Genomic DNA, 60,948 nt, shown 5'->3' on the forward strand with positions numbered 1-60,948 from the left:
CATTCATCCCTGCAGCCAGGCAGGCAATGTGCTTCTTAGGGAGACCACGAGTTGGGAGAACCCTCATTCATTCAACAGTTTTTGAGTTTGCGTATAGTGAGAATAGACTAGTAAATGAAGCAGAGCTTGTCCTTGTCCAGACCATGGAACTTATAATCTAGCTGAGGGTCTCATCTGTTTGCCTCTCCTAACCCCTACCATCTTCACTTGAATGGTTCAGAGACTGGCATAGAAAATTGTTTAACCTTAGAATATCATCTCTGATCATTTGGAAGTGGCTGTGCTATGTTTGGCCATGCTCCAGTTCAACGGGGGGGGGGGAGGGGGGGAAGTTCTGTGATTGATTGGTGATGTCTGCCATGGGTGAAGGAAAAAGAAGTGATGCCACACGTGTCATTGATATGAACCTCAAACATCTTCCTGCATTCCAAATCCTGGGACGAAAGCTTACAACTTGAATCCTCCTATCTTTGTCAGGACTGTGAGTCCAAGTCTCCAGAGGGAATTTAAAAGAGCTTCAGTCCCAGCTCAGGGGAAGTTGTGTCTCCAGAGCTGGCAATCCTAAGTCCCAGTGGAGGAAAGAAATGGACAGGGAAGTGAGATTGCACTCCTGGGAGTCTGACAGGCATGGCTCACAGATGGGAACAGAGTTCACCGGATAATGCAAGCAATCTGGCAGTGAGAAAAATCTGGTGACAAGTGATGACCTAGCTGACCCCGGAAGTGAGGTCCTCATGGACTCTGGCCCCGCCCCCATGGAGCTTCTCTAACTCAGAATGGCTTCCTTGATGACTAATGTTCTGCTGGTGCTGGGGATGATGGACAGGGTAACGGCAGATGGACCTGGTCTTGGCTTAGAAGGTGAGCCCCACAAGTTAGTGACAAAATCAGATTTCCTCTTGGTACCTGAGAAAAGTGCCTTGGGCCTTGTCATCAAAATTTAGGAGGTCTCAAACATGTGTGCTTGTGTGGGTTATTAATACTCATGCAAAAAGGCAGATATTTTTTATAGCTTGAAGGGAACTTAGAGATCATCCATTTCAGGGTTTCTCAGCCTCAACCCTATTGACATTTTGAGCCAAATAATTTTTTTTGTTGCAAGAGGCTGTCCTGTGTACTGTAGGATTGATTAGCAGAATTTGTAGAGGCCGGTAGCCTGCACACTCCCCTGTACTGCTAAACCCAAAATATCTCCAGGTGCTGCCAAATGTCCCCTGGGAAGCAGAGTCACCCATGGTCAAAAAGCCACTGACTCAAATCATCTCAGTTTATGGATAAGGAAACTGAAGTCCAGAGAAGACCTCAAATCTGTCCAAGGAAGCTTTGGCTTTTTCTTTGGTGATTCCCCCTGGAGAATTAGTCTATAACACCGTATACACAGAGAAATGGTCTGGTTCATAGTCACCTAATGTGATCAATGTAATCATATACCATTTAATATAGGTATATAAAAACTTTTAGAGTTAACTTACATTTAATCAGAGGAGGCCTGGCCCCTGTACCCTCTCCTGGGAGGGAGGTGCTGGGCGGGGCCGTGCTAGGGCTGGGCCTTCCTCAATATTGCTTCATACTCAGACCTTCTTGGAATGCAGTTCAGAACAAAATGTACCAGGCTTTAAAGATGGAAACACTGTCCCTCTCAACCCCCAGGGCAACATTTCTGCCCTGAATGTCACACTTTGCCGATCTTGGTATCAAGGGGGAAGGCTGGAGCCGGGTTTCTTTGGGAGGGGAGGAACTCCAAGGTTAGTAGCAGCTAAGTTATTTCAGGGGAGGAGGATAGACTGAGTCAGAAATGTGGTGGGTTGTCCATTTCACCAATAAATCCTATTTTCTTTTTCCTAAAGAAAAGAACGTCCTACCGTTAATTGCTGGAGCTCAGAATTGCCTGTGGCATTAAAAGAAGCACAAGGAATAGCATTACATTTCTATTATCTTCCTAATGCAGGCATCTACGTGCTCCCGCTACGCTAGTTCACATTTCCAGCTAAAAAGCAAGCAATTTCAAAGGCATTTTGCTGGCCCCCGGAACATTTTTAATGATGTGTTCTTTCTTGACTTCACTTACAATATCAGCCCTATCAAGTGAGTCTAAGCCCCTATGAAAACGATTTCAAGCAAAAAGAGATGGCTAAATTTAGTTTTTGCCCGGGTGTTGTGTTTGGTGGGCGGGGGATTAGTTAATGCTGAAAACAGAGGCTTCAGAGGAAAAGGAGAGTGTAGTGTATATAGGTCCTTTGCAGTTTAGTTAGACTTGAGTGTCCAAGTAATTAAAAATGTGTGAGCTATATTAGTAGATACACATGACCCACATCTCTGTGCTCTTGAGAGCTTACTGGGAATAGCCCGTTATAGAGTCACTTTTGCAACTCCCCCTCCCCCCTCCAGTTCCATGTTTGTCAATCTTTAATTTGTTTTTGGTTTGGTGACACAATGCACTGTTTCTGCATGAGCTATTATGCTGTTGGGGCCGTTAGGACACTTGTTTCCACGCTGTGTTGAATACAGAGTGTCCTGCTCTCTCTGCCTTAAGAAGATGCTCTTGCATTTAGATGCAGGGAAGGACTAAGTCATGCCAACTAACCTCCTTCGGCACTGGTGGTAAATCAGAACTGTCCTGAGAAATGTTACTCCCAAACAGCCTGGAATCAGGAGTTGCCTGCCTGGCACTGAAGCAGAGTATGGGGGCAGAAGATTGGTTTATGCTTCTAATGGCCAAGATATTGTGCCCTGAAGCCAGGGACCTACATTTCTGCTCTAGAAGAATTCCTGCTGAGGAGTCTAGGTACCCATGGGGGCTGCTTAGAGCTCCCCAGCCTGCTGACAGAAGTGATGCTCTTTGTTCTTATTTGCCTGGACATGATCAAAACCACACCATTTCTTCGAACCCGTTCTTCATGTGCATAGGTCCCAAAGCAAGCGTTGAGTTCTTAACGACATTTTAGTGTTGAGAATCTTCAACCGGTTAGAGTATACAACTGGTTAAACTCTCAAATCTGGGTGACTCCCTCAGAAAAGTTAAGGCATCCTGTGAACCTGGGGACAGCAGGTCTTGCTACTGACTGTATGCTCAGATGAGTGGCTTGATCAGTAAGTCCTAGGGCACCTCCCAACCAAGGTCACTCACACATACCCAGAGTGCACATGCTCTGTGTTCTTTCCCCAGCATAGATTTGAGTGTTTCACCCACATTCCTCACTCCTCCTGGGTGTCCTTTTGTGACCCAGGAGCTTCAGAAGCACGTATTTCCCTCACATTTACTGGTCAGGGCCAAGTCAGCCATCTGTGGACAAAGAGGAACAACACGGTTCAGACTCCCAGCCCAGACCGTCTGGTCAATTAATTCTCCAGTTACTTCCAGAGTGCCACGCTCATCATGAGTCTCAGTGGGATGGGGGAGAAATGATGTTTCAGGCTTTCTGTTTTTTCTGGACCCTTCACCTCACAGAAGAAACTGATGCAGAGACAAATAACTCACCTGGAAGACAGACTATAATAAAGACTTAGTTGCATAATAAAGACTTAGTACACGCCAACAAAATACTAACAGGTTTGTCTTCCTCACTACACTGTGAGAAGAAACTGTGTCTTATTTCTCTATTTCCTCAGCCCCAAGCTGAGGGATAGGCTCCTATTTGTGCACAATCAATGCTTATGGGATGAATGAAGGAAACGGTGGAGGAAACATGGAGCCTGTCCTCTCCAGGGACCAAGCCAAGTCCATGAAAGACAATTTCTCTCTCGAAATAGATGCCCTCTTTCCATTCCTGGGCTCCTTTTCTCCAGAAGATGTTCTGTGCAGTCACCAAAGTGAAGTATTTCCTCTTCCTCTCCTGGCTCACCTTCTTAATGGTCTTTCATTCTAAATCTCCAAGGAGAGACATAGATAGACACCATTGCCAACTTCAGGGCCATCCCCTGGAGATTTATGAGCAGCGATTTTATAATACATGAAATCAGATTACATGAAAATCAGGCATTTTAGGATGGATTTGCTGGATGCAAAGGAAGAAAAGCACTAATGCAAGCCAAAATAAAGGAGGTAATTATTGTAAGGTTACAGTGCAGCTCATGGAAGTAAAGTAGAGCCCAGTCTCTTGGAAACTGGATCTGGAAAATGGGAACTCTAGAGCTCCAGGCAGACATTCTATTTTCTCTGATTCTCTTTCTCTGGGGCCTCCATGGTGTCTCATCTATTTATACCTGCGTGCCATCTTCCTCTCTCTAGCTTACTCAAAATCTTCTCTGCTTCCTGATAGCTTTGGCTCTTTGTAGCTTTGGTTGGTGGGTGAAGTCCCCAACTCTACATAAACTTTGACTTCTAATGAAGTACTGATTCTGCAGCACTCATTTAAAAACTCTCAAATGAGTGAATCTGATTGGTTACTGACCAGCCAATAGATTATTCAACACTTAGACAGACTCTGATTCTGGTCCAGTCAGCTATAGCTGGGGAATCTCATGGAACCCAATATGGAAGCTTGGGCCTGTGGCCCCAGTAGAGTTTATAGACTAAGACAGATGAGATAGGTAGAGACAGAAAGAGAGAGATATCCAGGTATCAGAACAAAATTATTACATTAGGTCAGTTTGGAGGTCATCCCAGGTCCATAACTGTAGGGAAACTTGTGTCAGGAAATGGGGATCTGTCCTGGTGATGGTGTTGACAAGCTGGAGGAATGCAGGGTGATTGTGAGTGATTATGTGGTGTAAGCTTCAGGTCACTGTTAGACTTTTATGTGTAAACACAGCCTCCTCCACCACTAGCTGCCTCCCTGAGCCACTGTACAGCTGTCAGCAAGAGGGAAGATGCCCGAAGCATGTGTTGGGACAGCCTCCTCTCCCACTCCAGAGCCCACCCCCTTCTGCCATACACTAAACTAGAAACAGCCCCACATGGTTGTGTGCTTCCTGGCACACAACTTTTCCTGGATGTTTCCAGGAGCAGCTAGCCCACTTTTTGTTGGAATGGTTTTCTAAAGGAGACAGATGTCCATTTGTACCACACTCTTGGGCTTAAACCTGTGCAGCCAGAGGCAACACCAGGGTAGGCATTTTGGCTAAGAAGAACCAGGCCAAACAGATCTGGGCTCATTTTTAGCTTTTTGCTTTTCAAGAGCTTTCTAGACTAGATTTCCCTGAGGAGTTGCTAGGATTCTGGATTCATAACTGCTCTGAAAAGAGTCTAGAGCGGCGCCTAGGTGACTCAGTCAGTTAAACGTCTGATGTTGGCTCAGGTTATGATCTCAGGATCCTGGGATCAAGCCCGAAGTCATCGTTGGGCTTCCTGCTCAGCAGGAAGTCTGCTTTTCCTTCTGCCTCTGCCGCTCCCCCTGCTTGTGTTCTCTCTTCTCTCTCAAATAAATAATTAAAATCTTAAAAAAGAAAAAAAAAAAAAAAAGAGTCCAGAGACTCGGTTGTGGTCTTATCTCTACTACTTAGCCATGTGACCACTGGCAAGTCCCTTCCCCACCCTGGGCCTCAGAGAGCTCACCTGTAAGAAGGGGGAATTTGGAATAGATGACCTGTTTTTTTTTTTTTTTTTCAAGATTTTATTTATTTATTTGACAGAGAGAGAAACGTGAGAGCAGGAACACAAGCAGGGGGCGTGAGAGAAGGAGAAGCAGGGTTCCCGCCGATTAGGGAGCCCGATCAGGGAGCCCAGTGTGGGGCCTCATGCCAATACTCAGCCTGCCTCCGCTCAGCGGGAACACAGCCCGAACTCACATCCTCACCACCCCCTGCAGGTTTCATTCCTCTCCTCTCCTTGCAGAACGTCTCCAGCTCTTGGATGGCCTCCGGCCCTTGTCAGCCCACAGAAGAGGGACAGAATACCTTTGACTCTGGAGAGCCAGTCAGTGATTTGTTTTCTTGTTTCTCCCCTCCTCCAGGCATGTAGTCCTCAGCATCCCTCCACTTGCCCGCCAGCCCTCCTGAAAAGATCCTTCATCCCATTCAGTACCCCAGCATACAAGTGTACTGAAGGGCTGACCCTCCATGTCAAGAGACTCCTTCATTGTCCCAGTGGAGGCCCCTGCAGGGCTGTTCTGCAAGGAAGGCACAGTGTGGTGTGGGCCTCCAGACGGGGCTGGGCCTCCCGTGGTCAGGCCCTCAGGGACACACTGGTTGCTGCTGCCCCCCAGCCCTCTGCCCTCGACTGCCCTGTGGCCACCCCAGAGGCCCCAGGCCTGCTCTGGTGGGCACTCCCTGCCACCCTGCGGCCATGTGTTCTCTGTCACACCGTGCCTCTCTGGGCCTTCCTCCTCCGGAGCTCTTTCTCTCAGAGTTCCTTTGCTCATCCTCTCACTTGTGCTCGCACCCTCTAGTGAGCAGCCGGGCACACTGTGGAAACAACTCCCGGATCCGGGGCCACCAGGCTGTTGGGCGGCCTCTCTCTCAGTCCACCCGCAGGATCAGCGTCCCCTCATCCGACTCCTTGGCTTCGTTTGGAATGTTCCACACAGAAGCAACTGTCCTTTGTAGCAGTTCCCTCTTAATCCTGCCGCCTTTACACCTCTCTTAGTGAGATCCTGCCCTGATGTCTGTCCTCTGCGTAGGCAATATAGAAATCCACAGGTCCCATTTCCTGCCACTGGAGGGAAAGAAGCCCAGCAATGGGTCATCGAAGTACCATGTAGCACGTTCTGTAGAACAGGAGGAGGCAGGGCTGGGGGGAGAAGGGCGACGCTTAACACCAGTGGGGAGGCCGAGCACCTGGGTCTCTCCTCTGTTGCTGGTAGAAACACAAAATAATATAGCCACTTGGGAGAACAGTTTGGCAGTTTCTTGAAAGTTAAATATACACTTACCTTACCGTTCAGAAATCCCAGTCCTAGGATTTACCTGAGAGATGAAAACATATGTCCGCATAAAACCTCTACACAAATGTTTACAGCCACACTGTTGGTAATTGCTGAACACTGGAAAGAACCCCACATGTCCTTCAACTTGTGAATGGATTAACACACTGTGGCCCATCCTGACTTTGGAATACTACGTAGCATCAAACAAGAATAGGCTAGCAATACGTGCCACACCGTGGGTGAAGCTTAATAGGATTGTGCTGAGTGAGGGAGGCTAGGCACCAGATTTCATTCATGTGACATTCCGGAAAAAACAAAACCATGGCGGGGAGAAATGAAACCCATCCAGACGGGCGGTGGGGAGAGGCTGGGGGTAAGAGGCGTGGCTGACTGCAGAGGTGTGTAGAAGTGCCCTTTGGGGTGATGGGAGGCTCTATAGGCTCACCCTGGTGGTGCTGATATGCCCGTACGTATTGGTCCAAACTCACAGAACTATGCACGGAAGGTATATTTTGCTCTGTGTAAATTACACCTCAATAAGGCTGACTGGGGGAAAAAATACCATGTGGTTTAGCTACATCTATGCTCTAGGAAGGCCTAGGGGACATTTGCTTCCCCTAAAGGCGGCCCTGACCTGAGGGAAGTGCAGTGAGGAGGTTCAAAATAGAGACCAAACACAGAGGGCTACATGCATCCTGCCACAGGGAGAGAAGACAACAGCGGCTCTGGGCATAGCCTAACCCTGAGAGAGGCTGAAAGGATGTTTCATGGGACAGGGAAGGCTGTGGGAGCCAGATTCCAAATCTATTTAAGACTGTGCTTATGAGAGGGCATGGGGGGAGTGGAGGTATCTGAACGGTACCGATTTAGGAAGGACCCGGAGGCTGTGGGGGAATAAGGACAGGCCTCGTCCTAGCTGAACCCATGTGTGTGAGTGCAGCCCTGAGCCCGAAGTATACTTGATGCTTGGGAGCTTACCAGTTTGCTTCAGAGAAACACCCCAGACAGCAACTGCAGTATAAATAGCAAACAAGCAAACACTACGTGGGTTCCACTACAGAATGGAGCAAAGATGGTGGCCTGGAAGCAGCCAGAAGGCCAGATGAAGAGTGGAGGAGCAGCCCCACTGATCCCCAACCCCTTGGCTCTCAGAAAGCTGATGCCCACTGTGCACAGGCGTCTGAGCCAAAGCGGTCACACAAGGGATGACCAGCAGCCTCCCCAGGGGTGCTGCCTGTGTGTAGAGGTTTGCTGGCTGCTTGCTAAGTGGGAGCTACCGAGACCCATGGGGCTGCCGCTGGCTCTGCCGGCCCCACAAGCCGAGGAGAGAAAGTCGGGTCCCCCCGAGGAACTAACCGGGAGATGGCAAGGGGCCTCAAAAGGAGCAAAGAGCCCCATGACAACAGTGCATTGAGGTGTGGGGTCCTCGGTGGCCTAGGGAACCCATGATTTCAGGGATCTCCTGGTGCTGAAGTCCTTCAGGGTTACAAATGCCAAAGGACGTCAGGGAAAGAAATGGGGCCCTGCAGGACCAGGCATGGCCACAACGGCTGTGGCAGGACCAGCACTAAGAGCAGAGACCCGATGGGGTTGGACTTCAGGGCTTCAAAGCCGAGCCCTGCCACACAGGAGTTCCTGCCCCTGGACAAGGTGTAAAACACCTTTGCCACTCGATTCTTACTTCCTCATCTGCAAAATGGGGACCACCCCAGGACCTGCCTCCCAGGGATCCTGGGGAGACAAATGAGGTGTCCCCTGTGTGGGGCTGTCCTGGCAAGCCTGGCTGAGAGCGAGGTCTTAGGAAGGGTGAAAGACGGCAGCTGACAGTGTTTGTGAGGACCTCCAAAGGGTCAAAACACGTTCTCGGGCTGGACTGACTTACCTGGTTCCTGTGCACCTTGGCCTGTACCCTCCTTGCTCAGCCCTCTAGTGTCCAGCCCCATGCCTGCCAGCATTCCAAGTTCTGTTCCTTTCAATCCCCATGCCAGTGTAGTCTCTCTACGTTTTCAGAAGGAGAGGGTCCAGTTCTGGGTAGCACCTCAGCCCTCCTACCCACCCACCGTGGCACTGTCCTGGCTCTAAGTTCTTTGGGGCCCAGAACAGGCTTCCCTGGTGCCAAATGGAAAATGGCTACTTGAGCTCTCTCCCCCAAGCCGGTGCAGACGGGTAGTATTTTGACATTAAATGTTGTTATAATGCAAGGAACTCAAGCAGCCAGGAGAACAGGGTGGGGTGATCACACCCAGGACTGCGTGGGGAGAGGGGACTCGGGGGTTTCTCTTGGGCAGGCCTCTCTAACAGCCCCTCTGGGCTTTGGCTGCAGTCCTTTTCCAGTGGTCTTAGGTTCTGTTTGGCCAAGAGCTGTCCTCTGGGGGGAAGGAAGTAGCTTTTGTGCATTTGTTTATTTGTTTGTTTGCTTCTGCTGCTCTAGACCTGGGAAGCCTGAGAGGATTACCATTCTATGCAGCATCTTTATACTCCGGGCCATTTGGGAACTCGTTTTGCAAGTCTTCCAGCTTAGGAAGAGCCTAAACACAATAAAAGAGATATTTTTCTAGGGACTTTTAAAGAAGAATGGGGGGGGGCGAGGTAAAAGTTCTAATCATCAATAAATTATGTTTTGATATTTCAATTGTTTTGTGCTTTATTTTCTTTCTATCTTCTTCTTCTTTTTTATTTTAATGTGAAGTCCCCATTAGAATTCCGATCTGCCTCAGTTGTGCTAAAGGTAATGTGAGAAAGAGACTTTATCCCCAACTTATCTGACCACAGAGAGTGGGGGAGCCTGGTCCTCAAAGGGGAGGCAAAGCCCAGAGGCAAAGAGATGTTTGCAAAGTGGCCCTCCTCAAATGAAGACCCTCCCCCCACACAAAACTTGGAAGAATTGGGTCTCGTTTTAGGAAGGGAGACTATTAAGGCACCGGGTAGCTCAGTTGGTTAAGCTTCTGACTCCTGATTTCTGCTCAGGTCATGATATCAGGGTTGTGAGATCGAGCCCTGAGCCCCTTCCATTGGCCGCGGAGACTGCTTTAGATTCTCTCTCTCCCTTTCCCTGCCCCCCATCTAAATTTTTAAAAAAAGTGGAGGAAGGGAGACTGTTGCCTTACAGGCCTTCATTTGTTTCACAAAGTAGTCTCCCCACTGGAAAAGCTGTTTCTTATTCTATGTGTAACACTGGATTTTGGACCATCAGACACCCCTATGAAAGGACCCCCTCTAACTAGACTCCTTTATGTCTGAGCCACCTTGAACCCCAGAACGACTGGGTCAGATGATGGCCCACATATTTCTGGGCGTCTGTCTGCATGCCTGTGTTGCCCAGACGTGCTCCTACTCAGCCTTGGTAATCCTTCCTGGACCCAGGGTGCCAAAGTCAGTATCAGTCACCTTGTCTCCAGTAGCAATTGAAGATGGCCCAAGAAATGTTAGCGGTAGAAAATAAACAGCCCTAATATTAGCCCAGACATTGGACATGTTCTTCCAGCAGGTGTAGGGGGCAAAAAAGCCCTTAAATTCTCATGTATTTTTAAAGTGTGCCTCATGCTCCCAAATGCCCCAGGGCATCACGAAATGTATTTTGGCCCAGAACTCCAGTTGCGACCATCACTTCCCCCTCAGGGGTGAGCCAGCATCCAGCCCTCAGTTCCCTGGGCTCTAGGGAGTCGGCTGTGCCCAGAATAGAACAAAATGGCACCCCCATGGCTTCTCACCCCGTTGGTCCCCTCTGCTGCCAGCCAGGCCATGATCTCGGGTCCCAACTCATGGCCCCTCCTCCCACCATAGAAAAATGTGCATGTGACCGATGGGACATGTCATCTCAGGGACCCCAGATGCCATGCTGTCACCAGTGAGCATCTGTCGTAGACGCCAGCAGTGTTGTACAGTAAGTCTTGAGGCCTGTGTGCAGCGTGTCTCTGCTCCAGGTGCTGGGCCCACATGGAGGCTCACAGGTGGGCGATCACAGATGTGACAGTCCGTTCCCATCATGACAGGTGCTAGGAGTGCCCAACTATGCCCATAGTGTTCTAGAAAAGCTCCCAGAGGAGGGACGGTTGGAAAAGTACGACCAAGGCCAGGATGGAAGAGATGTAAGCAAGACATGGGCTCTGAGTGGGGTCTTAGGGCAAACCTAGATCTCAAACAAGTGGGCAGGAGGAAGGCTTCTAGAGAATTGACAAGAGTAGGTTTGATAAGGTTGATGGAGACCCAGTGAGGCAGAAGCACAGTATTCTTTTAAAACACTTTTTTTTTTTTTTTTAATTAGAAGGCAGGGAGGGGCAGAGACAGAGGGAAAGAGAGAATCTTAAGCAGGCTCCACCCCCTCCCCAGCTTGAAGCCCTACTGGGGGCGCGATCTCGCAACCCGGAAATCATGATCAAGAGTTGGTCACTTAGCCGACTGAGTCACCCAGGCACCTTGAAACACAGTATTTCTATATTCTGCACAGAAGTTAAGAGTTTATCCCATGGCCGTAAGGAAGCCAGAGTAGGTTAAAGCAACATGTGTCGAGATGCAAGCTATGAGATTTGGGAAATCCCACAGGCCTGAACTTTACATTTCCCTTACTAAGGCAGCACCTGTAAAGCAGTGCTGGGCCTTGGGGCAAGGGGGCCGGGGGAGGTCAAGGGAGAGGAGAGGCAGGGAAAGGAAATAGACAGAAACAGTCCCCGAGCTTCCCGCTGGGTCTGAAGGCAAGGTGCCCTCCCATGGAACAAGACAATCCTCAGTGAGGCCATGAACACAGTAAGCACCCTGTGATTGCTCTAACACCCTTGTTCTTCCGAGCAAACAGAAACATGTTTATAATTACTTATTATATATGATGTGATTACTATGTTTCTATAATCTTAATAAAAGGGAGTCAAAACCTATGGAGACTTCTCATTTAAAAGATTCTAAAACAAGTTAGGGAATTCTGTTGCCAGTTCCTTTGCAGTGAATGGACAGGAACAATGGAAACGTATTACAAGCAGGGCTGGGAACAAAATTGTGTAACAATGGAAACATCCAAACATCTGTTTCCAAGCCCTTTCCCTGGCTCGAGTTTATTTTTTAAGAGATGATGAAGCGTCACCTTTATCTTTTAGGGGCACGTCGAGTGTGCTTCTTTAAAAACTCTGACAGCCACTAGTCATCACAAAGAAGGGCAATAAAAATGGAACATTTGTCTTCATAAGCAAAACACGTGATTTTCCTCTAAGTTTGTGAACTCTTTTAAGTACTTACCCAGAGAGAACGCTGGGGAGCCCCTATGTGAAATGGAAGATCTTCTGGGTTACTCTCTATCCCATTACAAAGTGCTGTAATGACTCCGTAATACTTCGAAGACCTGGTTTTTATAAAATTAACGACGTGAATGACAACCCTCTGCGCTCCTGAACATCTGGCTTTCACTTCTTGGCCGCCGAGTGAATGAAGAGCAAGTGTGGCTCTACCTTTATACCCTCGTCCCAGGCTCGCCTTTTCATTTCAGCCAACAGTTTTCCCATAAAGGATTTTTTTTTTCTTTTCTGAGAAATTACTCACTTGCTCTTCGTCCACACCTCTTTCCTTTGGTGATTCAAAAATCATTCTTTCTAGTATTTATTTGTTTATTTATTTAATTTATTTATTTGACAGAGAGAGACACAGCAAGAAAGGGAACACAAGCAGGGGGAGTAGGAGAGGGAGAAGCAGGCTTCCCGCTGGGCAAGGAGCCTCATGCGATGCAGGGGCTCAATCCCAGGACCCTGGAATCATGACCTGAGTTGAAGGCAGACACTTAATGACTGAGCCACTTAGGGGCCTCTTTCTAGTATTTAAACAAAATCTGGCAGTCCCATGAACTAAGATTTTAGAAAGCTCTCTATTTTCAATCAAATATGAAGCAAACTTCCTGTAAGTCATACTTTGTTTTATTTATTTATTTATTTATTTATTAACTTACCTACTTATCTTTTTAAAAAGGTTTTATCTATCATTTGAGAGACAGAGAGAGAGAGAGAACAAATGGGGCAAGGGGCAGAGGGAAAGGAAGAAGCAGACTCCCCACTGAGCAAGGAGTCCCACTTGGGGCTCAATCCCAGGACCCCAGGATCATGACCTCAGCCAAAGGCAGAGGCTAAACCAGTTAAGTCACCCAGGCGCCCCTGTCCTGTTTTCTTTTCTTTTCTTTTTCTTTTTTTTAAAGATTTTATTTTTAAGTAATCTCTACACTGAATGTGGGGTTTGAACTTACAGCCCTGAGATCGAGAGAAACATGTTCTACCGAGCCAGCCCGGCATCCCTAGCATACTCTGCTATAATATTCACTTCTTAAACTTTTCAGCAATGTTTTCTATGTATCTTTCGATAAGACCTGTTGACTGAAGATTGCGTGAGTTGTTGCCATATTGCTTTTCGTGTATTACAGCCATTTTTTCATGGTAGAAATGCAAGTATTTCCCTAAGGGCAGGAGGCTTTTCGAGTTCTGCAATCACTAAGAAATACCAGAAGACTCTTGTACACACTTACTACATTTAATGAAATTTTGCGGGATAAGTATGGTTAGTAAGTTTAAGCATCAATGAAATAATTAAGGAAGTTTATATTCATTGTCTGGATGCTTAATTTTTAAATATCTTACTAATTGGGAAGCTTTCTGTTATCAATAGCTAATATCTGAAGGCAAAAACTCTTAGGGTAATAAGTTTCATTAAAAGTAGAAAATGTCAACCATATTTTAGGGAATTATCTTGAAAATGTTGACTTTTTTTGTCGACTTCTTTTTAGGTCCAGTGAGGTTGTCATTGCTTTTGCTGGCTAATCAGGAGCTTATTCAGGAGGAGAAAGGTCACTCTAGGTATTTTTATGGTTTCTGATGTTTGCATTATCAATATTATCTCTAATCCAGGTTTCTTTGCAAGAATCTTTTAAAGCCACTTGCTCATTTTGTGAAGCTTACATAGATACATGGTAAGCACTCAAAGTGATTTTGGTTGAACTGAGGAAAATCTGACAGATGATTCAGTCATCATTTCCTCCCATGAAGCCTTAAGATCTTATGGATCTCAAAGGATTGAGATCCACGATCTATGGGACCATCAGTGGTGGGAGCAGTCCTGTGGCCTCAATAGTTTGAAATGGGAAGAGAGAAGATTCTGTTCCCCAGTTTGGGAGGATCAAATTTTTAATTCTCAGGGACTTCTCAGCCAAGAAGCATTTTCCTGGATACCATGTTATCTCTCGGAAGGAGTAAAAGCAGTCCCTGGGACTTAATTTCTTCACTTTCCCCCAGAGTGATACAGAAAGATGAACAGTCAAGATGCAAGCCCAGGCCTGCTGGAAATTCTGCTGGGAGAATCCCGCCAGTTTCTTTCCCTGATACATAGGTGGGGGTCTGTTCCAAGCTGGCCTGGGGAGGAAGTGAAGTGAGCACAGAAACTGCATATGGGTTTGCAAATCTGCGATCGCACAAAAAGGCATAGCCCTTTGGCAATCTTTGGGCATCAGTAGGATTGCATTTGGCATCCCTTAACAGAAACCCATGTTGCCTACCCAAATGGGGTTTTGATTTTTGCCATATAACCGGAAGTCAGGAAGTAGGTAGTTGCAGGGATGTTGTCTTGAGAGTCACGAAGGACCTCAGATCCTTCTAGCTTCCTGCTCTGCTATCCTAGCATGGGGCTTTTTATTTTCAGGATTGTGGGGATGGTCCCCTGCATTCCCAAGCATCTTCTCACTTCAGGCAGGAAGAAGGGGGAGGAGTGAGGCCAAAAATAATGCAGTTTCTTTTCTGGGGCCTTTGCCTTTTATTAAGGGATGGACAGGCTCTCCAAAGATGTTTCTCTCTACTTTATGGTGCAGCCCTCTGGGCATCTGCCAGTGAGTTGAGAAGCTGGATACAGCAACTGAGCCCATTAGTGCTTTCAAATAAAACTGTTGGTAAAGATGAGCGGGAGAATGGATTCTGAATACACAAGAGTGTCTGGGCTCTGCCATGAGTGAACCACCCAATTTCATACTGAATAGACTGATGCCTGCTTTTTCACGTCCCCTTCTCAAAAAACTTGCATCATGCCGTGGGCAGTGTATTACTTAGAACTATCATCAAGAACCCCCACACTGAAAGCAAGTCTTGCAGGGGGATCCCGGGTGCCTCCCCATGCCCCCAGCCTGCGAGCCACACTTGAAGTCTTTCCATGGGGCTGGTAGGAGTTGGGATGCCTGGGCCCAGCCTTTCGTTGACTATGGGTCTCCTCCCTGTCCTTGACCTACCTTGCGGGGATTTGAGGAGAACAGCTCCAATTCATAAATAACCGGAGCCATCTGTGAGCGGCAGAGCCAAGGCCGAGGCTTCCTGGCGAACCCACAGCGCCCACCCCTGCTGCTCAGCATGACTCTGGGTGGGCATGCCGCCCAGCAGCCCAGCGGCCCCGGAGGGCGTTGGATTTCAGCATCCCAGAGACTGTGTGTGGGAGGCGTTCCCAGACAAGATGAACTGGGGGCTGGCGGGCGGGGGAGGCTCAGGGCTGGTGAGCGGGCTTTGCATGAAGCCAAGATTTCCTATAGCTCCTTGGTGAATTTGCCACTTCTTCTCCAAGCCTCTACCCTGGGTGATATCCACAGTCTGTAGATTTTGTTCAAACTGACCTGCATTGATATTATGATGGTTTAAACCCTGCTTTAAGATATTATGATGGTTTAAACCCTGCTTTAAGAAATGTCATGCTGGGGCACCTGGGTGGCTCAGTGGGTTAAGCTGCTGCCTTCGGCTAGGGTCGTGGTCTCAGAGTCCTGGGATAGAGCCCCGCATTGGGCTCTCTGCTCAGCAGGGAGCCTGCTTCCTCCTCTCTCTCTGCCTGCTTCTCTGCCTGCTTGTGATCTCTCTCTGTCAAATAACTAAATAAAATCTTGAAAGAAAGAGAGAGAAAGAAAAAGAAAGAAAGAAAGAGAGAAAAAGAAAGAAATGTCGTGCTGTTCTCATTAAAGTAGCATAATGTAGGTGCTTCTAGGCAGGTCCAGTCATCCCTTGTGTGGATGAAATAGGAGGTCGGAGGGGTAGAATTTGCATTTTCCCCCCCTTATTTTCAAATAAACTTATACTCACTGCAGAAAATTTGGAAGTATCATTCTCCCACTCTTCATTCCCACCATAACCCCAATTTTATTTCGGGCAGCCATGTGCCCCAGTAAAAGATGACATTTCTCAACCTTTCGGGCAATGAGCAAGTACAAATGGGCTGCAAGTAGAACTTAGATGGGTTTTCAGGAAGATTCACAAAGGAGGCAGTGGGGCAGGCAGGGCAGGCCCACAGGCCCTTTTGTTCTGTTCTGTTTCTCCTTTTTGAGCATGGAACGTAGATGTGATGGCTAGAACTCCAGCAGCCATCTTGGGTGTTTAGAATCAACCTTCATGTTGAAGGTGGTGACACAGAAAACCAGAAGGAAACTGCAACCCTGATGACTTTGTCCAAGTGTCAAACAGCCCTGTGATCCCTGCCCCTGCACATCTTTTATAAGAAAATAAACTCCTCATTTGCTTAAGTCACTGTGGTCAGGTCTCTGTTAACAACAACTGAAAGTAATTCATAGCTGAACTGATACCTGACTCGGAGCAGGTGTCCAGTAAAAGTTTGGGGTAGCACATTTCTCTGGAAAGAGCTCTGGGTGATGAGAAGAGTGGGCCAAAGAATCCTGGGCTTGTTTTTTCACTAACTCCCTGAGTGACCAAGTTTGTGCTCTCTCTGGGCCTCAGTTTCTTTTCTGTGAATTGTGAAGGTCAGACTAAATGCTCTTCAAGAACATCTTTAGGCTCTTATCCCTCTGAATCTATGAACTGGACAGACCTGGGTGCTCTTTTCATTTTACATCTTGCTAATTTTGTAGCAGTAGGTGGGGAATTTAGCCTGTTGGAGTCCCGGATTTTTTTTTTTTTTTTTTTTTTTTATCTCAGCTGCCTAGCTTATCAGGCACATAGGCAATGTTTAGCGAATGAATGAGGGAGGTAGGGACCATGCCTCCTGCCTGGGCTGCCTCCCCAGATGAAAGCAAAGATAAAATGAGATAACCCTGCCCAACACCATCCCAAGAGTAACTCAAATGCTTTCAGGACCAAAATGACCTGCTCTCCCCCTGTCCCTCACAAGACTTCGATTCTAGGTATCTGCCAGGACTGATCTCTTCTCAGAATGGCCCTGCCACCATCCTCCCCAAGCAGCTTCCAGACTGCTTCTTAGGTGGCCCAAGTCCATGGGCAAAGGAACAGAGAGAGAACCAAACCAGCCCTATGCCACCTGTGAGGAAGAAATAGAATCATTCCCTCCCTGAATCGAGTTCCAGAAAGAGCATCTTCCGTCTCCCGGCTGACCCCCTCCTGATGATGCCAAGGACTCCTGCCATTATTTGCCCTCAGGAGCGGAAACTATGGCCATCCAAGAAACTCCTTGGTTCCCATTGGCCTGGAGCTCTACCTGTGCTGCTGTTTCCTAACAGGAAGTTCAGTTGCCCTGGCACTCCATCTCCATAGCAACCCTTGCTTTTGAGACACTGATGGAAATTGCTGGTGTGGGGAGGCCAGTCACAGAATACTGATTTGCACGGTGTCTGTAACCACGACTGCATCTCAGTACCTTTCCAGATACCCAAGGAGCTAAAAATACATCTGGTTCTGTCTAGGGCTCTCCAACCAGGCTAAGCATCTTCAAGTGCATCTGAGCTGTGTCTGACCTGCTAATATTGGTTATCTTAAGCAACTGGGGCTCAGGGGGCAGGGAACGGGGCACTGAATGCAAAATTACAGAGTGCAGGTCTGGTGGGGTCTGCTGTAGGGAAGGTAGAGAAGTAAAGGGAGTCTCACGGGAGGAAACCGAGGGGTTCTAGGGCACAGCCAGCAAAGAGCCCTGATTCCCTGTGGAGCTCCAGTGAACTTGGTGGTCCAACTCATGATCTGAGCATTTGTTCATTTATTTGCTCATTCAGCAAAACATGTATTAAGCCTCTACTCTGTTCCAGACTCTGTGCCCAGCACTGGGATTACAGGTGTGAATAAGAGAGGGCACATGTTCCCCGCCCTCACCAGAGTTTACTGGATGTTTGAAACTGGGCTCATCCCTGAAAGGGCAAACATACTACGTGTGTTTCTGGATATCTTCTCCACTGTGCAGTGAGCTTGCCGGCTCCAAGATTGTTTACTCATAACCTTGACAGTGTTTGCAGCACAAAATAGGTGATGGGATGGACCTGAGCAGCGTTGCTGCCGCAGCCTTCCTCACCGTGGGCCCCCCGGGGGCTCTGGCCCACCCTGCAAAGTGTGTGCTCAGGCCGTGAGGTGCTGTATGCGGGATAAACTGACCACTCCACCGACACCTGTTAAAGCAGTTCTGCATCAAGTGACTGGTTGAATTACTTCCTAGTCTCCTTGGCAGGATTGGCAGCCAGCCCTCCCCCTCCCCCACCTCCTTCTTCCCGGAATCGCTACATGTCATTCAATTAATCCTGCATTTCCCAGAGCAGGAAGCCATGCAGAGTTTAGAGCGAGATCTACGTGCCAGTGCTGTCCTCAAAAAGCAGGTACCACACAGCCCCGGACCCAGCTCCTGCCCTGGCCTCCTCCCCGAGGCAAATGGGCCACAAGATAGAGGGGGAGACGCTGCAGGGGCTTTGCAGGTCCGTGAAGATCCCACGAGGGATGCCTCGGGTCAGAAGAGGTCACCACTATGACCTGACTGCCTTCCCGGGCTGCAGGGGCTCAGATCCTGTGGCTGGCTGGTTGCCTTAGAGCAGGGAAAAGGGGCTGGGCTCCTGGAAGCACCCCACCGCCTTCGGGCCATCTGGCTGAGTGAGAAAGAGGATGGCTCCACGCAACCCGATTCTCCTTTTTGGCAAAGCAGCTCCGGATCAGCCTGATGGGGGCATCCACTGTCTGAGGGAGGCTTCTCTGCGGCTGGTTCCCTCCTGGAAGTCTGTGGGCACAACAGAACCTTGACTCCCTCTGCTCGGATTATTTCTTCCTTTGCCTGAGGCCCTCGATGCTCTCTGATTGCTTCTCTTTCCCTTCATCCTGGAGAAAGGATCCTGTGGTTACCTGTCACATAGTCACGTAGTGGACCACCTGTCCCTGCTGGCAGCTCATGCAGGGCCTTGGAGCCAAACAGGCACTCCACAGACCCAAGACCCTGCTCGAACCCTTTGTGGGGAGCGGGGACATCCTCTTGGACTGGAACGTGCCTGCCGAGTGCTGATCCTTTTCAGGGCTTCCCCTGAGATGTTTCTAGCCACCCCTACTGTCTGCGTCGAGCTGCCCTCAGAGCCCCTCTGAAGACACCTTCAACACACGGGGCCCCAGCAGGGCCCTTTCCCCTCCTGCTCTGTGGAGGAAGAAATACCGGAGAAAACCAGCTGCTCAGGGACACCATTCCATGAACAGCCGAGCCTACATTCTAGCAAGCAGCTGGTCACCTGGGCTGGGACCAGCCCCTCTGAACCTGTACTCACAAGGTCTTCAGGAAGATTCAGCCCAACCATAGACACTCTAATGCTTTGAACAATAACATACAGATGTGTGATTTATTCAACACCTACTAGCAGGCTACACTGGCCCCAGGTGACTCAGAACTGCCCCATCCCTTCCTGTATAGTGCTCCCTAGGTGCTCCTTCCTGTGGCCAGTCCTTAGATCACTGCCTGGAACAGCCAGCCCATAATGGGCTTGGTCTCTAGGACCCCCTAATGTGGGACACCCCCTATCCCCACCTTGTATCTATGCAGTTAGGAGAGGCAGCCTGGAGCGAGCAAGAACCCTGAACTGGGGACAGAAAAACTAGCATTAAATCTCCTTGTTTCCTTTGCATGCACAACAGGATAGTGTCCTGCCAACTCATCTCCCAGGTTTGATGTGAGAACCATTTGAGTTAATGTCATCCTCACACTTTACAAATAATCATGAATGACCAAGTTGATAAAATACTTCCCTCTCTCTTGGGCAAATAATCCCAAACCCTTATCTTTCAGTGGAGTTCAAATCCTGTCCCTCCTTCTGCTCCACATTTTCACGTTCATAGCCTGTGGTGCTTAAAGCCCTCTAAAGCAGCTCTCTAAACCAAGCTGCTTCCTTGTGCAGCACAGGATACAGAGGTTCTGCAAGGACTCTGGCCAATGAGCTCCCCTACCTCGCTGGTGCTCCCCACTACCCTCTGGGTATGAGCAGCTGTCACCCTGGATACCTGACTATTCTTTGTCACCTGTTACTGCCCCCTCCCCCCGCCGGCTGGCTCAGAGCAAGTATGGGTCTGATCATTGGGCTGGTGAGGCAAATGAAGGAGGGAGGGAAGGAATACTTGCGTTAAAGGTGTCACAAACAATTCCTCCCCTGGGGATGCGGTTTTCCTCAAGACATGCAATCTCTACCAACATTGAAACCTCCTCCTCCCCTTCCTCGGGCCAGCCACGCGGGCATATTTCTCTGAGAGGATAATTCCATCTCTTTCCCTGGGAGTTTCCAACCCCAAAATGGCTCAGACTTGCGCAGTGGTGCCAAATACGGCACACAAATTATTCTGAGCAACTCCCAGCCTGGTCTTACACGAATAGTGAAGTAAAAGAGGATAATTCTGGTTTTCTCTCCTTCGTGCCTGTCTTCCCTACTGTCATTGATTGAGTGAGTCACTCATTGATTCATTGATTCAAACTGTTCCCCGAGTGCCGGGCACTGGGAGGTTCAGGTGATACGAAGGGACAGTGTTAACTGTGCCCCGGAGAGCATGTGGCCGGGAGGGGGGTTCATACATAAATGGGTAACACAGAGGGCAGGGAGCCTAGTTGACAGAAGGGAGTCCAGGGAAACTAGTGGGAGGGACCCATTCTGGGGTTGTAGCTGGGAAGATTTCTGGTGGACATAAGGCTGGAGCTGGGGCGTGTGGGCTTTAGCCAGTAAATAAGGGAGGCCTGGGGATGTGGGAGGAGGAGTGATAGGAGACCAGGATAAAGAGGAGCTTTGTCTGAGAACCGTCTGGAAGACAGTGTTTCATTTGACCTGGGGAAAGGGGAAGTGATGACCCATCCTTCTGTGATTCCTGCTAGGATGTTAATTGGTTTTTGTTTTATTTATTTATTTTTTTAAAGATTTTATTTATTTATTTGAGAGACAGTGGGAGAGCGAGAGCACAAGCAGGGGTAGGGGCAGAGGGAGAAGCAGACTCTCCACGGAGCAGGGAACCCCGGGGAGAACTAAGGATCCCAGGACTCTGGGATCGTGACCTGAGCTGAAGGCAGACGCTTAACCACCCAGGTGCCCCTAAGATGTTAATTGTTAATTAAAGAAAGCATTAGCTGCCAAAAGCTTTAAACTGTGGCCCCACCTCTTGAATACCATATTTGTTTTCATTGCCTGCTGCCTGGGAAGAGCATGACCTTGGAATCAAGCCGACCTGGGTTCAAAACTTGACTCACAGTCACTATCTGTCACCTTGAACAAGTCATTTAGTTTCTGGAATCTTCACTTTTTATAAACTGGGGACAATAATCTTCTTCCCACAGGGTTGTGATATGGATTAAGTGAGATGTCATGTGGAAAGGGCCTAGCACAGAGCTGATACCACATAGGTGCTCACAAATGTTGCTTTTACCTCAGCAAATTAAACAAGTACTACCCTACGATCCAGCAATTCCACTTCTAGGTATATACCCAGAAGAACTGAAAGTCGATCTCAAGGAAATATCTGTAGACCCATTATTCACAACAGGCAAAACATAGAAACAACCCAAATATTCACTAACGCATGACTGGATAAAAAAACACGTGACATGCACACCAGACGTGATGCTAAGCCAATTACCAAAGGACGAACACTGCACGATTCCACTTCTGTGAGGTCCGTACAGTAGTCAGGTTCATAGAGACAGACAGCAGAACAGTGGTTGTCAGGGGCTGGGAGAGAAGGGAAAGGAGCGTGTTGTTGTTTAATGGGCACAGGGATGGTGGGAAAGTTCTGGAGATGGACGGTGGTGACGGATGGTACAAAAACGTGAATGTACTTAATGTCCTCAAATGATACACTTAAATATAGTAAATCCTGTTATGTAATAAACATAATAAACAATAAAAAAAAATTTTCACAATAAAAAAAATGTTGCTGGGGTGCCTGGTGGCTCAGTGGGTTAAAGCCTCTGCCTTGGGCTCGGGTCATGATCCCGGGGTCCTGGGATTGAGCCCCGCATTGGAGTCTCTGCTTGGCAGGGAGCCTGCTTCCTCGTCTCTCTCTGCCTGCCTCTCTGCCTACTTGTGATCTCTGTCTGTCAAATAAATAAATAAAATCTTTTAAAATAAATAAGTAAATAAATAAATCCCTACCAGACAAAAATCTCCAAGTTAAGGGGCACCTGTGTGGCTCAGTCAGTTAAGCATCTGCCTTTGGCTCAGGTCATGATCCCATGGTTCTGGGATTGAGTCCTGCATCAGGCTCCCTGCTGAGCAGGGAGCCTGGTTCTCCATCTCCCTCTTCTGCAACCTCTGCTTGTCAGATAAAATAATAAAATCTTTTTAAAAATCTACAAGTTAACATGCAACTTGACAGTCTGAGTCTTTATTAGTAAAGGCAAATGACAAAGTCAAGCAATGAAACACTCTTCTTCAACAGCGCTGTCCCCTAGATCTATAACACGAGCCATGTATATGATTTAAATTTTTCCAGTAGCCACATTAAAAAGTAAAACTGAACTGGAGAAATTAATGTTTAATAATACATTTTGTTTGACCCAACGTGTCCTAAATATTGTCATTTGAACCTGTGGCATTCACACTTAAATGTCAAGTGTTCAAAAGTCCTATGCTGATAGCAACAGTTCGAGAAAATTAAAAAGTCCTTAAACAAACTCTATTAAACAAATCTTCACTATGACATTGCAGGTATATACAGTCTTCCTTCTGGCCTTATCTAAATTTTGGATAATTTTCCGTAATATATTTACTATCCTAGCGTCTACATAGGTCCCTTGGCCAAGTTAGCGGAAGTACAGAAAAGGTGAGTCTGAGCTATGACTCTCTAAAAGGTGGCCAGGTAAATACCTAGTGTGAAGAAATGCTCTCATAAAGGTGTCTCAGGGTCTGTGAGGGACAAGAGTTCTGCTGGTGGGCTGCGCGGATCAGGAAAGACTTCACCAAAGATGAGTAGTTTTCACAAGGTGGAGCGAGTGGGGGTCACTGTAAGGAAAGGGAAGAGTGTGACCAAAAGTAGGACAGGGTACAAGTTGGAAGAACACTGCTACTTGGGTGTGTGGGGAGGGAGGGTCAGGGACTGAGGCCTGAGCGGCCAGATGGTCTCAGGCATCTCACTTTTATCTGACAGGGAACCATAGCAGGGTTTTCAGAAACAGAGGGACCTGGCCAGACTTGTCTTTCAGGAAGACCCTTCAAGAAGGTGTTGGAATCTTCCAACTCTTTCCTCTCTCAATACCCCTGTGGTGAATAGGGATGACGTCTGCATCAAGGTTGGCAGCTAAAAATATTTCCTAGGCATCAAATTACAGATGTGATGCCCAGATTCAGAGCGAAGAAAGCACTGACGAAAAGGCCAAGGTGGCTTCCGAGGTCAGGACAGAGTTGAGATTCCTTCTGGGATCTAAGGAAGGGTGTAGATGGCTTTTATGGATTAATGGCTTAGTAGCTGATACCCTGGCAGCCTTTGGGGCCAGGTGAGTACAAAGTAAAAGGAATCTCAGCTTGGCATTAACACAGCACTGGCCAAGTGAGACAAGCAAGGGCACAGCCTTGGGTTATGTTTTGCATTTTTTTTTGAAAGAATTATTTATTTATTTTACAGAGAGGGAGTAGGAGGAGGGGCAGAGGGAAAGAATCTCAAGCAGACTTTCTGCTGAGCACAGAGCCCAACACATGAGTCAATCTCAAGACCCTGAGATCACGACCCGAGTGGAAATCAAAAGTCAGGCACTCAGCTACCGAGCCACCAGTTGCCCCGATCGCTATCGATCGTCTGGATGGAGATAAGAGGTGGCTTTGATTTCTCTTGCCCTTTACAACTGAAAAGCTCAGAGTACTTGATGGGCCTTCTCGGAGATGCTGGTCTCTTGTCTTGACGAGAGGAGGCTCACACAAGGACAAGGACAGCTGGAAGAGTCACAAATGGTACAAGGAACCAAGAGGAACTCCTGAATTTTCTGAAACACCCTCTTTGGTCCCCCAGCGCATCAGTGTCAGAGAAGAGGAAGCTAATTTGTTTTACTTCTAGTTCTACATGAAGTGCATAGAACAAGCCGCCTCTAGTCCAAGAGCCTGCAGCCCAGAGGAAGAGGAGAGGCAGTGGAGGGAAGGGAAGAGTTCAAGATGACTCCACATTCAGTGTCTCTCTTGGTGGTGTATGCGGTGGGGGTGGTGGGGGTGGTCAAAGAGTCTTAAATCAGCTAGCTTCCTTATGGCTGATGTGTTTCTAAGCATCCAGTTTAGGAAGGCAATGGACACTGGGGGCCCATTTCCACTTGGGCCCCCAAGTCCCCATGTCCAGGACTAACACCCAGTTGAAACAGGAAAATTCTTAGAGATAAAACTCCCTCCTAGCTTGTTGCCATGAATTGATCTCCAACAGGGGCTTCGTGGGAATGCCTTCTGATGAAAACCAGAGCAGCAGAGGAAACAGAGTCAGAAGTTGGGGAAATGGACCCACACGTGCCAGCTCCCAGGCTCCTAAGCGTTCCTCTCTTCATCCTCCCCCAGGGGCTAACACCCCATCCCCAGCACCTCCTGGAGAGGCTGTGGGATGGCCTGTGTTCTCTCTCTCCAATTTAGGTCTCCCCCAAAAGATCCTCTAGTGGAGTCTACCTGCTCATTTTTGAAAGGTTCCTCAGTGTTCATCCAGGAAGGAAGACAGAGAGGAAGGAAGGAAGTTAAGCTTTATGAAATATGTCAGGTATCGGGCTAAGCAGCCAGGACATGGGATCTTATTCGAGCCTTGGGAGAACCTGCTAAGGTGGGCAGCATCATCCCCAATTTGACAAAGGCAGCTGCTCAGCAAGCAAGTGGCCAAAGATAGCATAGCCAGTGGTAATTGCAAAGCTAGAGCTCTGGCTCCCCGGTTCCTGTCCACGTTCGTCCCAAGGAGAGCTGAGCTGAACTCCAGAGAAATCCATGATGGAGCAAAAGCCCCAGAGTGAAGAGGACTCCTCAGGCTGGCTGAAAGGAGTCTCCAGCGGTCACCTGGCTCCAGCTATTTTCATAGTCTGCGCTGGCCCAACCTCCAACTTCCAGACTACTCTTCAGGGCATCTGAGGACAGCTCGGAATCTCTCCTGTGGGACGTAACATTCAAACAGCTTTGGCAGCAACTTCAGGGGGCTCAAGGGCCCTGAGAGTCAGCAAATGGCCTTTGAGACCCAAGAGTCTCCCTAGGAGCCTAGATGCGAAGGAGTGCCAGGGTCTGGAAGGGTGGATGGAGATGGAACAGCGCTATGGGGGTGGGGTGAGGCAGAGATTAGGGTGCCACTGACAGCCAGGGCAAGAGTCCCATGGCAAAGTCCCGGGGGGCAATGCCCCTCCTGGGGTGAAATGTGCTGGCATCACGTGAGGCCACCAAAAGGCATCATGGAGCCCTGGGGTGCTAAGAGAGACAGGGTCCCCCAAGCCAGTCCTGCCCCATCCCAGAAGTGGATTTTGTTCTAACAAGGGAAAGTGGTATCCCATGACACAGCTCAGAGTCCTAAGCCTCCATTCGGAGAGCGAGAGCGGATTAAGATTTCTTCCCCTGAAGCCAGACGTGTCCACGGTTACAATAAAAATCCGGGAGCGGTCTTGGTCTCCGAGTAACTGAAGCCTCCCACTTGCCAAGGATGGGGTGGCGTCAGGCTAACCCAACCGGCAAGGCAGCCTGTTAAAAATAATGCTTACGTAAAGAAAACACCCTCAGAAAAAGAAGCCTGAGTAATCTGGGCGGGCTGGAATAAAGGCCTCCTGTTCTGACCTACCTCTGAGATGAAATGATCTATTTCTTCCTCGAATTGCTCCCCCAGTTCTGTTCATTCACGTGCTTGCTCAGCAGACACCCAAACAGTGTTTTGGGTTTACCCAGCTGTTCTATTTCCAGCCTGTTGAGTTCATTTTAGGTCCCACAGTCGGGGATTGGTCCCTCCTGCTTCTCCCTCCTCCCCTCCTCCCTCCTGGCATTTTCCCACTCCTCCCACCATGCTCCCCCTCCCACTCCTCCATCCTCCACCCTTCCTCTCTGCCCCCACTCCTTTTCCTCCCCCTCCCTCTCGCTCCCCCCTCCTTCTCCAAGATCCCTGCTCTCTCTGCCTCTCCTCTAGCGCTTTCTCCTGCCTACTTGCTCTTCGGCTCCCATTCCCCATAGCTTGCAGGTTTGTGTGGACAAGACTTGGGGGACAGGGGAGAGGGCAGGCAGCTTGGCGGGCTTCTCTCTGCCATCTCACTGCCTTGGGATGGATGCACACGGGGCCTCCTGGGTCGCCAAGAGGGAAATGGCCACCCCAGCTGGTCATCTCATGAGCATTTCCAACCCAGGGCCCCGCATCATGCTGGAAGGTCTTCATCCCGTCACCCCACAGTGAATGGCCCTAGCAAGGATTTCTGGAAGAGGGTTTCTAGTCAGGCCTGCCAAGCCCTACTCTCCCGATTGTCTCTCTAAGTATAAATGGGGGACATGCCCAGAGCACCGTCCGCCTGGCTGAGTCTGGCTGGCTGTTTCGTGCCTTCCACCTCTGTGTATCCTCCCAGGGCAATCTCCAGGAGATGCCTCATTTCGCAGTCAGGGGGACAGCTTCCAGGGAGGTTAAGTCATTCACCCGGTGTCACACAGGTCACAAGCAGCAAAGCCGTGGGGGGAGGGCAAAATTCTGGGTGTGGGGAGTTAATGGACGACAGTGGAGCCGAGCGGGCCAGCTGGAACCCGTGGCTGCGTGTGGCCACAGAGCCAGTGGCCAGGGGTGTGGGGGCCAGAGCCAGGCGGAATGGGTTGGGGTCAAAATCGGCATGGGCAATCTGTCTGTGGGATCTCTGTCAGGCTAACCGCTGTGCCTTGGTTCCTTATCTGTAAAACGGAAGTGATTAAAAGAGCCCTCACCTCCTGGGTCTCCTCTGAGGACTCATCCACACAGAAGGCTCAGAACAACACATGGCCAGTTACCCACTCAATGTGAGCTCTTACTATTTCCAGAGGCATCCGCTCTCCTCTTCTAGAGGAACACCCCAACCCCTGAGAGAAGGTCAGAGGAATGATAACCTTTTACCTCAGGTAGTACTCTAGGGGTTCCAGAAGGCTCTTCTACCCACTTCCTCAATTAACCTTCATGCCTCCCTTGGATGAAGGTAGGGATGGTTGAATTCCCATAAAATATGTGTGAACCCTAATTTATACTAGAGTGTAGATGACTGGCACAAGATACTTTTTGATCCATAGATTCAGATGTGGAAACTGAAGCCGAGCAATGACCTGGGACTGGCCCCGGCTCCTGTGGGAAAAATCATCACCAGTCTCTCTCTCTCTCTCTATGGCCCATGCCTGCAGCAGGGATTTTGCCCAAATTGGCACTCAGAGAGTTGGAGAGGGCCGGAAGCTCCTAAAAGAACACTCTCGTGAAGACTGAGCAGGTGGAAGAGGGAGAAGGGAAGAACCCGGGACGTAAGCCCTTAGCCATCCTAGGTAGACTCCAGTGACAGCCAGTCTGAAGCCATTAGCTCCAGGAGAGAAAGGCCCAGGTGGTCAGAGCCTGGAAGTGGAGGGGAGTCAGGGCTGTGGTTGGGGGCTCTGATGGCAGGAAGGGAGACTTGGTTGGCACACGGGGATGGGGTAGAAGAGGGAGAGGCCCAGCATCCCAGGGAATTGTTCTGGACAAATTCTGAGACCAGGCATGGGCTAGAATGACAGGTGTGCATGAGGAAAGTCAGCAGCGGGGAGCTAATTCATTCCCTGTCTGCTCATGCATTCATCATGGAGCTCCCAGCACTGAGCAGGGGCTGGAGATAAGAGCGTTAATAAATGAAACACCCATAAATGAGCAAACAGACGACAAGCTATCCCAGTGGTAAGTACTACACTGGCGGGGGGAGGGTGTACAAGGTACTGTGAAAGTATAAAGGAAGAGTCCAGGAATGGCTCTCCGAAAAGGTGACAGTTGAGTGGGCCTTGAGGGATGAATAAGTGTTTGCTAGGCAGAGGATTCAACACTGGAATATGGAAGGGGGACAAAAAAGAGAGAGAAGATCTCCTGGACAGAGGCAGCTTCTACTGCATATCACTTCTAATTTCACTTTTGTGCTCCATTTTCTCTTTTATTAGTCAAAGCGAAGCCAGAGCTCCTTGTAGAACCTTGGTCTCTAATTTGATTCACATAAGCAGCTCCTGCTTTCTTCTCTAATCAAAACGAACAACAAACAAATAAAAAAAAACCTACCCTGCTTGGAACTCTCCAGACTTCCATATAATCGAGAAGGGGGCTCTCTTACTCCATAAGTTGAGAGGAAATTTAGTAATCCTGCGTCCTGGGAAATAAAATATGTGTGAACCCTAATTTATACTAGAGTGTAGATGACTGGCACAAGATACTTTTTGATCCATAGATGAGACCATGAAGAGAGGGCAAAGAGAACAGAAGGCCCCAGGAAATGCGTGTGTTTGAGATGTAGATAAAGGGGTGGCATTTACTGAGGGTACAGAAAAACCCAGGAAGAGAGATGGAGGATTCTAAAAACCAATTTTCCAGTTCTGTCCAGAGAAATTAGCTAGTCACAGTCCAGCACACTGAGGCCCAGAGGGAAAGTGGTACCACTGGGGCCTTCTTACATACCCCCTACCCTAATTATCCTATCCCCAGACTCCCCAGGAGCTGGTTGCTACCTCTAAGGGTGTCCTGAGAGAAATGAGGTCCCTAATCGATCTGCCAGGAGTACAAACAGTGTTGTCCCTCAGGGGAGGAGACGGTCCTGAGGCATGAGGTTGGATGCAGCTGGGATATTGGGAAGGCGGCTAGTTCTGACTCCTGTTTTTTGGTGCTGTGGGCTCCTCTAGTCCACGGGCCCCCAGGCTGGCCATCTAGTGGCCCAAGAAGGGTGAGGATCCTGTAGCAGCTTCTCCGTACTAAGAGTGGTGGCAGCAATGACTACGGAGCTCTCTCTCCATGGCAACCTGGCAGCCACCCCCCCAAGGGAGGGCCACCATGGCAACAGCTAGTCCAGGAACAGCTCCTCTGGGCCTCCTGGGCCTCCTGGGCTCACCCTTGGTTTTCCCAATGGGCAGCTGGCCGGGCCTAGGCCAAGTGGGACACCTTCTCTCTGAGCCCCTCTTGGGTGAGGTCTGAGGGCATGGAGAAAAGCCTGTTTTTGTGTGTTTCTCTTGGTTATATGATTTGAACATTTGATCAAGCAACTGTCCTTGGACCTGGAGCCTACAGGTGAGAAACTGGAGGGGTTGGGGGGTGTGAGGGGGTCTCTAGGGATATTCGGAATGGAGTTGCCCCCGGGTTAAGGAATCCCAGGCTCTGGTCCCTACAGAGGTCCCCTCAGGGGTAGTCATACCCCAGTGGCCCCAAGCTCTTGAGCTGAAGGCTCAGGATGTCCCTAGAGGAACACTGCTGTCCCACCCAGAGACCTGAGCTGGACCAGGAGGTTCAGAGTTCCAGGAAGAGCACATGCCGGGAGGCAGACTGGCTTGAGGGCCATGATGGCCCATGCAACTCGTGTTCTTTCCCTCTTCCACACACCCAACCTCTGTCCCCTCCAGCCTTGTCTCTCCCCTCTTCATCAAGGCTTCATCCCTCCTGCCTCCCTCACTTCCTTCCTTCACTCCCCCATTCCAGGGGGAGCACTTCCCACGCAAGGTGTGCCCCCCTCCCCAGGGGAGCCAAGGTGAATGAGCTCCCTCAGGTAGCTCACTGGTGGGGGAGGGGGTTTGCACAAATTCCCCAAACTGCTGGTGGAAGCCAAGTTCCAGAAGGGAGAGCAGGAAGAGCTCTGAGAGCTCTCCTCTCAGCCTCCCTCTCTCTCAGCCCTCCTCATTATTCTGACAGTTTCTCAGGCAGGAAATGCATAATGTAAAGAGAAGAGCTTTCACGTTCCTCCCCAAGGACTCCCAGGAATGCCCTAGAAGGGAGGTGCAGAAGCCAGCTGGAAACAGCTTGGAGGAAAAGGAGAGGGTGTTACAGTTCGGCGGCTGCTCATGGCCTGGCCAGGTCTGCCCGTTCATTCATTCATATAATATTTATGGAGCCCCTAGCACTGTGCCGGGCCCCAGGTACTTACAGGGAGACAGGCAACAGACAAATAGATCGTTCCAAAGCATGCTAAGCCCCTGGGAGAAAAGGAGCCTGCTACAGTGGTAGGAGACAGCACAGGGCCCTGGAGGGGGCCACTAAGAAGTGACATTTAAAGCCAGAGCAGAGGGATGAGAACTCAGCCTGGCAAAAGGAGTCTGAGAAGGTGGGCACTGTATTCCACTAAAGCTGGAAGAGATGGTGCGTGTAAGAAAGGCTCAGCGGCTAAAAGGGGAGAGGCCTGGGTGACAGGGCAGAGGCTGGAAGGGGCCTGAGGAGCCACAGGCCCTTGAGGTTCCTCTCCCCCTTACCTTGACAGAGTTCAGATTTTATTCAAATGCAGCAGGATCATGAAAGCCACAGAGGGCTTAAGCCTCGGGGACAGGATCCTCCTATCCCATTTAAGAAGCCCTATCTGGCTGCTGGAAGGAGACCGGCTTATAGGAAGGCAGCTGGGAGCCAGCGAGGAAGAGTGAGAGGTGGAGGGCTTGTGAGTTGTATTTCAGAGGGAGGAACTATGGGACCATAAGGGGTTGTCATGAGGGTGGGAGAGATCTTTACTGGTCTTTCGTGACACTGGAACATGAGCCCCCTGAGGGCAGGGGTCGTGCTGGCCTGGTTCCCTGCCGGTGCCCCAGGATGCGGTATAGGCCTTTGGTAAATAAAGATTTAATGTGTGCTGAGTGAGTGAGTGAATTCAGCTTCAAGAGGGAAGGGTTAACAATGACACCCCAGTTTCTGGCTCAGACTGGGGAGGTGGCGAGTTTGTGGTAGCACACAGAGGGGAGAGCCGTGAACTCAGAGCCCAGTGTCGGGTGGGCGAGGGGGGGCCTGAGCAGGCAGGGTGAGTGTGTGGAGAGTAGGAAGGGGAGGGCTGCTGATGTGCACCCAACATGGGCTGGGAATAGAGAAAAAGCTCAGTGTATGTCTGTCCAGTGAACAAATAGAGTTGAGAGTTCTGGGCCCGACCTACCAACGTGGCCGTTGCCAGGTCCTGGAAGCTGTTTCAGACCGTAGGTGTGGACAAGATAGATCACCTAGGGGAGAGTGAGTAGAGAGAGAGAAAGGAAGGGACCTCCTCTGACCACCCCTTCTCCCCACACGGGGAATTGCTGAGGTAGGGAAGCAGAGACCCTAACTCAGCAAAAAGCAGAGCCCTTGCAGTTTGGGGAGCCTCTTAGGGAATAGCCCTGAAGGCAGGTAAATATGGTGCCTGGGGGTGAGGGTGGGGATAGGGTGACAGGCTGGTCCCTCAGCCCCATGAGGAAAGGAGAAGCTTCCAGCACCAATAGCAGAAGGCCTCTGACCCTCTGACCTGGAGACCCAAAAGCTCTCCTCCTGTCTCCCTCTCCTCAGCCCATGATGCTATGGTCAGGCCCAGCTGAGGCTCCCCAGGAGAGAGCAGGGCCCAGCGTCCCTGGAAGCTCTTGTAGCCTTTAGAGAAATGCTGTCCGGGGCTCAGGTGTGGTGACCACAGCCCTAAGTGACTGGGCCAGTTCATGGGCCACCTGTCGTGTCGACCCCACACAGGCCCAGAGCCTGGCAAGGAAGGCAGGTGCTCATGGTGACGAGGCTGTCAGAGCCCCAGGAGGCTGTACGGGTGGGGCCTGGCTACACATCGTCAACCCGAGCCCAGGGTGTCAACCAAGTCATCGGCTCAGATGCCCCACAAATGCCAGTCTCTGCCCTGGCAGACAGCCATGATTGGCTGGAAAGAGGCAAACAGAGTCTACCAGGGAGTTCCCCACCAGAGTAAAGGACTGGGAGGAAAATCATGTTGGGAGAGGAGTTCATCCGGGTCCTGTTAGGAAGACTTGGGCTCCGGACCTGCCTACCCCACTACGGAGTTGCGGGGTGCCACCCCCCAGCCCCCAGGCAGAACATGTGAGAAACAGAAGAGATCTTCTAATTCAACCTTCCACGCCCAGCAGATATTCTTCCCATGAACCCTGGCACATGACCACACAGGATCTCTCCAGACACTTCCAGAGACGGGGACCTCATACCCACAGGACAGGCCATTCCGGTTTGGTAGTTGTTAGAAAGCTTCCCTTTTTCTCAAGGTCTGGAAGGACCCAATTGCCAGTGTCACCAATTAACAGAGTCACCTCCAAGGAGGAACGTAGGACTATGGGAGCGGGACGGGGCCTTCCTTCCCTGTTGATTTGGTACGGGGTGCTTTTAATACAGTGCGTGAAATTTGTTAATAGCAAGGAAAACAAAAAGTCAGATTCTTCTTTATTTGACCCCAATCTGTCCTCCTAACATTTCCATCTTTTGGTCCTAGGTCTGTTCTCTGGGATCAGAAAATAAGCTAAACCCGCTTCCCCTTGGAGAGGAATCCCATTTCTTCTCCAGGCAGAGCCGCTCCTGCTGTAACTTGGTCTCCAGATCCAACCTCATCCCAGTCAGCCCCTTCTGAGCCTCAGACAATAAAACTCAGTGGATTGCAGAGGAAAGAACCAATTCCGAGTTGGGAGTCATGCTAATTAATTAATGACATTCCCTTTTATGTGTGTGTGTGTTGGGGGAGAGGAGGAGTACCACCAGATCCCTCACTTCCTCAGTCCTCGGTTATCTATAAAAGGGGAAAACAGGGGCCCCTGGGTGGCTCAGTGGGTTAAAGCCTCTGCTTTCGGCTCAAGTCGTGATCCCAGGGTCCTGGGATCGAACCCCACATCGGGCTTTCTGCTCGGCGGGAGTCTGCTTCCTCCTCTCTCTGCCTACTTATGATCTCCGTCTGTCAAATAAATAAATAAAATATTTTTAAAAAGCGGGGGGGGGGGGACAATACCTTTGTTATCAGAATCAATTGAGATGAAAGAAATGAAAAACATTAAAAGCTCAAATCCCTACCTACCCTTGGGGTTCTGACTTAGAAGCCCCATTTCTTTTAAAAAGCAGCGGAGCCTTGGACTCATGGAAACAGACAGCTTGGGTTCGAATCCCAGCTCTGCCACTTCTCAGCTATGTGACCTTGGAGAAATGAACCTACGTACTGTGCCGCAGTTTTCTCCATGAAACAAGAATGGGGATGCCAATCTCGGAATGCGTATTTAAGGGATTGGATATATTGGCCAACATCCCGTAAGTGTTAGCTGTCTGGTGTTATGACCCCTACTCTGCCTTCTCCACACAAAGAGAAGGGCTTTATCGAAATGAGGTTAATCTGTAGCACTTAGTTGGAAGGAGAGGCTGTAAACCAAACTGGGGAGGGGTACTGGGGTAAGTTGTTCCACAACACTCCCCTTGCCCTCAATATCTGTGGGCAACGGTTCTGTGCTGGGCACTGCACCCACGGCCTTCGAGGCGAGTTCCCTGAGTGCTGCCAACAGCTCGGTAAGGTGGGCGCTCTCCTTACTCCCACTCCATGGATGAGGAAACAAAGGTTCACAGGGGTTAAGTAACTTGCCTCAGGTCACACAGCTAGGAATTTACAAAGCCAGGACTCCTGAGTCTGAATTAAAGTCCTGGAGCCAGGGGCACCTGGGTGGCTCCGTGGGTTAAAGCCTCTGCCTTCGGCTCAGGTCAAGATCCCAGGGTCCTGGGATCGAGCCCCGAATCGTGCTCTCCGCCTGGCGGGTAGCCTGCTTCCTCCTTTCTCTGCCTGTCTCTCTGCCTACTTGTGATCTCTGTCTGTCAAATTTAAAAAAAAAAAAATCTTTAACAACAATAAAATAAAGTCCTGGAGCCAGGACTCCTGACTGTCTGACTCCCAATGTCAGTCTTGGACACCTGTGTCCTGTTCTCTTGACCAGCTTGGTAATTTGGGCTCAGGCACTGCTTTTTGAGGAAGCCACTGCCTTTTCTCCCTGACCGCACTGCCCACTGTTTCTGTGAGGTGAGGCAGAGGGCTTGTCTGTTCTCTCCCTGAACTCTCCGCCCCTGTACGCAGCCCCTCTCCCCTCCAGAAGTCTGTCATCAGATGGTCACCAGGGACTCCAGCTGCATCTTCTGGTCCCCTCAAGGCCACCCTGGCAGTTGGTACCCCTGGGCTGTTTGCTGGCCCTTGGCCCCTGACCATAAAATGGTTCCACTCATCCTCAAAAAAACACAACAAGAAAACAACCATTTTGGACGTGGGCCCTGATGCGTAATATCATTACAGAGCCAGCAGTGCATCCCCGCCCATTATCGCCCGGCCAGGCTTCTCTGAGGCGAGCCTGGCTGCAAATGGCTTTCTCCGGTCTGGGGGGCCCTGCAGCCCCCACTCGCCCTCCATGGCCGGAGGAGATCTTATCTTTAATTGACAACTGGCTGCCTGCCATCATTTTGCCTCAGCTGGCTCCGGCTCCAAGCCCGATTTCCTCTCCCACTTCAGGAGCAGGCTTCCCCTCACTTCTTCCATCCCCTCGGCTCTGCCTCCCTCGCCCCTGCCCCCTGTGACCAGATATGGAGGAGAGCTCAGAAGTCTGTGGGCAAAGGCCTGGGAGCTACAGCAAGGGGTGAGGAGGGAACTAACAACTTGCCGGGCACCCATCGTGTGTCATGTGCACACCGAGGGCTCCAGGCCAGGTCTGGACACTCACGGTGTCTGAAATGGGGGCTGTTGTGATTCCCGTTCTCTCCAGGCCAGGAAATGGAGGCTCCGTTACCCAGCTAGCATGTGGCGAGCTTTGAATCCAGACGTTGAACTGAGGCCCTGGACTTCTGCCTGGAGTAAGAGGGTGAGGTGAATGGACACGTCCCCAGATGTGGCTGCGTGGCTTCCAGAGGCCAGTGCCAAATGAACACGCAGGGCCCCCTCTGCTGTGATTTCAAGACGGTGACAGCTGAGCGTGAAGCTGCACGCCTGGGAGTCAGCCCCGCAGGTGCCCCAACGGAAGTGAGTAGGGAAACCCTCAGGAGGGGCCGTGTGTCGCCACTACCTACCACGACCCCCATCTTCTCTGGGCCCAGGATTTGGTCATTCCCCACCCCTCAGTAGTCCCAGATGTGCTGTCACTCCCCTGTTGGTCTCAGTTACCCAGTCGTCACCGCGCCTTGGGCATCCCCAGGGCCTTGGCCCATATAGAATTAGCACAATTGCAGGGAGGAGCCCCTCCCCCACAGAAACAAGCAGGAATACAGGGGGACTCCTTCCAAACCCCTCTGTCCTTCCGGGCTATGTTGGGGCTCGGGGGCACCAGCGGAGACCAGGACGCTGGGGGTGGGGGAGCTGAGTCTTCCTTTCCCAACCCCAGGCAATCCTTTTTCCTCTCTGAGCACTCCCGTCTAGCTCTGAGTGCAGGGGTGGTGAGGTAGCAATGATTCCTGGGGGAGGGGGGGGGAGTTGCCAATGATAGGAGTGTGCTGCATTTCTCAAGTGTTGGGATAGAAGCCCAGGATGTCCCCGCAGACACAGAGCCAGAAAGGAGAGGCAGAGGCAGTCACTCAGGCAGGAGCAGCAGGATGCTCCAGATGTTTTTATTGGGGCTCGAGCACGGCATGACAGTGGGGGACATCCAGACTGGGCGGCAGAGCCCAGCCTCGGCATGCCTCAGACACACATGACGGGACAGCTCTAGAAAAGGACTGACCAACACTAGGAAGGGACAGGGTGGGAGGTGGGGGGCGTGGAGTGGGGAGGGAGGGCCGCGGGAGGGGCAGAGGCCATGGTCGAAGGGGTCACCCGGCCTCTGCTATTGCACGGTCCTCTGGCCACCGGCCAGGAAGTACAGTATTGCAACTGGTCTCCACTCGCCCGAGGCGTCCCCTTCTCAGACCCCTGAGCCGGATGGGCAGACAGACCTCTTCCCTGCCCGTCTGCCCAGCAGCATCTTTGAAAACAAACGGACGAAGGGGACAGAACAAAAACTCCCAAATAAAAAAAAAAAAAAAAGACAAAACGCCCCCCTCAGTCCAGGACAGAGGTAAGGGGGAGGAAGGAGTGGAAGGAGCGGCCAAGGAGCCCCTGGAAGTCCCCCCCAAACTGAGGCGAGGGTGGGAGGTAGAACCCCAATCTGGGGTGGGATGGGGCTAGTGGGGAAGTGGCCCTGGGGGGAAAGCAGGCCTTCCACAGACCACAAGCCACAGGAGAAACCATCCCAAGAGGGCAAGTCTAGCCTGGGATCCCCCCCAGTGGGACTGGCTGTTCCCAGACGCTCTTTTCCTGGGACATTCCACATACATGTCCAGCAGAAATAAGGAGTCAGTGAAGGGGAAGGGGATGAAGGTCAGGGGGCCTGGGGGTGGGGCCTGGGCTGGGGGAGACACAGTCTGACAAAGACGACAGACCACCAAAAGCACGTGCACTACACACGAGAGTATAGTATGTATGAATATAGATGCTATATGTGCATATATATCTCTTCAATGTACAACAGAACAGAACATCAGGCCCAGATGGCTCTAGGCCCAGAGGGTCACATGGGAGGTTTTCCATCAGTCCTGGGCAAACAAGGATCTCTGAGTCTTTCTCAGCGAAAGATTCTTGCCAGGGTTCCAGAGTTTCCCTAAGCCTTGGCTTTCTGTCTGTCTGCCTGCCTCTCTCACGTTGGTGCCGCTTAAGAGAGGGTGAGGACTTCAGCCTGGGCATAGCTGGGCGAGAGGGCGTCTCGGCAGGTCTCTGTGTTTAAAGAGCACAGGTGTGAGACACTGGGACGCACGCTTTCAGCTCAACATTGCCTTCTGGGGGGGCAAGGAGTTCAGCAAAAGAAAGGGAGAAACAAAGAATGAGATGTTAGAAGGAAGCCAGCTGCTGACCCACAGCCTGTGGGCTAAGGACTAGGCCAGGAGCAGAGCTGGAAGGCAAGGGGACCCAGGGCGAAGAGGCGGGAAGCACAGGGATGGGTCAGGGAATGGGGTGAGCCCCTCCGGCCGCCCATAGCTGCCTACCCATAGCTGCCTACCCGGAGCTAGGCCAAGTGACTCCTAGGTCATGTTACAGCTAATCTCCATATGTACTCAGGTAATGAGCTCCAGGAATCCCCAGCCCTCAGGTCGTCACAACTCCAGTGTGGTGGGCAGGAGGACCACAGCCCTGCAGCCTGGCATGGAGGCACTGGGGGGAGGTTCCTAGCATGGCCTGTGGTCCAACCTGGGCTCCCACACAGCTCCTAAACCCCCACAGAGCTCCACCCGCCATCACCAGCTGGGGCCATTCCACTGTCCCGGGGGGCTAGTGAAGAAGGTCCCTAAGTGTGCTGCCTTGTGGTGCCCAGCCCCTCTTCCTCAATCTGGCAGGAACAGAGTTGGAGCAGCTGGAAGGTAGATACCAAAGGGGAAGGTCAGGGAGGACCCATGTGTCCATCTCAGGAGACAAAGCCAGAAAAAAGCATCTTATTGAGAAACCCAAAGCACAGTGAGCCCTTCTTGCCATCCCCTCCTCAGCCTGGAGTGTCAGTGGCGTGGGCCTTCCCTTCTTTTACCTTCCCAGCACTGACACAGGAAGGGCAGGCAAGAAGGCTGCCAAAGGGGCAGGGATTTCGGGGTGATACTCTGGCCAGGGCAGAGGAGGCCCCCCTCTCCCAGGGGACTCTGGGAGGGGCAGCCCAGGGGCCAACAGGTGACTCCTGGAGTCCCAGCCCTCGGGCTGGTATTCCGTCTCCCCTCTGACTCCTGCTTCTATGCTGAATGGACTCTTCCCACCCCCACAACCCTGGCTTCAGCTCACAGCCCAGGGGAAGAGCTCCTCCTCAATGCCCAGAGTTGAGAAATGCCTCTAAGGTTGTTAGTAAGGTTAAAAGCTCCTATCTGGACTGCTTCCCTGCTCTGCCAGGACAGCATGGGCCCCAGCTTTGGGGGAAAAGCTTCTCAGAGACAAAGTAATGGTTACAGGTCCAAGTCCACATGCAACACAAAGCAAACTGTGCTCTCAGATTATAGGCAGAGGAGAGAGTCTTTCCCTGAGGAGCGAGGCCCCAGGTCTGGATAAGTTGAGGCCTGGGCAAGCAGCCACCTCCCTAGGCAGGGCCCGGTATACAGTGGGTCTCTATAAATCGAGGACTCACTTCGCCCCTTCCCAGGGCCCAGAGGTCCTGAGAGGTTGCTGTGGCTGATGGCCTACTCCGCCGTCATTAGCTAGGTCCTGTGTTTCCCCACCAGAAGCCAGAGAACCAGTATGGGGACAGGCAGGAGCCCATCTCCCAAAGGTAGAGGGGCTCCAGCCCAGCACTCCCTTATCATGTTGCCCAGGGACAGCTGTACCCACCAGAGGGGTGCCATGAGCATGCCCGTCCCTGTGGGAGGGAAGAGAGGGAAAGAGGAGGTGGGTGCCGTGGAAACTTGGACTCCTGACAACTTGAGGGCCGTTTCAGAAATAGCCGCCTCAGCTCCCTGAGCCAGGAAAGCAGGCCCAAGCACAGAAGCGCTGTGGGGCTCCCGCTGAGCTGGACACCACATCCCTGCTGGGGCCGGGACCCCAGGGCCAGGGACCCCTGCTGAGACAGGACTGAATCTGTCCTCACCTAGGAGAAGCAGTTGGGCTCTCAGCCCCAGCTTTGATAGGGCTCCTAGAGTCTCCATCCTGCTCCACATGGCTTCCCTGTCCCTGTCACTTGAAGGGGCCTGTCCCCTCTTGAAGGGTGGTCACATGGATGCCCCCATATTTTCTCACCTCTTGGGGGGACATCTCATTCTGAGAGCAAGCCAGAGACAGGCCCATGGACCGCAGCAGGGTTGGGGTATCCCCAGGACCCGCTGCAGACTTTTCTGGAAGGCACATTCCTGTGTCTGCCCCAGGCTGAAGAAGACAGAGGGCACTGAAAGGGGGGTGGTCCTGGCAGAGCCTTTTCACAATATCCAACTTTCATGAAATGATCTGGACTTTCTGCCCAGTTCACCTTTCAGGGGCACCTCCACACTCCCCAGCCTCCTGCTGAGTCCCTTGAAGGCTGTCTTGCCATTCTTACCTTTGCCCACCCTGGAAGGAGCAGTTATGGACCTTAGTCATTCCCTCTCCAAAGCTGCGTAATCTGACTCTAAAAATTGCGAGGCTCTGCTGTCAGGTCTAATTCCCATCAGGTAAAACAGGAATGTCTTGGCTGAGGCCTTCTCGGGTCCTGGGACAGAGGGGGCCTGGAGAGCCTCCCCCAGTTCACTGCTAGAGAGGGGCCCCCTGCAGCCCAGCCCCGCCCTGCCTGGGAGTGACAGGATGCTTATGTAGGAGCAGGAGGGGGTGGGTTGGCTTCTGTCCCCACACTTCCCCTCAGCTGCCCCTGCCCAGAGCGCACCCCTTCTCCCTCAATGACTCACACACCTGTTGTGCTCCCGGGCTCGTTAGGTAAATGAATACACTTAATTATAGAAATTAGATGAGTCTCTGGCTCTGGCAGCCATCCAGAGCGCAGAGGCTGGGTGGGAGCGGCAGGTGACTCAGGCAGGGCTGGGAGTCTGAGGCAGCAGGAGGAGGAGGGAAGAAAAACTCGTGGAAGCAGAGAGAGCAGCGCAGGAGAGATCTGGCTGCTGGGGTGCAGATGGGATGCCAGGTTCTGCCGCCACAGGGTGTCACTCCCGGGAGGAGGGCATTCCCATGCCCCGGCAGCCAGCCAATTGTGGGGCCCTAGGGACCCCACCTGCATGCCAGGCCAGCGCTGGAGAGCATCAGGCCTCCTCTCCCAGGGGGCCACCGCTCCCCTGACCAGCCAGCTCCCTGTGCACCAGCAGAGATGGGGCACCTGCGGGACAGCCTTATTCTTTGCTGGTCTGGGAGTGGGATGGACAGACAGACAGACAGAGATAGTCAGTCGTAGGCTGGTTACCGACTGAAGGCCACGAGGAGTGGAAATGCATTCCCTGGGATGAAGGTGGGACCTTGAGGGGAGGCAAGGCTCAGAGGCACAAGTCCCGGGGGGCAGTGGTGGGTAATGCCAGCAGCTCCGGCGCAGGCCGGGCACCAGTGCGGGAGGAGCCCTGGGAATAATCTCCCCCTTGCTCTCAGGCTCCAGAGCCGAATGTTCTGGGGAGTTGGGTGCTGTCGGGGAGAGGCTTGGGGGTCTGGGTTCTCCTGCCTCCTGCCGGGCTCCCTTGGGCCTATGGAGAAATGAGGGCTGGAGGGCATGTGAGCGTGGCGTGCGCCCAGAGGTGGGGAGAGCCGGGGGCACAGCTAAGGGCCCGGGTGCCCGGGTGGAGGGCTGGTGAGAGGGTGGAAGGGGTGGGAGAGTAGGAGCTTTCTCGGAGGATAGGGTGAGCTGTATCTCGATGCCAGTGGAGACAGCCCCAGACTGGTTCCAGCTGCTCCTGCTATGCTGTTTAGACTCCGGGATTTTGCACAGCCTTGGTGAAGAAAAGGCACATGGGTCAGAGAGGATGGCCCCTCATCTGAGCAGCTCCGTGGGATCCATGCTCCAGGGGGGCCCTGTGGTGCAGGGAGCCCCACACTGGTTGAGGGATCTGGCCTGCCTGGGGAAGGCTCCCTGACTTTCCCTGCGTTCCAGGTCATTTGGGCTCCAGAGGACAGACCTCAGGGCCCCCCCAGCTGATTTCTGCTCTGCCACTGTCCCCAGGTAAGCTCCCCTCCAGCCACCCAAAGACCCCATAACCTCCAGCAGCCCTCTTCTCCATCCTAAGCAACCCCAGTCAGCACCAGTCCCCTTCCTCCCAGGAAGTTCAGACTGTGATCCTCAGGCAGCCGGAGTCTAACCATGGGGTCTGTGCCCATGGCTGAAGGAGCCCTGGGCTCCCCGCTCCAGCTCCTACACGGAGCCTGAATGCAGAGAAGGGAGGCACGGTCTGGCACAGGGAAAGTTGCCGAGTGCTTCCTGGGAGTTTGGCGATGCTAACTGCCACGCTTGCTTAGCAGGGCCTGTTTCCCAGCAACCCACCTGTTCCTTCTCGAAGGTCACTCTAATTGGCTGAGCTACATGCTTGTTGCCAAGAAGCAGTGTGGAGGCATCTTGAAAATAAAACAGCCGGGCCACACAGGCACCCAGAGGGATCTGGCGCTGTGTGCGATCCAGACTCTCCTGCCCATGCACACACACGTGCGACCCCGGCCCTGGGTGTGACCCACTGCAGCTTCTTCCACGCTGCCACTGAGCCCCTCACAATACCAGCAGGAAAACTGTGGTGCTCAGCACTCGGCTCAAGTCCTACATGGGAGGTGGGGATCCCTCCTGCCCCACAGGAGTACCTAGGGCCTCTGGGCCCTCTCCTTCCAGAGGGCTGCCAGAGGGCTGCTCCCGCTGCTGCCACCCAATAGGACATAAGTCCAGCAGAGCAGGACACATACCCCTCAGGGCCTGGTGAGGGTCACAGTGACCCGGAAATCCCATGGGGCCAGGGGCCAGGAAGGTGCCTTGCAGGCTGGGATGGGCAAGCAAGGGGACATCCTTGGAAGGACCGAGGCATCCTGGGCTAATCCCACAGCAGCCCCTGCCCCACTTCATTCAACCAGATTTGGTCTGGAGCTTGGGGCTAGTGAGAAGTTTGGCAGGGGTGGGGGAAGCAAATTTGGCTAAAAAAGGGCAGATTAAGAAGTGGCCCGAGAACCCAGGGACAAGCTTTTTTTTTGGGGGGGGGCTCAAGGTTTATCCCAGAACTAAGTGTTTAGGCAGGTTATGTCACAGGAACAGGGCACAAAAGACAAAAAAAGGATCAGGAATGGGGCAGGAGCACCTGCTTTTGACACTTCTGTTCTCAGCCACTACTGGCCCTCAACCATCCTCGGTCATTTCTGACCCCCTTTTGGCAGGTGAGGAATACCCAGCTTCACCGCCCGGCTTCTGCCCTGTTTCTGCTGCAGCCTGGGGCCTGCTGGTAGAATTTCAACCTTCCCTTATGGAGAGATCACGCTACTTCCCAGAACCCTGGAGGGGTTCCTTCAGAACACACTTAAGAGGGATACACATTCCATACCTACTCCTACCCCAATCCCCACCTCCTGGTCACCTTCTGGCCCTGCCTCAAGAGGCCTGTAGAGCTGGGGGGGACCCTCCTGGGCTCTTGGGCCCCCCACCCCCACCCCATGAGGGATGGCAGAGATAGGGCCTATCCTAGGCTCTCCGAAGACCGCATACCAGCAGCTCATTCTTACCCTGACTCCTGAATGTTGTTGGCATCTCTCGGGACTACTTACTTAGGAAATCCTAGCTGTGTTTCAGGGAGGTCTAGGGAAAGGGTGGCTGTGACCCCGGGGAGCCAGACCTCAAGGTCGCAGCAGGCACCAGAGGGAGAGGTGGTGATAAAATGAAGGGCAAAGGCAGGGCCCCCTGATTTGGTATCCCCTTACCCTCTAGCACTTGTCTTCCCCGTGGGCAACTGGGGTGGGTTGTGCTGGGCTCTGTGTACCTCCAGGGGATGGCCTGAGGCCTTTCTAATCCAGGGACTGGGAGATCAGAGTACCCATCTTAAAAGCGGGGGCACGTCCAAGGCCGAGGAGATGGTGGCCAAGGCCTCAGGGGAGGAGGGGACCTCAAGTTTTGTGGGGGACACTGGGGAGACTCAGCTCCCCGGGGGCTCCCCACCTGCCCAGCCTGGGGAGCCATACCTTTCCGGACACTACCATCAGCACAGGCATAGTCCCCGGCGCTGAGCAGGAAGCAGGCGGCTGCCTTCTTGTTTTTGTCTCGGGGGCCAGAGCGTCGCAGGGCCCGGCGCTCCTCAGGGGTGGGGGCAGAGGCCAGGGGCTGGGTGAGGCCAGCTCCCTCCTCATCTGACAGCACCGCATTGGCATCACCGTTCTGCTTGGAGTCTAAAGGGGGCAGACAGAAAGGAGGCTGTGTGAGGGGCTGCCCAGGCCTTCCCCATGGGCTTGCCTGGGGTCTCAGATCCCAGACTGAGAGTGTCAATTCCCCCACCCAGGAGGGCCTGGCATCTGCCTGGGAGGGCGGGGGGCTGGGGGCAGGGTCCCTGCCTCCTTCTCAGCCTTGGCCTAGCATCTTTCCCAGGACACCGAGTTACAGATACCCGAAGCAGGGGTTCCTAAAATCTGTCTGCTGAGGGCTGCCCCAAGGGATTAGCCTGAGGCAGGTGGCAGACTGTTTCCTCCTTGGGTCTGGCTCAGGCTGACACTTGGATGAGAGAACGCCTGGCTTGCTGGGATGAGGGCTGGCATTGTCAGGGTTAAACCGAGAAAAGTGGCTTCCTCAGCCATCTCCCTGGGCCCCCTAAAGGCAGTTACTCTTGTTCACTGGGCATAGAAGGCAGAGTCGAGTGCCTGAAGGATTTAGAGCCCTCTTCTTGGGGCTCTCCTGCCTGGGGAAGACCCTGAACCGGAGATGCTCCAGTGCAGCTCCCACTGCTGTGGGCTTCTAGACCCAAACCCCTGGCCTCCGTCAGGCAGCAGCACGGGGGTGCCCTCAGCTCTGGAGAGGGGCCCACTCCGTCTAAAGGCAGTGGCCTCGGCATCTGCCACAAATGCCCTGACCATGGCCAAACGGTTAGGGTCAGGCTGAGGCATAGCTGACGGGGCCATGGTAAGTGTGCATCGAGGAGCTGGTGCTGGGCCTTCTCCATTCTGACACTAGGTTTCCCTCTGAGCTCTGAACGGGCCTCGGGGTACAGCTGAAATCCCCTGGGGCACTGGCTGGGAGATTTACATTCAGGGATCAAAGAAGGAGGTACCACTTTGGTGGGGGAGAAGGGGGGAGCCTGAGGGGTCCTGTTCCATCAAGGTCTCTGGAAGACCCAGGCCCCCAAATGACCCCACAGAGTGAGTAGCCCCAGCATGTATGCCGGGTCCCAACCAACAGGCCAAGTGAGAGTCTCGAGTCAGGCATCCCCCGGCAGAGGATGAGTCCCACTTTGCCCCCAGAGCTTGGCTGTAGAAGCTACTACCTTTGTCTCCTGGCCCACCCCCAGCTCCTGGGAAGGCTTGGCATCCAAGGGCTCCCCAGACTAGGAATCCTAGACCTTCCTCGGGAGCCCACCGCATATTTAATCCTCAGGTTCCCACTCTCCATCCTAACTCCAAGTTGCTGCCGGTTAAGCCAATTTCCTTTCCCATCTCTTGACTCGGGTGGAAGCCATCTTCCCAAGGGCGGCCTTTCCCATCCTTCAAGAAGGTTCCAGGCCCTCAGGCCCTCCCCTTCCAGGATGCAGAGGCCACTTCTTCCACCCTTCCTTTTCCCCTGCCTGACTCTGTCTGGCTGTTCCCTCTTGGTTCCCTCCCATCCCATGTGAAACCCTGAGCCCAGGACTCAATCTAGTTTGTGCTGAACAGAAGGCAGCCTCCCACTGCTGTTACGTTATCACATTTATTAGGCCAAGAGACATCAGACTCCAGTGTTTGGAAAGAAATGATTCATGCGTTGATGCACCTTGGAAGAACAGCTGTCCCTGCTGTCTAGCTAATAACGACAAGGCCTGGTGCTTGTAAAGTGGCTTTTCCTTCTCAAAGCCCTCTCACATCTGTCATTTGTTTGGGTCTCATCAACGTCTTGGGAGTAGGAGATCATTCCCATTTACCAGGTGAGGACCAGAGAGGGTAAGTGACTGGCCTCAGGTCACGCAGCACAGCAGCCAAAGTGGTACTGGAATTTACAACCCCATGCACTGCCCATCACAGCCTAAATTGAGTGGGACATTCACTCCCCAAACCCCGACGTTCAGAAAGCTACTCGAACACCAGAAGATAGAGATGGGCCTCAATACTCTGCACTCTTAAAGGCAAAGTATCCTCAGGGAAGCCCAGAGTAGTAAAGCACAACCCCAAATTCCAAGGGCCTTAGTTCATCTGGGGACTCCCTGGGCCACGGGGGGAGAGGTGGCTTTCCTTCCCAACCCCCAATCTCACCTGCCCGTTTCCTCTCAACCATACCCTCTTCTGGGGCAGGGGGACTGGTGTCACTGTAGGTGCTGTCCCTGGGCGAAGTCTCCTCAGACTTGCAGTAGATGGGTGACTCAAGATGGGGCGGCCGGGGCACATGCTTCTTTCTTTTCTTAGGCAGCTTCTGCTTGGCCATGGCCAGGGAGTAGTACATGCCGAAGTTGTTGACAATGACCGGCACAGGCATGGCGATGGTGAGTACACCAGCCAGTGCACACAGCGCCCCCACCAGCATGCCTGACCAGGTCTTGGGGTACATGTCCCCATAGCCCAGCGTCGTCATGGTGACCACAGCCCACCAGAAGCCGATGGGGATGTTCTTGAAGTCGGTGTGGTCATTGCCCCGTGGGTCGGAGGGCCTGGCGCCAATGCGCTCGGCATAGTAGATCATGGTGGCGAAGATGAGCACCCCCAGCGCCAGGAAGATGATGAGCAGCAGGAACTCGTTGGTGCTGGCGCGCAGGGTGTGGCCTAGCACGCGCAGGCCCACGAAGTGGCGCGTGAGCTTGAAGATGCGCAAGATACGCACGAAGCGCACGACGCGCAGGAAGCCCAGCACGTCTCGGGCTGCCTTGGAGGACAGGCCGCTCAGCCCCACCTCCAGGTAGAAGGGCAGGATGGCCACGAAGTCGATGATGTTTAGCAGGTTCTTGACGAAGTCCAGCGTGTCCGGGCAGCACACGATGCGCACCAGGAACTCCAGCGTGAACCACAGCACGCACACCCCCTCGATGTACGTCAGGATGGGCTCTGTCTCCACCTCCCGCCGAAAGTGCACGCTGGTGGTGTTCCCTACCCGGTGGATCTCGGTCACGTTGCGGTCGATGTTAAAGGCCTCGTGGGTCTCCAAGCAGAAGGTGGTGATGGAGACCAAGATGAAGAAGAGAGAGGCGAAGGCCACCACCTGTGAGGCAAGGAGGAGAGCGGGGTGGCTATCAGCGCAGGGGGAAGGGGTTAGGGGAGGTTCTCTTGTGCACGGGGGTGGAGGAGGTGGGGCAGGGGTGACCAAGCAGTTGTCAGGTGGCGAGAGGCAGGATTAAGGTACACAGTAGGGGCTGAAACCCCTTCCCTAGACGGTCTCTATCCATCTGCTTGGGTGTTTTAAGGTAGTACTTCCCAATCTTTGTCCTGGTGCACAGAAGATTTCAAGATAGTCAAGTGGACGGGAACAGTAGCTGCCGGGCCCGCCTCTTAAGCGGCCCCGCCCCCTGCCCAGCTCCGTGCTCCTGCAGTGCTGTGAAGCCTCAAAGCTTCCCAAACTGTAACGGGTATATAAACCATCTGGGAATCTTGTCAACATGTGATTCTGATTCAGGAGGTCAAGGGCAGGGCCTGTCATTCTGCTTTTCTAAGAAACTCGCAAGTGAGGCTGCTGGTCCACAGACTACACTTGGAGGAACCAGACTTTAAGACAAAGCGAGGCCCAGGACCAGCAGCAGCCGGGCCTGAGAACTAGTTAGAAATGCAAATTCTCGGGCCCTGCGTAAACTTACTGAATGAGACACACTGGGCCCACATAATCTGTTTTAACAAACCTTCCAGGTAATTCTGATGCATGCTAAGCTCTAAGGTCTGCTGCATTAAGGGATATGCCCAGAGACAGGGGGCTGGTGGGAATGACCTGTGGCCTCTCTCTGCCAGCTGAGTCTTTAAGCTCCAGCCATGAACCACCCCCACCTCCTTAGGCCCCAGATACCAGTCCCCCTCCCCTGCCTCTCAGTTTAGAATGTCCCAGACAGTGAGAAGAGTCTGAAGGAAGACAGCATGCTCCACGGCAGGAGACAGAGGGAATGTGCTCAGAATAAACTGAGCTCCAACAAAAAATAAACTGCACCCATTGGGATCAGAATGTGGCAGCGGCTGGTCCGGACAGCTGCTGGGATCTCAGCTAGAACGATGACAGCAGCACTCGGCAGAGGTTTAAGTGTCCAATCATTATGAATGGAGAGGAAATGCATGTGTAATAACACCAATTAGGGAGCCTTCATCTGTTATTCACCACTGTCAGGGTACCTGTTGCCAAGGTCTACGCCCCCTGCTGCGGCCCGCCCTCCCTGAACAGAGGGCTGTACTTCAAACAGGAGCATGAGGAAGGACTGTGGCCCCTCCACCACTTGGCAACCCCCATGCCTGCCCCGCCCTGATTTCCACCTGACTACGGCATTGCCTCCTGTCTAATGGTGCCTCTCGGAGATGCTCTGCTCCCTGAGAGTCTGCGCTGGGAGGGAGAGAAGGCATGCCTTGCTCTTACTTCTGCTGAACACCAATGGGAGCTCCTACAAGGGAAGCTGGGAAAATGAAGCAGCAGCATCTCCCGGGCTTCTGAAGCAGGAGCGAGTCTGAGGAGAGAACTTGGGAATGCACATTCATTAGCTGTCTATTCCGTCCTGGCATGGCTGGGTACGGGTACATGTTACCGCCTTCAGTCCCCCCGGTGACCCTATGACGATGTAAGCCTCGTCATCTCACTTCACGGATGGGGAACTGAGTATCAAAGAGGTTCTGTGTTTGCCTGAGGTAACACAGCCTGGAAAGGGTGAAAACCACACTTGAACTCACCACGGTTTAACTTCAGAGGCTGTACCTTCTCTTTACAACACACTGTCTTCACCACCTCCCAGGCAGGATCAGTTCATAGACCCAGGACAGTCTTCTCTGAACCGTCAGCACTGCCCCCAGCCAACTCCCTGATGAGTGCTACTTCAACCTTAGAGATGTGTACCTTTGGATTAAGACAGACACCCATCACACACTAAGATCTCTTGTGTGTTACCCTTGAACAGGGACAAGTTGATGAGATCAGCGAGCAAGGAGAAGGGAGGTGGCAGGCCACAGATAACAATTCCCCTCCTTGAACAACTTTGCCTGGGGCTTCTCCTGTCTCCTGCTTTCCTGTAAAGGTAAATTTCAACTTCCTTTTCTGACCTCATTTTACTTCCCTGAGCAATGGGCTGGCCAGGCACTACAAGTTATGTGGGCCTTAGGCAAACGGCTCCAGCTGCGGGCTCTCCACGGCCATCCAGAGATGAATTGGTGGAGGGACCTGTCTGGTGGCGGCAGGGATGCTGGCAACCCAGAGTCCCGGCACTGCCCACTCCCCCATCCCCAGAAGCAGAGGCGGTTGGGGTAAGGGGTGGGGCCAGCATATCCCGGCTCTGCCAGGGAGCATGGGAAGCAGGAGCTCACTATCTCCGCTCGCCGTCTCGGAGGATAAGTTAGCCAGGAGAGTTGGCCCACGGGGGAGCTGAGCGTGAAGTTAATTAGTGATTTGGAAAAACAAGTTCAGGAAGAGCTGCCAAGGGGCTGAGCAGAGGGCACAGAGAGGAGGGAAGGGAGGGAGGCCCATGTGCCCAACTCCTTCCAAGTTCCTTTCTCCTCCCACGTTAGGGAACAACTCCCCGAATTCCCGCAGTATTCACTCACTTTTGCTGTGTTTTTAAAACACAACTCTTTATCTATTTACTCCTACCACTCACTTCCGCCCTTCCTGAAGGTGGGGCAGGGAAAGGGTAGCCACCCACGTGTGCCCATTTCTTAGGGCAGCAGACTCACGGGAGAGGGCAGATGACTGGCTCAGGATCGAACTGAGGCCACGGCTCCTGCCTCTCAGCTCAGAGTTTTTTCCACTTGGCCCTCTAACCAAACAAATAGGGACGGTCCACTCCTCCTTGGTGACCCCGTCATGTGACTGCTCTGGGGCTGGCAGCCGGCGCCGGGCAGGCCCCAGAAAGCCGTCCCTCCCCGAGGAGACAGACAGACCTGAGGCTAAGCTGTGACAAATGCAGGCATCTGGGCCCTGGCCACGTTGCCACCGGTTAAGTCCTGAGGTTATGGGTCCCCCTTTGGGACCCCAGTTATTCTTTTCTCCCCTAAGTTTTCCCCAGACTGCACTATTTCCTAAGTGGTGGTCCTAAACAAACTCAATCAAGGCCCTTCACCAGGCCTTCCCCTCTGGCAGTAGGGACACTGCTTTTTTTTCTCCCACTCTCTTGATTGAGGGCTTTGGGGGATAAAAAAGGGCCAAGGAAGAAGGCAGTGGCTGCAAAAATCACCCCATTTAGGCATCAAGGCCTGGAGCTGGAGCTCTCTGAGCAGCCCTTACAAGGCCATCCTGGACAGCGAGCCACAAGCACCGGCACCTCCTCCCGATCCATTGGCCCCTGCCTACGAGAGAGCTAGCGCAAGGAGCTAAGTTGCCCTGGGGTCAGATGGCCTGGCCTAGCCTCCCCTCCCCCTCCCCGCCCCGGGCCTTTGCTAGGTAAATGGTGTGCTCTGTACCTGTCTCTCTCTACAAAATGGGGACACACTAGAGCCCACCTCGTGGTGTTACTGAGGAACTAAAGGAGCTTCTAATGGCAAGTGTCTGGCACACAGTATGTGCTCAGTAAGACAATGACAGAGCCGAGGTGTGCGGGCCTCCACAGACCCCTGCCTGCAGCTTCTGACAGCCGAGTTGAATCTGAAGTGAGAAAAATCACAAAATCCCTGCTTTCTCCCCAGGGGAGGAGTGACTCACCCTGGTTCTCATGGCGGAAGCGGTCAGTTCTTTCTAAGACCTGAGGACACAGGGCATAGATTCTGCTGGAAGACAAAACTGCTCAAGTGGAATACCGCTTGTGTGACCTGATCTGGCCAGCGGCTACTCTGTCCCTGCTGGAAGGCTAGAGGGTGCTCTCACCATCCTGGACAGGAAGTTCCTAGCAGGAAACCTAAAGGAAACTAGAGGTGTGCAGGAAAGCGCTGCTCCTTCCAGCTTCCTGCTCCCTCAGACCCCACATGGCTGGTGCTATATCTTCTTGGGGACCCGCTGATCTGGAGACCCAGGTGCTTCAGCTCTCTTATCAGCCTCCTTCATCGAACTCATTCTGAGATAGCTGGTGGTGGAAATCTAAAGTCCCACACTTCTGGATCCAAGTTGGGCTCTGCTGCCGACTACCTGAGGGACCTTAGGCAAAGTTCTTAACCTCTCTGAGCCTTCAGATTTTTGCTCATAGAATGGAAACTGAGTGCCTACAATGTGCCAGACACTGTTCTGGGTGCTGGAGAACAGCAGGAAACAAAATAAATACCCCTGTACCCCGGTCCCTTAGGCCTTACATTCGAGTAGAAGGAAACTGTCAACAAATTAGTAAGCTATATCGTATGCCAGCTGCTCTAAGTGTTAGGAAGAAAAATAAGAGTCAAGGGGGTAAGGAGTATGAGGGTGAGGGAAGCATTTCAAATCGGGTGATGAGGCAAGGCCTCAGCCAAGTTGACATCTAAGCAGAGGTCTGAAGGAGTGAGAGAGGGGGTTATGTGAAGGTCCAGGAGAGCTCAAGAGTCAGAGAGAGCAGGCAGTGCAAAGGCCCTGAGGCTATAGTGTGCTTGATGTGTTGAGGGGATGAGACCAGTGCCCACCTGATGAGCTGTTTTAAGGATTAAAAGAAACGATATTTGTAAAACTCAGCACAGAGCCTGGAGTGTCTCAGGAATCTGGCACAGGCTGGGTCGGGGTGGGGAGGCTAGCTAGCGGGGAGGTGACAGACACCAGTCATTGGGAACTGAATACAATCAGCGGGGGCAGGGGAGGGGAGCCCAAGGAGAAAGGGCCAAGGAGACAGATGGACAGATAAACATAAGAAGACTCATGCCCAAAACCTATATTAAGGATGAAGTGTAGGAGAAGAGAAATTTGAGAACACAGCCAAAGATGCTTGCAGACGAATATCTGTGGGGATGGAATGAGGAGTTGAAGCTTCCGGGGAAGTGAGATCCTAGTGCCCAAGCAGAGCTGCAAAGGGAGCAGGCAGCCCCTGGGGGCTCAGAGGCAGGCAAGGAGAGAGAGTCTGCCAGGCAAGGCATCTCTCTGCTGCATCTGGGCTCCTGAATGAGGGCCTGCCCTGTGAGTCCAGGCCCAGCCTACATACCCCTGCTCCTCTCCCTTCACGGGCTCCCCTAGGAGCAGACCCTGGCCCCGGGACCTCCCATTCTGCTCCAGGAGCCAGAGCCAGCCTTACCCATGCCCACCTCCTGCCAAGCCAGCACATGGGGCTTCTCAGAGCCTCCGGGGTGCCGAGAACTGAAGAGTCCAGCCCCAGAAGGAATCCAGTCCAGCCCGGCTCACTGGCCAAGAACTTACCCAACCAAATGCAATTCCTGGCTATTGCCTATCCATATTCTGTGCTGTCCCATCTCTGCCCAGGCTGGTCCCCTGGCCAGAAAATTCACCCCTTCCCTAACTCTGCATGGTTAAGCGCTACCCACATTGGAAAACTTATTTATTTATATATTTATTTATAGCCTGCCTCCTTCTAAAAATTATTTAAGGGAGCTAAGTCATTATCCTGCAGGGCCTATCCAGCTTATCTTCTGCTTCCTCGGGGAAGCTTCCCCGCCTGCCAACGCTCTCCCCCGCCTCGCCTCACCTCACACAGGACTGGGATTTATCGCTTTCTCCTCGCACCTCCTCTTGGACTTCATTTTTTAAGATGCCTGTGGCACCTCTCATGATCTTTCTTGTATTATTATTACTATTCCTCATCACCTAATTTTCCTCAGCTGCCATCTACTCCCCCTGACCTAGCTCTCTTCAGGAACAGGGACCACGTCTGACTCATCTTTATATTTATAGGGCCCAGCCTGGTGTCTGGCATGTAGTAAGTACTCAATAAATGTTTCCTGAATGCCCGGAGCCAAGGTGACTGCCTGCTTCTTCTCCTGGAGCCTGTTATGAGGAAACATGGTCAGCCCCACTAACTGGGGCTAGAGATGACAGGTATGCCCAGCAATACCTCCAAGCACGTGGGCTCTCAGACTCTGTGGTTTTCCAGGGTTGGCCAAGACCACTGCCTGATGGAGCCCTATGCCAGGGGCTGGGTCACTATCAGCAGGCTGGAAAACAAACAAAATAGAACAAAAAAACCTAGCGGGGAGCTGGGCCAAAGGTTGTGGTGGGCTGGCTGGTGCCCAGCATGTCAAGACAGCACTGTCCACGGGTGGACGCCAGGGACCTGGGGACGCCCCCCCCCCCAACTGCCTGGCTCTGTTCCTGCCTGTTCTTCCCCCATTGCCCCAAAATAGCCCAAGTTTATTTTAGCCCCTCCCCCACTTAACACCCCACCCCAAATGGTGACAAAGAGAAACACCTCATTATCCCGAGACAAGATGTTCAGAGGCAAATGTTGGTCTGTTGAGAACAGAAAAGAAAAACACAAAACAAACCCAGGAGGAGACTGGGAGGCTGCCTCAGGGCAGGGCAGCCACAGGCCTGCAGACTTGGCCTGACACCCCTCCTGCTCCCGGGAAGGCGCATGCTGGCACTCACTCCCTGGGGAAGACAGGGCAGCCAGCCTCCCAGGTTTGGCTTCCTGGCTCTCCCGAGCCCAGTGGGCTTGGATCCAGAGGGTCCTGCCCACCGACCGGCTAGTCCCAGGCAATGTCCGGGCCAGAGAGGCAGGGGGTCTTCTGAAGGAAGGAGCAGGAACAGAGCTCTGCATTTCTTTCCAAGAAGTCCTGTTTCATTCCCCTGCCTGGGCCAGGGGACACCTAGTCTCCTCTGGGAACTAAGTTCCCTTTCTTTTTGTTGAAGTCCCACAGTGAGAAAAAAAATAGAGAGCAAGATCAGAGGCAAGCAATTCTAAGGAGTGGGGGGATGGGAGCTTTAGTCTGGAGGGAGAAGTAAGGGGACAGGTGAGAGGAGAGAAGGCCCCCTTCTGGGGCCCCCAAAAGACAGAGACCTCCTGCAGATGTGGTACAAACACAGACATGGGTTCACTAGATCTGGGTTTGGAGCCTAGTTCCATGGCCAGCTGTGTGACCTTAGACAAGTCCCTGTGGGCCTCAGTTTCCTTCACTGTAGACTAAGGTGAATGATCCTGCCTCACATGGGACAGATGAGATTCGAAAGGAGGGGTGACAGCCCCTGACATGTGGTGGGGGCTGAATCCAGGTGAAAACCCAGCTCCAGCTGCTCCCGGGGGCAACAGGGACCCTTGGGTCACATCCTCTACTCAGAAGGGAAATGTTATGGGAAAACTAACCCAGGTACGGATTTAGCCACAGGAGATCGACTATCCTTCTCAATAGAGCTGATAACTGAGGCAAAGCCAGTCTCACTCCTAGGTCATCAAGAGGTTGGGGGTGAGAGACAGAAGTGTCTCCGGGGTCCCATTCCTCAGGTTTCCTGTCTGCCCTCAGGAAAAAAGGAAGGCCTATTTCAGCACTCTCAATACTGCCCAAACCCCCACTTGTCCCCCTCTGGGAAGCCACCGGGCTATGGCAGAGCCTGGGACAACGAGCCCTGGGCAGGTGGGGACTGGGGACTGGATCAGCCATTCTATCATGTCGACTGCCAGGCCACGGAAACGGAAGCACAGCAGCGGCTGTCATGGGCCCGGCCCCAGTGAGGGGAGCAGGGCTGAGCACCCTGGCCTGCCTGGAGCCTGCCTGATGGGGAATGGCTCTGCAGGCCAGGCCAGGAGCGAGGCAACAGGCTCCACTCAGTCCATTTTCCGTTTGGATCTGTTTTGCTCCTGTCATGGCGTACTCCTCAGATGACCAGCTGCCAAGTGCAGAGAGATGCCCGGGGCAGAGCGCTGCTCCACTGCCCTCCCACTTCCAATGAACGCCCCAGGCCCCGAGGACCAGAGGTACTCCCACAGACCCAGGGGCCACTGCTGGAGAGGCCATGGTACCGGCCTGGGGGTAACAGACTTAAGCAGGGAGGGCACAGCCCCAGAACCTCAGAACACCCTCCAGGCCAGAATAAGGAACAAGCCAGCTCTCCATCTGAAGAACAGCACGTATGGTGGAAAGCACATGTGGCAGTCCGAGGAGCAGGGGCCTGGACTCCCAGTGGGCCACTATCCGGCTGTGTCATCTCAGGCAAGCTCTTTACCCTCCCGAGGCCCCAATCCACTACCCGGGGAGGACACCTCCCCCCTAAGTTTCCTGGGAGTGCTAGAGCTTAATGCAAAGTACAGTGAAGAGCAGTTACGAATTTTTTGAGATGATGTATTCCCACGTGTCTGTCCCAGGAACGGCTGAACCAGAAGGTTTGCCTCCCTCTTGTGCTCCTTAGCAGGAGACAATTCCTCTTTGAGGACAAATGCCATTAAGCTCCATATAGCTGTTCACATCAGTATTCACAACCAGAAAGCTGGAACCTAGGGAAGGTGTCCTGTTTGTGGTTACTTGTGTTTGACGACATCTAACGCCTCTGAATCCTGGTATCTTCATCACTTCAGTGGGGAGAATTAACCCTGCCTGGTCCCGGACTCCTAACCTCAATGAGAAGGCGCTGGCTGATGGGATTCCGTATCAAGAGGACAAGTATCTTGGGCTCCTGGAGGAACTGAAAGGGCCAGCTAGGCTCTGAGTTTGCTCAGAGAGCCCCTTGGCTGGCCTGCCCTGGGGTTTGTCTGGCAGAACATAAACTCACTGATGGAACATTCCCTTGGAATCCAAAAGAGGAGAACCAGAGAATGTGAAAAGTCCCCCAGAGACCCCAGAATGCCCAGAAATAGGACCCAACTCTCCTAACCACCTCACAGCATTCCTGCCTCCCTGGCTTGTCCCCTTCCCCCATGTCTATGAAGACTCTTCCCCTCACCTCCAATTTGGAAAGAACCTTAATTTCACACTTGTCACTCTCCTCTAGCACACATAGCCTCGAGCTGACATGAGCAGGGTCAGTGAGGTGCAGGAGAAGTCCCCAGAACTCACAGCAGACCCTGGCCAGGCCATGCCCTGGGCCCTCACCTTCTGAGCTGATCTCAGGACTGTAGGAAAAGAAACAAAGGCAGTTCCCCAACCACCCCCCAGCCCCCAGCCGGCTTCACTCTCAGTCCTGAGAAAGTTCTCTGCCCACCAGGGCCCTCCCTGGGGGATGCCTGCAGCCCCAGCCTTATAGGCCTCTACCACGGGGACCTCTGTTCCTCCCAGGCAGGAGCTGCTTCTGCCCTGGTCTGACATTGACGCCAGCCTGGCCCACCCTGCAGTCTCATTTCGGTCTCCCATCCTCCCCTGGGTGGGGAAGTGGAACTTTTCCTTCCATGACTAGGCTGAGGCCCAGCCCAGGAGGTGCTGAGGAGGGTGACAGGGCTCTGAGACTCATTAACAGGACAACTGGGGATGCCAGAAGTGAGGACCAGCTTCCACAGCAAGACCCGAACCCTACACCCAAAACATGTTGTTCTTTCCTGTCTCCCAGACAGACCCCAGCCAGGCTTCAGGCTGCCAACCATGAAGCCAGACAACAGCCCCCAGGGTTCTCTTTTTTTAAAGAATCTTAAAGCAATCCTTCAGGAATTTTCTTTTTTTAAAGCTCTCCAAGCAGATCTCTGCCCCTCCACCCCCTTTCACCTAAGGGGGTTGGGAGAAACTGGACTGACTTGGGGGAGGAGGTGGTGGGAAGGGACTAGACCTGGCCTAGATCAACCTATGCCATCCCCCTCTGTTCCCCCATACACTCGTTTCAAGCAGTAACCTGAACCAGGGTTTTCTGGGAAGCCAGTCGGTGCTGCAGCAGGAAGAAAAGAAGTGGCAACACATCTGGGATCATGGCAGGCAGCCTGTGGCTGGCCACTGACCACAGGAGCCTGCAGTGCCCAGAACATTAGGCCCTCGCTGTCCAGCTGAAGCCAGGCCATCCCAGGTGACCAGGAAGCCTTCGGGGCATGGCATGGGACAGACATCTTGGCTTATCTCCCTGAAAAAAAGGGTTCTCCAGAAACCTGGATGAGAGGCCTGGGTGCTGGTCCCAGCCCCGTCTGTCATGGGCTGAAGCTGGCATCCCCTTTGCAGAACTCATACTTCACAGCATTCGGAGGTACCCCGAGCATTTAAAGGAGGTGGCCCTTAACACACCCAGTTTTCTTCCCCGCAAAAACCTGCCTGCCTCAGGCAAAAGGCCTTATTCCAGCTCTCCAGGACGCTGGCCCTGTGGAGGAGCGGAGGGGTCAATTAAGACAGGCGGTCCGCATACAAAGAAGGGGGTGGATGAGCTCAGCTAAGGGTACCCCACTCCCTCTGAGGGGATGCGGCAAAGCAGGCAGCTGGGACGAGGGCCAAGTGGTAAGTCAAGTGTGTGCAATCTCCTGGTGAGGCGTGCAGGAGAGAGGCTGTGTGGGGGGAGTGGGGGGGGGTTGTGAGTCCCTTGGGGGCCCAGGGAAGCCGGAGGGAATTGGGAGGGAGGGAGAGGCCAGGTAAATCAGTTTCTGCCGGCCCCTCCCGGCCCCTATCCCCACTGCCACGGGCCCCCTTGCACCCCTGAGAGGAGACCCAGGCTCCTGCCACTCACCCTGGCCGCCCGGGAGGAGTAGGGATCCTCGAAGAGCGCCCACATGCGGGGCTGCCAGCCACGGCAGCCCCCGGACCCGGCGCCGGGGCCCGCACCTCCCTCGTGGGGCCCCAGGCGCTGCAGGGCCAGCTCGCGCTCCTCGTCGCCGGCCTCGTCGCCCGTCCCCGCGCCACCGCCGCCTCCGTCCGGGCTCTCGAAGATATCGAGCGCCTCCTCGGCGTCGCGGTGCTGGCGGTAGGTCATCCAGCAGCAGGGCTCCACATCGGTCTCGTCGATGCCCCAGAAGGTGAGCTCCTCCTCGAAAAGCGGCCCGCACACGTCGGCGGGGCAGTGCAGCTTGCCGGTGCGGTAGTAGTTGAGCACGTAAGCAAAGACGCCCGGGTGCCGGTCGAAGAAGAACTCGCAGCTCCCGCCGCCGCTGCTGCCGCTGCTGCCCGCACCGCCGCCATCAGACTCGGGCCGGCCCCCGCCGTCGGGATCGGCCAGCCAGGCGAGGCGGGTGCCCGGTAGGGTGCGCAGGGTGCTGCGGTAGGTCTCATGTCGCGTGCCGCCCACGTTGATGATGATCTTCTCCGACGCCTCGCCCTTGGCCATCTCCTCCTTCAGACATGTTTTGGACGGAGGCTTGTTCCCCGACTTGCGCCCACGGTAGGAGGAGACACACACCGAGCTGATCATAAGAAGCGCTGCGGGGCTTCGGCTTGGGGCGGCCGCTGCCCTCTAAACACCCTTCCCGAGGAGGCAGCGTCAGACGGGGGAGGGGGAGGAGGCGAGGAGGAGGCAGGAGGCGGCGGCGGCCCCCTCTGCGGCTTGGCCCTGCCCCTGCCTCCCCCCCGGGGCGCCGAGCAGGAGGAGTTGGGTTTCTCGGGTGCACAGGTGGTTGGGGTTTGGGCAGGCAGCTTCGGCAAGGAGGCAGGGAAGAAAAAGGCTAGCGGAGGACCCGGGCGAGGGGCCAGGGAGGCAGGGGCAAATACACACCTCCCCTGCTAGGACTGGACACTCAGACGCTAGGGCTCTGGACACGCCCCCCCTTCACCCCCAGAAGGCGAGTTAGCGCACAGTCCAGGCGCACTGCGAGGGTCCGGGGAGCGCGCACGGCGCGCTCACACTCACACGGGCCACCCTCCGGCTCTCCCAGACCGTGCCGAGTCCCGGGAGCCGCCGGCTTCCCCGCGGCGGCGGCAGCGCAGCAGCAACAAGTTCTCGGAGCGGCTGCCGGGACCGAGCCGACGCTCTCACGGCAGCCGGAGCTCCGCGGGCCCGGGGTGCTTGCGGTCAACACGCGGCGGCGGCGGCGGCATGTGGCCTCTTCCCCCCATTCATAAATCCAGCGCAGGGCTCCGAAGGCGGGCGGGGCTGAGCGGAGCGCGGCGTTTAGGCGGGCGGGGGCTGCGCAGGGCGAGGCGGCCGCAGGAAAACAAGCGCGCCCGCAGGATTGAGCCTCCGGTCCTGCGTCCGCCGCTCGGCAGCGGCTGGGAGCGGCGCTGGGCTGGCGCTGCGCAGCGGGGGCCGTGCTGGGGCGGGGGGGGCCTCAGACGGGGCGTCCTGCGCAGCGCCGAGCCTGGGGGGCGGAGCCGCTCCGGGGCGCGGGGTTCTGGGCTCCGGTGGCCGAGCGGCCAAGGACACCTGCAGGCTTCCCAGGCTGCGCCGATCCGGAGCTTCAGCGCAGCGCCCCAGCGCCGGGCTCCTGCGATCTGGCGGCGCTGGGAGCCACGCCATCCGCGCGTCTGCCCATCTCCGGGCGGGGTGCCGGCCTTGGCTCGCGACAGGAGGCGGGCGAAAGGTGGCCTAAGGGTAGAGGAGCCCTGGCGCCGGTGGGCTGGGGCTCAAGGGGGGCTCTCGATCTCCCTCCCGCGATGGTAGCGGATGCTACTCTTTGCTGGCGCCTTTTCCTCCCCGCCCCGCCTCGCCCGGGCGCGCCCTCCGCGGGGTGGGGTGGGCGGGGCGCGGCGCGGGGCCGACCGGGCTCGCTGCAGGGCCCCGGCGTCCGCAGAGCTCAGCCTTCCTCCGCGGAGCCGAGCCGAGCCGAGCCGAGGCGCGTAACCCCCTCGCCGCCAGCGCCCAGCCTGGCGCGCCGCCCCTGCGCGCCTCCGCCACCCTCCGCCCCCATCGGCCCGGCTACCCGCCAACCCCCGGCCCCACAGCTCCTCCCACTGCAGCCTCGGTGACACCCACGCGCTCGCGGCCCCTGACCTCTAACCCCCGCCCGTCCCTTCTGGCTGCTCTGGTCTCCCCCTGCCCACTATTGTTGCGGTTTCATTGCGACGGACTGGAGAACAGGGAAGAAAGGGAGTGGAGAGACGGTGTCGTGAGGAAGAGGCTGCCCTCTCCTGTCCCAGACACCCTGTTGGGACTTCCTGACCACCCCGCCCCCATCTTGCGCCTCCGAGGCCCAACTAGGCCCAAGATGCCTGTAGCCTTGGTACTGTCTCTGTCACCGTGGAATGCGAGACCTGCGGGCCTTGCGCAGAGAATTGGCTCCTGGTCTGGGCGGAAGAAAACCTGAGCTCTGGCACCCATGGGTATGGAGTGTGTCGTCCTGAAAGATCATTAGGTTAAAGGCGTGGCTCCTCCATGCCCTGGAAGCACCTAGAAAGTGCTCCCCCTCCTGATTCTGTGTTGCTTTACTCACTGCAATTTGTCTCATCTCCCCTCTCTGACCCTGAGGTCTTCCAGACCCTGCTGCTTTCTCATCTTGACAGCTCCCATAGTGCCTGCCTCTGAGAACCTGTTTGCTAAGTGATTGAGAAGCTGCCATACCCAAAACATTAGGCTCCAGCCGGATGTTACTGGCCTCATCCCAAGAGCAATTTCCAGATTCATCTGTTTTTATTTGCTTTTGAGTCCAGAGCCTCTTCGACATCTTTATGTTAACCCTTATTTTTTTTCTTACAGCTTGAGGCAGCCTGCATGTCCATCCGGGTGACGTAAGGAGGATTTTAAGGCCAAACTGCAAGGCGATGGACATTTGGTCTGGACACCTGTGCACCACCCAACTTCCAGATCAGGCAGTACCCGGTTATTCGGAAAACAAGACAAGGGCTTGGGTGTGCTCCTAGGAAAAGTTAAAAGCTCAATGCAGATGCCAAGGGTTGTCTGCAAAAGTATCATTAATGAGGTCAGAAAACCAGAGGGATCGTGGTCTTTGATGATCTGTACTAATATGCAGGGAAGGTGGGTACCATCTTGGACTGTGGCCAGAAACACACATTTGCCAGCACCTCTTATTTGTCCAGTCCCTAATGTCCGCATTTCAGAGTTTGGCTGGCTTTGATTTTGCTGCAGCAAAGAAAAAATATCCCAAGTGTGACTGGGAGGAGGAGACCCAGGACTGGACAGAAGCTGGAGTGAGAAAGGAAGAGCCATAGCAAGGATTTTAAAAGAACTGACCGTGATGAATGGCTTTAACATGCTGTCTGGGTGTGTCCTGGCAGACTCCTTTGGGGGTCTCTCCCACTTGCATTTCTCAGGCTGGCTGAATTCAGTCATTCTAAGAAGAGAGAGAAACTGATGGGAGTGGGATGGGAGTAATGGAGGGGGGAACAATCCTAGCATCCCATAGCCGAGTCATCTATTCATCTATTCATCTATTTCTTGAGTACCTACTGTGTACCAGAAGCGGTTCAGGCACTGGAAGTCAAGGAATAAAATAGCCCTCCCCGCCCCTGCCCCCACCAGATCCCAGCAAATCTTTGCACTCTTGGTTCTTCCATTCTGCAGTGTTTGTGGTTGGTGATAAACATGTGGGGAGATGGGTGGAGGGAGAAAGCTACCAGGCAAATAGAAGGCCTCGAGGGAGGGGTGTAGGATCAAAAAGTTGGGGTGGGGGTAGGGGAACCCAGGAAGAGTCAGAGAAAACAGAGGGCCCAACCTGGGAGAGGGAGGGAGTCCAGGTGCCGGGGGGTTGGGGGTAGTGAGAGGTTGGGAGGGTCCCTGACTCAGCGCACTGACTAGCTCCTGAAGATGAGAGCTCAGCCAGAGGCCTCCAGAGACTTCCCCTCCACTTGCTGAAGGCTTTATCCTAGAGCTCTGAACTAACCTGTCACCTGGCCTTTTTGGAATCTTCTGGGGGCTTAAGAACGTTGGAGCTGACATCATAAGGCTCCTCTCCATTAGCTCTGCATGTATGAAGTCAAGCTATTTCCCCAAAGTACAGAGCCCAGGACGGAGTAGAGAGCCCCCTGCCCAGCCTGCCCTGTGCCAGCCTACTCTGGATGGGTAGGTGCTGCCCCCTGGTGGAATCCCTGCACCAGACTTCACCACTCTGGGCTGTGGGGATGAGGAGAAAATGAGTTACAGGCGTGGGGTAACACCAGGTTCTGGGTTTCCTGTCAATTCCCAGCCTACTTCTCCCATCAGAGACTCTGCTTGCTCTTGCCCTTTTCCATTCCTCCAAGACTCTGATAACCAGCAGGCTTAAGCAAGGTTGTGAAATAGCCACAGCTGGAAATTCCTAAATCCTCAAGCCTCTTTCCCTCCATTGCCTCCTTTTCTCCACCTTCCTTCTGGGGGCCCCAGAGCTGCATCTCGCAGTCAGAAAAGAGCCCCTTTCTGGGCACTAGCTACACTAAAGTAGAAGCCACAGTGGTTCCCCTTACCAGGAATAAAGGGATAGCACAAGAACAGGAAAAGAGGGCTACGTTTGTTCCCAGAGTGACACTGATGGGCTGACAAGCCCCTCAATAAGGTCCTTCATGGGTCTCTGAGAGGTGAGGTCACCCCTGCCCACCCAGAGCGGGAGAGCCTGACATCAAAGCCGTTTGCCCTTCCCCTTTCCCTACTGGGGCTTGGAGTGGGGCTCAGCCACTTTGGGGTGACAGGAGCTGTGTAATATCCTCTCTGTCTTCCTGTTTGGGACTCTAGTTGTTTTGCGGTTTCCAGCCATAGCAGCAAGTCCCACAGCTATCAAGCAAGGATCTCTCTGGGGATACATCTTCCCTTTTTGGCATTCCAGTTCTG

General features: G+C 53.2%; 1 protein-coding gene across 5 annotated transcripts; it reads right to left on the reverse strand.

Moving 5' to 3' along the window:
- Positions 1-22,356: 22,356 nt before the first annotated feature.
- On the reverse strand, positions 22,357-58,029 carry KCNC4 (potassium voltage-gated channel subfamily C member 4). Of its 5 annotated transcripts, none has more exons than XM_004769734.3 (4): positions 55,990-58,028; positions 44,679-45,615; positions 42,432-42,635; positions 22,357-22,959 (listed from the first exon to the last, which is right to left on the reverse strand). In XM_004769734.3, the coding sequence occupies exons 1-4, from the start codon at positions 56,665-56,667 to the stop codon at positions 22,934-22,936; spliced, it is 1,845 nt and encodes a 614-aa protein (XP_004769791.1). In that variant the 5' UTR covers positions 56,668-58,028; the 3' UTR covers positions 22,357-22,933. The 5 variants fall into 5 exon arrangements, with proteins under 5 accessions (XP_004769791.1, XP_004769787.1, XP_004769790.1 ...); XM_004769730.3 differs by lacking the exon at positions 22,357-22,959 and adding an exon at positions 35,399-40,219 and having other exon boundaries at positions 55,990-58,029; XM_004769733.3 differs by lacking the exon at positions 22,357-22,959 and adding an exon at positions 35,399-36,634.
- Positions 58,030-60,948: the final 2,919 nt, after the last annotated feature.

Source organism: Mustela putorius, unplaced genomic scaffold (assembly GCF_011764305.1).
Source record: "Mustela putorius furo isolate JIRA1106 unplaced genomic scaffold, ASM1176430v1.1 tig00000585_pilon_pilon_pilon, whole genome shotgun sequence".
Taxonomy (NCBI): Eukaryota; Metazoa; Chordata; class Mammalia; order Carnivora; family Mustelidae; genus Mustela; species Mustela putorius.

Bases quoted from the DNA above. Each gene is read 5' to 3' on its own strand.
- KCNC4 (XM_004769730.3), bottom strand. From the start codon at position 56,667: ATGATCAGCTCGGTGTGTGTCTCCTCCTACCGTGGGCGCAAGTCGGGG. The intron at 42,636-44,678 runs GTGAGATTGGGG...TGCCCCCTTTAG, and splicing joins GGTTGAGAGGAAACGGGCAG to ACTCCAAGCAGAACGGTGAT. The intron at 40,220-42,431 runs GTATGGCTCCCC...TTCTTCACCAAG, and splicing joins TGATGGTAGTGTCCGGAAAG to GCTGTGCAAAATCCCGGAGT.